Here is a 72089-nt window from a genome sequence, read left to right as displayed (position 1 = left end):
AACACAAGATTACTAATCGGAAACCAATACCAAGGCATCCCCATATTCCCGTCCCCTTCTACGTCTAGGAGGTGGCACGAGTCATGGATCCTTTGGAAAATCTTGACATACGAAATGGATTCGGACTCATGAGCCTTTCCCCATGAATCGTCACTTCACATGGCCCGTACACCATCACAAGTCTCTACCCGTAGGTTCCATTCGTACACAAAAGCGGGAATCAAACCTGCCAAGATTATTTGTGCCTCTCTGCACAGTGCCTCTCTGCACGAAGAATGCCTGTTAGCATTCAAAAGAAAAATAAAGAAACAAAGAAAATACAACGGTTCCGATTAATACATCATACAATGGTGATCGCTTCTGCAAACCACTAGGCCTATTAGCCTTTCCTCATAAGATTCCAACACGTATGTTCCATATAATGTCCCATCCTAGGTTTCTTTGTTAAGCTACATAACCTAACAATTCCTAGTTTCCTCACTTAACCTTTATTTTCATAACAACGAAGTTATTCAACCTCTCTGATATATATATATATATATATATATATATATATATATATATATATATATATATATATATAACAAAGGTTTACCAATCCACCTGCAATAGAACTCAATCAACAATTATAGAGTACACAAGCATCATACCAAAAGCATAACGTCCTCATGGTTCCGAACGAAAACCAACCCAAGTAATCAAGCAATTTCCCGACTCTCGATTAAACGATTCTCCTTTTGTTCCCAAAACCTACACTACTAGAAAGTACACACTTCTAGCTTCCTACCACTTCGAACGACGATTAAAACAGAGTTACGGTTCAAAAGTTATGGTCTAAACGGTTTATCTCATTAAGCTATAGAATTTGGTTAAGAAAGCTTCAGTTCGCGCCGCGCAACAGCTAGGTCGCGCCGCGAACCCTCTGGCAGAAGCAAACCTCTCCAAAATCTCATGGTGTTCGCGCCGCGAACCCTTGTACGCGCCGCGTACTGATGGCAGAAACAAAACCTCTAAAACCTGCATAGTTCGCGCCGCGCAGCCTCGCTCGCGCCGCGAAGCGCGCGAGAACTGAGCTCTCAGCTCTGCTTCACACACAAAACCCATGGTTCAAAACCATCTAAAACCATCCTAACCTGTTCCAGATCATATAAAAGCATAGATACAACCTATAGATGATATATTTATGGATTATTAGCACTTATTCATGAACATTGATGAATTTTGTTCAAAACCTAGATTTCTCTATGAAATCCCTAATATTCAAACTTATGATTTCTCATCCACAATCAAATCTATAAGTTTCTAACTAGAACCCACCTCGATTACGAGTCGTTGATGTCGAAGATGAGTCGATTCGGCGGAGAAATGATGAAGATCCAAGCTTTCCTCTTTCTCTTCTTGCTCCTCCTTCTCTCTACTCCTTCTCTCTAGAATCTTTGTTTGATGCAAGAATGAGAAGAAAATAGAAGGAAAAGGATATAAGAAATATCTTTAAGTTAACACTACTAACTTAATGTCCAAAAGTATCTCTAATGTACCAATTGATAAAACCTCAGTGTCAGTTAATAACATTAGAGCATTTAATTTAATACGGGGTATTACATCCTCCCCCCCTTAAATAGAAATTCGTCCTCGAATTTAAGAATTACCTGAAAAGGTGAGGGTAAGCATCCCTCATTTCCGATTCAAGTTCCCATGTAGCATCACCCGGATGTGTCGCATCCCACTGAACCTTAACAAGTGGAATCTCCTTGTTTCGCAACACTTTAGTCTCTCTTCCCACTATGCGGCTCGGTAAGGGTTCAAAAGTCAAATCTGATTCTATCTCAATTGCATCTGGTAACACCGGCTGAAGAGGATCGGGAATAAACTTTCGTAGTTGAGACACGTGAAAAACATCATGCATTTCTGATAGAGAAGGCGGTAAGGCTAAACGGTAAGCTACTTCACCAATCCTTTCTAGAATCTCATACGGTCCCACGTATCTCGGACTTAATTTCCTCGACTTAAACGGTCCTTTCAACCTCAATCTCGGAGTAACCTTCAAGAATACATGGTCACCTTCCATAAACTCCAAAGGCCTCCTACGGTTATCCGCATAACTCTTCTGACGATCTTGTGCTTGCTTAACCTTCTCACAAATCATTCTAATCTTGTCCGTGGTCTCTTGAATAATTTCGGGTCCCAAAATTCTATCCTCACCAACTTCTGACCAACACAACGGTGTTCTACATTTCCTCCCATACAATGCCTCATAAGGTGCCATACCGATACTCGCGTGATAACTGTTGTTGTATGCAAATTCAATCAATGGTAAAAGCTCCTTCCAATTTCCCCTACTTTCAAGCACACAAGCTCTTAACATATCTTCCAAGGTTTGTATCGTTCGCTCCGTTTGACCATCCGTTTGAGGGTGGTTCGACGTGCTCAAACATAATTTAGATCCCATCGCTTGTTGAAAAGCTCTCCAAAACCTCGAAGTGAACTTTGGATCTCTATCCGACACAATACTAGAGGGTACACCGTGCAACTTCACAATTTCTGCGACAAATAACCGTGCAAGATGACTTGCCTTGTAAGTAGTCTTCACGGCTAAGAAATGTGCAGATTTCGTCAACCGATCTACAATCACCCAAATAGAATCATATCCACCTTGAGTACGAGGTAAACTAACCGCAAAATCCATTGAAATACTATCCCACTTCCATATTGGAATCTCGAGTGGTTGTAACAATCCACCTGGCCTTTGATGTTCAATCTTTACTTGTTGGCATACAGCACACTCCGATACGTACACCGCGACATCTCTTTTCATTCCGGACCACCAATATTCTCTTTTCAAATCTTGATACATTTTTGAAGAACCCGGATGTATAGTGAAAGCACCCTTGTGAGCTTCATCCAAAATCCTTCTTTTCAATAACGCATCGTCCGGAACACAAATCCTCTGATTAAACATAATCACTCCATCCGTAGCTCGAGTAAACCCTGGTTGAACCAACACCTCTTGTAACTTAGCATCAGACACTTGTGCTTGTTGAATGTCATTTCTCAAAATAGAATTAACATTCAAGTTTCCCATCAATACTCCATTTTGGGTCCAAACAAATTGAAGGTTGAGATCTCGAAATTTTTCCAACAATGCATACTCTAACATCATCAATTCGGCCCTCTTTAACACCTTCCGACTCAAAGCATCCGCCACTTTATTTGCCTTGCCTGGATGATACTTCAAGTCAAAATCATAATCCTTCAAGTATTCCATCCACCGCCTCTGACGCATATTCAACTCCTTCTGGTCGAATAGGTACTTTAAACTCTTGTGGTCACTGAACATTTCAAAATGAACTCCATACAAGTAATGACGCCACACCTTTAGGGTAAAAACAACCGCAGCCAATTCTAAATCATGAGTTGGATAATTCTCTTCGTGAACCTTTAACTGTCGAGATGTGTATGCTACCACCTGACCATCCTGCATCAATACTCCTCCTAATCCTTTCTTGGAAGCATCGCAAAATACTTCATAGGACTTATTTGGATCAGGAACGATTAAAACAGGAGCAGTCGTCAATCTTTCCTTCAAGCCCATGAAACTCTGTTCACACCCCGAATCCCAATCATAAGGACACTCCTTCCGAGTAAGTCTAGTCATTGGTAAAGCCAATTGAGAAAACCCTTTTATAAATCTTTTGTAGTAGCCGGCTAAGCCCAAGAAACTTCGGACTTCTGGGACATTACTCGGTCTCTCCCAATTAATTACCGCTTCAATTTTTGACGGGTCCACTGCCACACCTCCTTGAGATATGACATGACCAAGAAATCTTACCTCCGTCATCCAAAACTCACACTTACTTAACTTAGCAAACAATTGATTTTCTAGCAATACCGACAGAACAATCCTCAGGTGTTCTTCGTGCTCTTGTGGAGTACAAGAATAAATAAGAATGTCATCAATAAAGACTACCACAAATTGATCTAAGTAAGGCTGGAATATCCGATTCATATAATCCATGAAAACAACTGGAGCATTCGTAACACCGAAAGGCATTACTAAGAATTCATAATGACCATAACGGGTTCTAAATGCAGTCTTTGGCACATCTGAGCTCTTCACACGGATTTGGTGATAACCTGATCGCAAATCAATCTTCGAGAACACACAGGCTCCTTTCAATTGATCTAACAAGTCGTTTATCCTTGGCAAAGGGTATTTGTTCTTGATGGTGGCCTTATTCAACCGACGGTAATCAATACATAGCCTCATCCCACCATCCTTCTTCTTTACTAACAACACTGGAGCTCCCCACGGTGAGACACTAGGTTGCACAAAATGTTTAGCCATCAGCTCCTCCAGTTGCCCCTTCAATTCTCTTAATTCAAGCGGTGCCATCCGATACGGAGAAATGGATATAGGAGCCGTTCCTGGTATCAGGTCAATAGAGAATTCCACTTCCCTTTCCGGAGGAAGAGAAGTGACATCCTCGGGAAAAACATCAGGAAATTCTCTAACAACAGCAATTTGCGAAACCTCTAACTTGTCACCCGCCTCTTCAGTGAGGACCAACAGAACAGACTTCTCTTTCTCAAACAAGAAATTAATCATACCTACCGTACCTTCTAGTATAGTAGTCAACACATCCTTCGGAGTAGCTTCTTCAGATGGAATAATGATTAACTTCTCTTCACACCCAATGAACACCGAATTAGCAGAAAGCCAATCCATTCCCAATACAACATCTACCTTCTTAAGTGGTAAGCAAACAAGATCAATCTGGAAATTCCTACCACCCACAGATAACACACAATTTTCACACACCAACGGTGTCTCTACCATCTCATCCATAGCAGTAGTAACCGCCATAGGAGGAAATAAAGGAGTAGCTTGCAACCCAAGTCGCTTCATACATTGCAATGACACAAAAGAGTGTGTTGCTCCACAATCAAATAGAACAAAACAAGAATGCCCATTAATGAAACACGTACCCGCAATCAAAGAGTTATCACTCTTGGTCTTCTTAGCATCCAAGGTATAAACTCTACCAGTACCCCTTCCTTGCACTTGATTCCTATTCTGAGGACAATTCCTAGCCATATGCCCTTCTTGATGATAATGAAAACATTTCACCCCTTCAAGGTACACCTTCCAAGGTGATTCTTACCACAACTACGACACACCGGAGGTGCACTAGACCGAGAACCTTGCACTTGCTTCCCTTTGAAAGCTTGTGGCCTAGGTCGAAATTGTTGGCTTGGCCTTCCCCTCTCATGTTGATTCTTGTTCTTCAAATCTTCCTCAGCTTGAACTTTCTTCAAACTGGTCTCAGCCACATAACATTGTCGCAACAACTCCGTATAAGTAGTGAACTCCCTCTGGGACACACTATGTGAGATATCAGCCCTTAAACCAAACAGAAACTGGTCCACCTTCCAACCCTCATCAGGAGCATACGCGGCCTGCCTAGAGTAAGCAGCCAAAATTTCAAACTTCTCCGCATAAGTAGCCACTGACATATTGTCCTGCCTTAACTGTTGGAACTCCAACTCCTTCTTAGTCCTCAGTGAACTAGGAAAGTATTTCTCCATAAAAGTGGTCTTGAAATTTTCCCATTCCTTAGGTACTTCCTGAGTAGTCATCAAAGCAGAAGCACCCTTCCACCACCTCATAGCTGGACCTTTCAGCGAATGAGAAGCAAACACCACCCTGTTCTCTTCACTACAATGCACGATCTCGAAGATTCCTTCTACATTGGCCACCCACTCATGCGCCTTTATAGGATCTATTCCACCATGAAATTCCGGAGGATTCATGCGAATGAAATCCCTATAAGTCCCACCTACAGCTTCGGGCACAACCACTGGAACATTATGACCGCCATTCATCTGTTGCATCATCTGCAGCATGAACTGATTCTGCTGCTGTTGCATCAGTTGCATGAACTGGGGCCATGGAACATTCGCACCGCCATCCGGTGTATTCACTTGTGGAGGTCGTGTGGGGGGTCGACCACGAGTCCTGCGTCCATCCGCCATGTTCCTGGAGGTCATCAAAATGGGATTAAGTTGATCAGGCTCAATACCATAGTCATAACACAACAAAACTCATGGGAACACAACACATCTTGGACAGAAAGAAACACTTATAATATCTCATGGCTAGGTCGAGGATACGACCTGCTCTGATACCAACTGTAACACCCATATATAAATACATACATCAAAGCATATACATATACATGAATCCAAGTATTTGGTACTGAAAATACTTATACGTTCCTAGTCAACACATTATACATATTAATGCCCTAAATACAAAGTTCTAACAACGGCATAATACATACAAGATGTTCAAAAGTAAATACTAAGAACTAGATCAACAATGATCACAAAAGAAAATCCACAACGGAAGCTTCGCCATATCCAAAAGAGGCATAAGAATAAGGAAATCAAACTTCTTCCTCCTTACCCTTTGCGGAACCTGTAGTACCTGAAATCAATATATAATGGGGTGAGATAAAATATCTCAGTGAGTTCCCTATCTTATGGGTCCTCTCGGCTCTAAAGGGTTCTAGCCTATAATTCTCAAGTCACAACAAGGAACTAGACCTTGAGTTCACACACTAACATTATATGGAATCATACTTAGAGTTCAACAACTCAAACACAAGATTACTAATCGGAAACCAATACCAAGGCATCCCCATATTCCCGTCCCCTTCTACGTCTAGGAGGTGGCACGAGTCATGGATCCTTTGGAAAATCTTGACATACGAAATGGATTCGGACTCATGAGCCTTTCCCCATGAATCGTCACTTCACATGGCCCGTACACCATCACAAGTCTCTACCCGTAGGTTCCATTCGTACACAAAAGCGGGAATCAAACCTGCCAAGATTATTTGTGCCTCTCTGCACAGTGCCTCTCTGCACGAAGAATGCCTGTTAGCATTCAAAAGAAAAATAAAGAAATAAAGAAAATACAACGGTTCCGATTAATACATCATACAATGGTGATCGCTTCTGCAAACCACTAGGCCTATTAGCCTTTCCTCATAAGATTCCAACACGTATGTTCCATATAATGTCCCATCCTAGGTTTCTTTGTTAAGCTACATAACCTAACAATTCCTAGTTTCCTCACTTAACCTTTATTTTCATAACAACGAAGTTATTCAACCTCTCTGATATATATATATATATATATATATATATATATATATATATATATATATATATATATATATATAACAAAGGTTTACCAATCCACCTGCAATAGAACTCAATCAACAATTATAGAGTACACAAGCATCATACCAAAAGCATAACGTCCTCATGGTTCCGAACGAAAACCAACCCAAGTAATCAAGCAATTTCCCGACTCTCGATTAAACGATTCTCCTTTTGTTCCCAAAACCTACACTACTAGAAAGTACACGCTTCTAGCTTCCTACCACTTCGAACGACGATTAAAACAGAGTTACGGTTCAAAAGTTATGGTCTAAACGGTTTATCTCATTAAGCTAAAGAATTTGGTTAAGAAAGCTTCAGTTCGCGCCGTGCAATAGCTAGGTCGCGCCGCGAACCCTCTGGCAGAAGCAAACCTCTCCAAAATCTCATGGTGTTCGCGCCGCGAACCCTTGTACGCGCCGCGTACTGATGGCAGAAACAAAACCCCTTAAACCTGCATAGTTCGCGCCACGCAGCCTCACTCGCGCCGCGAAGCGCGCGAGAACTGAGCTCTCAGCTCTGCTTCACACACAAAACCCATGGTTCAAAACCATCTAAAACCATCCTAACCTGTTCCAGATCATATAAAAGCATAGATACAACCTATAGATGATATATTTATGGATTATAAGCACTTATTCATGAACATTGATGAATTTTGTTCAAAACCTAGATTTCTCTATGAAATCCCTAATATTCAAACTTATGATTTCTCATCCACAATCAAATCTATAAGTTTCTAACTAGAAACCACCTCGATTACGAGTCGTTGATGTCGAAGATGAGTCGATTCGGCGGAGAAATGATGAAGATCCAAGCTTTCCTCTTTCTCTTCTTGCTCCTCCTTCTCTCTACTCCTTCTCTCTAGAATCTTTGTTTGATGCAAGAATGAGAAGAAAATAGAAGGAAAAGGATATAAGAAATATCTTTAAGTTAACACTACTAACTTAATGTCCAAAAGTATCTCTAATGTACCAATTGATAAAACCTCAGTGTCAGTTAATAACATTAGAGCATTTAATTTAATACGGGGTATTACAGTAATAATAATATGTTAATTAACAATCATGCTTACTTAATTAATTTTAAAGTCAACCACGTTTATTCATGACCACAAAATCAACCATGTTTATTCATGACAACGTAATATTGCAGTTGAAATATTTGAAGTATCAATCAATTTCTAACGCATATAAGTAATATAAGTAACTAAGATGCATATCTCCTATTATCTCTTTACTTTCTATCATAACTCTAATCTATAACTTCCATAGGATCCATACACATTCGATAATCCTACTTATCTCATTATTTCATTACAAAGTTGCATCTGAATTCTCATTTGACATCATTATTTTTCTTTATGATATTTTTTTACCAACTAACATAATTTTTTTGCTGAATTAAAGCTATGTTAGCCACTGATAAAACTCACTCTTCTATAATGCAGAGAAAAAGAATTACATTGCTTGAAATGGCCATCTGCGAGGACATGCGATGAGTATGACCAGTTTCATTGGTAATCAAATAGAACATGGATATTGTATGCATCTTTTATATGTATGTATAAAAGCAACCAATTACATAACTCAAAACTCATACTTCCTGCAATTTGATACATGTTGTAAGTATTAGCTAATTCTTAAGTCTGTTTGATATGTTTGTTTGTAATAATATATAGATTAGTAGTTTAAGTAATATAGTAGTTGTTTGGGTATTGTAAATCTCTCTAACCAATTATTGTATTCTATTTTATTTTTTATTTTATTTTGGAGGATTATCGTCTGAAATTTGGTTTTATTTCAATAGGCACTGAGCTCACTATCTACAGGCATATTTGCTGATTTAATATGATTTCCAATTTTGAGTTATGATCAATAGTCCAATGTAACATCTAATAAAATTACATTTTAACTAATAAATATTTTTAATTTTACTCATAGGCCATAAGTATAAAACTCAACTTATAGATTTAACTCTATGCCAATGTATGCCAATGCCATGTATTAAAATTGTTTTGTCGTGTTTAGATTGTAAGTGGCACTGAGATGGTAATTTTATTTTTTCATTCTTGGATTTTCAAGATGCTTATTTTTCAATTATATTTGATATATTAATAAAGTTAGTATATGATTTTATAATGGTAAATATTATTTATGTTGAATGATAACCCGTGCATTGCAATGGTCAACTGGCTAGTTATTATGATAACATTAATAGTTGTTGAAAATTGAAAATTTGACAAATAATTTTTCAAAAGAAACAAGTTCTTATGTGTTCAACTTAGCCAAAGTAGTTGCAAAGGATTCAATGTCATTGGTCTACAATTCACGCTGGAGTTAATTTTCTTTACCATTTTAAATGGAACAATAAATTTTAGTTTAAACCAATTTCACAAACCTTTGGAAAGAATATCCCATACAAATATCAAGAAGAAAATTAAGTGTACTTCATTAACGCAAATCTGATCACAATTATAAAAAATATTTTCGATTAGCTTTAGCATTCACCAATGGCATAAAATGCATATATTTTTAAACCCTTGCCCGTGTTTTTTTGGAATAAAATACTACTAAGAAAAGTAAGATGACACTTATGTTGCCTCTCGTCTCTAAAAAAGATAAGAGATTGCAAGGTATTTGTCCTCTTACATATTTTCAAAAAGATTTGTATTATATATAGTTTGTTTTCTATTTACAATAATATGTAGAATGTTTGAGCATTTTATCAGTAGCCTTATCATATGCATGCAATATAAAGTGTTTTTCATCTTCCGCAAATGCGTAAAGTTTGACATTATCCAAAAATACCAAAACATTTTGAATAATGTTGATTCTTTTTTTCTTATATCACGAACACATGTAAATAGGACACAATATTTAATGAAGCATACCTATATCTAAATAAATTTCAATCTTTTGGATTGAAAAAGTATCTTCTCATAGTTAATTCCAATAAAATGCATCATTATGTTAGCTTCGTAGGTTCCGCTGGAGAAAATTTTATTTTCCATTAGCATGTGTTATAACAAAGTTAACAAGTCATTGAAGTTATTATCATAGCATCCATTGTATTGGTTAATCTTGTACAATATTAATACCAATTTTATTCTTGTGAAATTATAAAACCTATCATACAACATTGTCTAACCAATACTTATAGACCTCTAGAGTATTCATCGGCCATCACAAAGATCCTTTACAGTTATGTTCATAAGCTCTTTTAATTGATCAAATTCATGCATATATTTTTTCAACTCATTATTTTTATCTATTGTTTATCTATTTGTACTGGTGGATCTAGTTTTTTCTAGCTTATGGTATATCCACTCTTATTTGTATAACAACACTCTAATGATTGGTCATATGGTTTCGGCGGCCCTATTTTTCTAGGCATAATCAACAACAATCCTAATGATTTCTCTCAAACCATCTAAATATTCTTTTTTAGTAAACCCTGATAGAAAACACTCGATATAAATAAAGAAAAAAAGAGAAGCAATGGAAGATAATGACGTAAATAGGGATGACGAAAGTTAGTTATTCGTTTTTCATAGAGAGGGATACATCCATTCATAAAATCAAAACATGATACTCTTTTTATTTATTATGACAAAAATTTCGTGTAAATTGTTTATATCATATGTCATAAAATGAAGATTATTTATTATGGCACTTATGTTGCCTCTCGTCGCTAAAAAAGATATGAGAATGCAAGGCATTTGTTCTCTTACCTATTTTCAAAAGTATTTGTATTATATATAATTTGTTTTCTATTTACAATAATATGTAGAATGTTTGAGCATTTCATCAGTAACCTTATCATATGCATGCAATATAAAGTGTTTTTCATCTTCCGCAAATGCGTAAATTTTGTTATTATCCAAAAATACCATAACATTTTGGATAATGTTGATTTTTTTTCCTATATCATGAGCACATATAAATAGGACACAATATTTAATAATGCATACGCATTTCTAAATAAATTTCAATCTTTTGGATGGAAAAAAAATATCTTCTCATAGTTCATAACAATAAAAGGCAACATTATGTTAGCTTTGTAGGTTCTGCTCGAGAAAAAAATTATTTTTAGTTAACATGTGTTTTAACAAAGTTAACAAGTCATTGAAGTTCTTATCATCCATTGTCTTGGTTAATTAATCTTTTATAATATTAAGACTAATTACATTCCTTTCAAATTATAAAATCTATCATACAACATTGTATAAACAATACTTATGGACCTCTAGAATATTTATGGGCAATCTCAAAGATCCTTTACAGTTGCGTTCACAAGCTCTTTTAATTGATCAAACTAATGCATAAATTTTTTCAACCTATTATATTTATCTCTTGTTTATCTATTTGTACTTGTGGATCTAGTTTTTTCTTGCTTGTGGTATATCCACTCTTATTTGTATAACAACACTCTAATAATTAGTCATATGGTTTCATCGGCCCTATTTTTCTAGGCATGATCAACAACAACCCTAATGATTTTTCTCAAACCATCTTCATGTTCTTTTTTATTAAACAAGAATAGAAAATCCGCCATAAAAATAAAGAAACAAAGAGAGAAACAAAGGCAGATAATGAGGTAAATAAGGATAATGAAAGTTAGTTGTTTGATTTTAATAGAGAGGTATATATCAATTCATAATGTGAATATTATTCTTGGAAATTTTTTAACTCATATGTCATAATGTGAATAATAATTTCTACTTTCTAGTAAAAAATACATTAACCAATATATCTTTTTGAATAAACAACTGTTTTTAGTCCAATGGTCAGGATAATTTCCTTGCATGCAATAGACCCGGGTTTGACTCCAAGCAAATACAATATCTTGTTTTGGGCAAACACAAATGTCCCCGCCTGGTATTTTTTTTATTGTCTTATATAAAAGATGAAAAACTAAACATTGTTTTGTCATTCTATAATGCATCTCTACTTATATTATTGTGTATTCTCATCATTAATATTCTAACAATATGCGTCTAGAATCATATTAGTAAGATATCAATAATTAGTACTGAGTACATACAAAAGTAAAAAATAATGACATAAACTGTACACATTTCTAAAACGTCTCAAAAATAAATACATTATGTATGTCTACAAAATAGCGATACACAGTGGAAGAAAAGATCAAATACGTCTTCATGTCATCCAACCATAAAGCTCTTGATCCAATCATATAGCAAAACCTCAATCTTGCATGGTACCTGAAAAATAATAAGATGAATGAGGTCAGATTAATATCTCTGTGAGTTTCCCTATCTTATGAGTCATCTTGGCTGTATAGGGTACATGCATCATCTATAGATCCTTCATTGATCTTAAAGTATCCTTACTGTCTAGTAAAGGAGAACCTAACCACTCGTGACATCATGACTGAGTGCCCCTTGACCACCCAATTGGATACTCTAATCATATATAACATATTCAGATATTAGGTACATGTTTCCTCCAAAATAGGTCTTCCGGATTTACCTGCCAGCCTTCTGTCGAGAGCTACTCTCAAGGTCTGGTCTTCCGGACTTACCTGCCTATCTGCTCTCGAAAACAAGCCCCAAAATTCAGCCTTTAAATCTACATGGTAAGTAACGAGTATGGACGATAGAGGACCATGGAATCGACATTGAATCATCAAAATGATTCAACTCCTTAAATATCCCAGGGCTCGGGTTTCATAACGACATTCACCTGTAGGGAAAACGACAAAGGAAAAGGTTGTGACACACATCTCCGGGAGTTCATCCCTGAAGAATAACTCTTGAACTACGGAGCACTATCCCTTCCCGAGGTTCATGCTCGAGAAATAACCTGCAATATATGTGGCAAAGTTCCATTCTTGAAAATTAATCCGCAAAAAATAGCCAACATATAAGTTACTTGTCTCATTATCTCGGATCAACAAGGGTCAAGAGTAAAGAGAGAGAACATTCTCCCTAAGGGTTTAGCCAAATAAATAAATATAATTAAAATAAATAAATAGATATTTTCTTTTTCATTTTTATTTCAAAATAAAAATAATAAATACATTTAAATTTTAAAAAATAAATGAACAATAGAACAATTAACCTGAATATTTGATAAATATTAATTAAAATATTTTATTTTAAAAAGGAAAACAAAAAAAATGATAAATACAATTAATTTAAAAAATAATAGGCGATAAATTTTATTAACTAAAAAAATCGTTGGAAGTTTTTTTTTTCTTTCCAAAGTGATAATAATGATAATATAGTGATGAATAAATTAAAAGGTTAAATTGATTTATTCTTTTTATGAACATTTTAAAGATTATTAAAGGAAATAAAAAAAATAGTAAAATAAAATATAAAAAATTACCATCATTTTTTTTTTAATTTAGATTGTAAAGAAATACATTTTTTAATTTGATTATTTAAAAAAAATTACTAAAATTTTAAAAGATGCCAATAAATAAAAATAAAGATTATATTCAATTTTTTGAATTTTTTTAATTATTCAGACAAAATTGAAATACTATATAATATGCATATATAAATGATAGATGATAGAAGGTCTGAAACATAGATTTATAATATCATAATAAAATTAAAATTTAATATAACTTATTTTTACACATTTCTACAAAATTACAAATTTATAAGATGGGAGGTGTTACTTTATATAAAAACTTTTAATTTTAATTTTTTTATCAAATGTAAAATATGGAATTTTCCATATATTGAGATGATGATGACGTTGTTTGTCGATCCAAAGATTCTTGAATGATAGATAACATGTCAGGTCGTGGTCACGAGTGTCGTCATTGTGTTTTTTCCTTTGTTCACTATTTGATCTATTGGGGGAGATTGCGGAAACGTTATAGCCATTTTCCATAGAAGGCACCAGTTGATCTTATAAGGTTCACTTGCATGCAAGTAGTAGTTAATTGAGGTCTCGTAAGGTTTGAACCTTAGACTTTAGACTAAACCGAAACAAATTATATTTTTATTAATAAAATTCGAATTTAATTGAAATATAATAAATATAAAAAAATTAACTTACACCGTCTTTAAATTTTAATTATTAAATTTTAATAAAAAATATTTTTTTAAGGAAAAAAAGAAATATATTGACAGTATAAAATATGAGAGACATGCATCAAAATAAATCTTATTTTTAATTTTTAAAACTTAAAATTACATAAAAAATTTAAATATTTTAATTGTTTGTATGTGTAAAACAGTTTTATACTGACGGTCTACACTATCTTTAAGCTCTTTTTTTAAATTACATATAAAATATCACTTATAAATAATTATAATATATTGACCGTATAAAATATTTTACACTAACAATATATAATCATTATTCTTATAAAATCTTTATATATACTTATAAATAATAGACAATATATTCTAAAAGTATATAGATAGTGCTATAAAAAGTAGAAAGATCGAATAGATAAACAAATAAATAATGACAATAATGATTGAGGCGCACATGTATACAACAAGTGCATAATCCTTACTTTTTCAACGACATAACAAAATTATTAAAATTTAGATAATATAAAATAATAAAACAATGCAGAGTGAGATTCTCATTATACAACAACACATCATAGTCTCCCATCCCAAGTTTGTTTTTATTAAATTTAAATGTGCATTTCAGTTCGGCTTTCAATGATTATCCTTTCCTCTATATCCTGCTATATTATAATCAAATATAGCTAAACATGTAAAAGGAAATCCTTTTAAGATTATTACTAAAACTTGAATCATTTATAAAACATATGAGAATGAAAAATATTATAACAAAATTGAGTATCTACCTAATATAAATCCAAGGTTGTCATGATGACAACCTTGAACACAACTCTAACCCTAAATTCTATGTGGCATCTTATTAGAAATCTTAATCTAATGTGGCATTATATTAGAAACCTATTAAAATTATGAATTTTTATCACTTTTTATTTTTCACATTAAATCACATTTATCCAATCTAATATCCTAATTTTATTATAATAAATAAATAATTTGTAATAAATTGTTTCACTACAAAAAAATAATAATATTTGATATTAAAACATTTGAAGTCAATACTTTAATATGTAAAATTTTATATTATTAGCTCATAAACTTAGTTTATTTTAATAATATATAATATTTGATTTTATTTAATTATATTTGATTAAAAATAATCGATTGACCAACTAGGACTAATATGAGAAAAAAATTTATTAGGGAAAGATTTTATTAAAAATAATTAGTCAATATTTTTATTGATTATTATTATTCATTTTATAGATATAAACTTCTACATGAAAAAAACAAATTTCATAATTCTAGATTTTTTTACTTGGCTAAAATATATTCCATAAATATTCTTCATTTGCAATACTATGAAATTATTATAATGAAGATAAAAGTAAATATGTTTTAATTAGAATACAAATATTTAATTAGTATTAATTAATAATAGATTTTAATTGGTAAAACAATGAGTTACAATTTCTTATGTAACATATGAGTTACAAAATAAGAGTTATTGTCTTTTTAATAATCATTCTTATGGATATAAATACATTGCTGGTAGATGAGTTTTACATGCCTGTACTATATATTTTGTTTTAGGTATTCATCATTCTCTTTAAATAAGGTTGAGAGTTGATATAGTACTTCATTTTCTATTTTGTATTGATATTTTCCTTTCTTTTCATATGTTTTAGCTATTATTTGATTTATATGACAAGTAACTTAACTTATTCTATTGTAGTAATTATATATATTTCAACTATTTTTTGTTGCAGTATATCTTCATCCTCTTCTACCTAAACAAAGACAAGGTACCTACTTTTATTTTGTATCGATATTTATTTCCTTTTCTTATTTTTCACTATGTTAACTATTCTTCAATTTATATGACAGACTTATGATTTAATGTACTCTATTATATCAATTATCTAAATATTATAACTATACGGTTTTGTAATAATTTTCTTATAGGATTTTGTGATATAGTTTTCTCTACTATTTCTGGCTGACATAAAGAAAAAAGAAGAATTATTTTGTTGCTACTTTTATATTCTTATTACTTGAGAATCATATGAAAAATCATATAAGTATTTGTCTCTAACCATAATATATTGAAGGTCTTCAATTATGTTACAAATGATTCTAACAATATTTAAATATGTTATTTTGTTATGCATTATTTGAATTTCATAGGTAATAGTAGTATTATTCTTATGATAAATTATATTAATTTCTCATATAAGTAATATTTATATTTTAATTATGATTGTGATTTACTTGCAAGCATGATGTTGCAAGAGTAAATTGAATTATTGTTTCAATGGTTGTAACTTATCAAAATCATTAAATTTGTCTTTTATTATTCCAAATAATTGATTCGAAATTGTAATGTTTAAAAATAGATAATAACAATATTAATATTAACACTATATAATTATATATTTTTGTCATCTTTATTTTATTAAATATTAAATTAACACTATATTAATACATAATAATAATAATTACTATTATAAAAATACTAATAATAATAAAAACATAATATTGAATCATCTCTATTAATAGTAATATAATAATAATATATAAAGTTTAAATTATACAAATTTATTGAAATAAATAAATTTAAATTTGATGCAAAGAATAAAATAGGGATACCATACCAAACAACAAAATAATTGAAATCAAGAATTATATTCTACGGAATTAAAATAAATAATTAAGTTCGATTAAATTTTTTAACCGCTCAAATTATTAAAGTCAGTTTTAAAATATCAATCAATTAAATTCAGTTTTAAAATATCAATCAATTACAATCGGTAAAATAAGCATTTATACAAAGAATTAAATTTGGTTTCATTGAAACAAATATTTAATTTCGATTAAATTTTTTAACCCCTCAAATTATTAAAATCAGTTTTAGAATATCAATCAAAATCGGTTTACTTTGACAGTTTATTTCACAAATCCGTATTCCTTTAAAAATTGCACAATATTGGACGAGTAAGATCTTAAATCAAATGATTGGAGTCATATCATTTTCCCAATGATCTTACAAATCATTGAGATCAAAATAGCAAATCATAAAAATATAATAATTTAGCGGATCATTGGGAACATAACCAAGCGAAAAGAATTTACTTACATTATAATTTAAATTTTTTTAAAACTATTTCTTCCTTTAAATAGTTTAATATTATATTACTCATCTTTCTATTACAGATATGATGTATTATTACTTTTGTGATGTGATATTTTTCTCCCTCTTAATTTATATATATTTTTACCATCCTTTTTTATTTGTGTTCATTTTCTCTAATAAGTATATCATTACCCACACCCAAAATATAAATCTTTATTATTTTTATATATTCTTTATTTTTCATTTGACATGTGTCATCATAATTGTTGTTGTTTTTTTTTTTTTTAATTTTTTGTGTAGGAAAACAAAATATACATAATTTTCTCTAATAGGTATATCATTACCCACACCCAAAATATATATCTTTATTATTTTTATATATTCTATATTTTTCATTTGACATGTGTCATCATAATTGTGGATTTTTTTGTGTGCAGGAGAACAAAATATACATGTTTTAGATTTATAGGTCAATTTATAAAAGTTTTGTTCAAAAATATGTGTCCAATCACCCATTTTTCCATGTATTTTATTGAATTTTTCATATTTGTCATCCGATACTAAATATTTTTAATGACAATAACATCTCAATACCTCAAAATTTGCAAAATTATTATACCATTAACTATATATTTTCTTTTATTTAGATTATTTAATTAAATAATGATCACGTCATTTTAAGAGATACTGAAAACATATGAGAATGTATTGATTTTTAAGTGACAATTTTAATTTGATAATAAATATTTTAGTGATAATAATAAGTCATTAAAACAAAACTATTATAATAAAAAATGAAAATAAAAAATAAAATAAAAATAATATAATTGTTATAAATTAACATTAATAATAATAATAATTATTATTATTATTATTATTATTATTATTATAATAACCTACCTAATATGCTAATAATAATAAAATATTAACTTTTAATAAATATTATAGTTTTCAATCTTTAAAATACCCGTGCCAATAATTTAGTTTAAGAAATAAACGTGTTTTCCTATTTAAAAAGGGTAAGTGTTGGCAATTGAAAGTGTGTGGGACTTTAAAAGATAAACTAAAATCTACACAGACGTAATTTTCTTAACTCTCTTTCATTTCATATAATTTGATTTTTGATAATTGATACGTGTACATAAGACATGCTTTTTACAGGCTTTCTATGCTTAATAACTAAATAACTAATCCTAGACACTAAGCAAAGTCATCACATGCCTGCTATAGGCGGTTGTTGCATTTTGGTCCAATGAGATTGTTTCTTAATGATGAAGAATAAAACAAACTACTACTCCTCCTGTCTCCTAATAAGTGTTTCATTTAAAATAAAATAATGTTTTAAAAATAAGTGATTTATTTTAATTTTTAATATATTTTTTTCTAATTCTATCTTCTAATTAATAAATTTTTTATCATTTTCAATACATGATAAAAGTATTATAGTAAAAACACTATTCTCTCTTATTTTTATACATTTTTTTAATCTGTGTGAAATGGTGAGTTGAATCACTCGTTATGGATGGAGAGAGTAATACTTACTAATTAAGGAAAAGTCAAAATATTCAACTAAAGTCTTCTAGCACTCCTTTCGACCAAATTCTATAATTCTCTTTTAGAAATTGTAATTTTTTTAACTGAATTTAATTCTTATATTTTCTCCCTTAAATCAAGATCGTATCATTCAAAGCATTTTTTTCAATATGTAAAATAGTTCAACTTTTAATGGTCTTGTAAAAATTATCTACAATTTTTTCTTTGTTAGGACAACACTCGATTACTTCTTCTTTCTCACCTATCAACTCCCTTATCTAGTGAAATCGAATATCAATATGTTTGAGTCAGCCATGTGTTTACACCGATTTTTGGTAATATAAACAATCATTATTCATCAACACTTTAGGACTGGATAAAAGTCCTTTTACGATATCCGTTCAAGTCTCGCGGTTTATGATATCACTTCATGCATTCTTTAAGAACAAAATCACGTTCTTATTAGTGTTAGAATTGATTCCAACAACTTTTATAAAACAAGTTGTCTTATGACAACTTAAAAGAAATAACACTCGAATGAGCATTCAAAAGAAAGAAAAATAAAGAAAATGAAAAGAAACGTAGAATTGCAAGAGAAAAAGGAAAATAAACAAAACGATCTTAAATTGGTTGAAAATGTAAAGGATGTCGGAATCCATCTATGTCCACCCTTGAACTCGTTTTCCCCTGTGGCGTAGATGTTACAAGGTTGTCAAAAAATAGGATCGAACCCCTAAATACATAGTAATTACAACTATTTATAAAAAAAAAGGAAGTAACTTCCTACATCTAATATTTTGACAAGTGTCTTATTTAATAACTTCATTAATCTAAAATTGACACATGTCCCTTTAGATAACTACTTCTAATAACTTCCAAGAACTTCCTTGCAGGAGTTGTTTGCTTGATCAATGCAATATGTCAATATTTAACTCTTTGCATGACTTCTTCGAATGTCTTTTCCAAATGTTTTTTTAAATATATTATAACATATGCCCATTGTTGAAATTGAAGCCTTCGAAAGCACCATAGTATCTATCGCACCAACTCAAATTCCTTCGACATCCATCAATCTCTTGCATATAATTTGGTTGACAATCGAAATACAAATACTTTAATTTTATATATTAACACCATGAAAAACAAAATTCTTACTCAGTACAATAGTTGACTTGTTGTCACAGTACATCTTTGTAGGAATATTATACTTCTAATGTATTATTTCTAAAATTATTCTCATCCATACTGTTTGAGTAGCACAACTAGTTACTATAATATATTTTGCTTCAGCGATAAAAAGCACAACAACTGATTGTTTCTTTGAAGGTCATCAAATTGCACCTAAGCCCAAATGAAATGCGTACCCTGAAGTTTTTTTTCTTGTCTCTATATCTCCTGCTCAATCACTATTTTGTATTCAACAAGTTCCACATCATTACTACTAGCATAGTAAATTCCACCAGTCAGTGTACCTTTGATATAACGAAGACTCCTCTTAGCTCCTTACAAATGGCTAACACATGATTCTTTCATGAGAAATAAAAATTCCGACACTAGAGTGGTATCATTCACGAACTTAACCTTGTTCTTCATGACATAATTGATTGTAACAAATCAATATTTTCTCTCTATCATATACTAAGAATAACTGGAGTCTAAATATTGCACTATACTACTTCTTTCAAAGTCATCATTGTGTTTACTTTAGCATGTAACTAGATAGCATAAAATTGCAACTAGTTACATTTTGGTTCTGCAATTTTTTTTTTGTTATTGTTGATGTCTTGCAGCCTATTGCAGTTGCATTCTCCCTCTACGATCATGACCAATAGTGTATTTTCATCATCAAATTCTTGGCTAGCAACTCTAGCTTTATCTTCTTGAGGTTCTTACTTGTTGGCATGACAATCTCTTGCAAAATGAACAGGCTTTTGACAATTATAGCATTGCACAATGCTCTTGTCAACCATCCTTCTACCTCTTTTACCTAACAGTTCCTCCTCTAGAGTTGTTTAATCCAGCATCTCTATTGTCACTTTTTTTCACCATTTTAAAATGTTGAATTCTTTAAACTTTGAGACTCTCTTCCACCAAAATTCTGAAAGTTCCTTATACCTTTCTTCATGGAACAATTTCCCTTCGCCTTCTTATCTCTCTCATCGTATTTATACATTTACACAAGATGGATACAGTTATCAAACAGAAAAAACTAAAAAAAAAACTCTCAGATGTAACCGATTTTATTATCATATCAATCACTTATATTCAGTTACTATCTAAAAAAATGTTACAATTACCCGATTGACATATTATATCAACCGGTTACACTATGATTATACTCTCTCCGGCCTTATTTATAAGCAAAGATTCTCTTTTTAGGTTCATTGAATAATGAATGTATCTTGTCTTTTATGTAGACCAGATACATTCATTATTCAATGAACCTAAAAAGAGAATTTTTGCTTATAAATCAGGCCGGAGTAGTATTTAAAAAATATAAAAAGGTGTAGCCGATTACACTAATAGAAATAACATAACATATAACATAACATCTAAATTTATTTTAAAACAATTATAAAATATATTAATATAACTTTTAAAATGTAATAATTTTTTCTCAAATTAAAAAATATTTAATTTGGATAGAATGGTCTTTTAACATTTTATAAAAAGACAAAGTGTTTGATCTTAACACGATATTCATTTGGCATATTAATATCATTGGCTATTAACACAAAGTTCAAAGAAGACGCAACAGAACTTCTGTTTGTCTTGATAGTTGTTTTTAATCAGTTTTGATATATAAGTATATGAGTTAGAGGACATTTCATTTCATAAGATGGAAACTTCATGGAACTCCGATATCCTTCATGTAACATACACTGTGTTTGGATGGATTGCTTTTGTGGGGTGGTCTACTAGTTTCTATCCTCAACTTTTCATGAACTTCTCAAGAAAAAGGTATTCAATTTTCTCTTTAATCTCTTTGTTTTAAGTTCTCTCTTGAAAACAAGATTTTTCATGGCATGTAACATTGAAAATTGCAGTGTGGTTGGTTTGAACTTCAACTATTTGCTATTGAACAACACCAAACAAACCTTATACCTCATCTACAACGCCTCTTTGTACTTCAATTCTACTCTTCAGTTTCAATATCACAAAAAGTATGGTTTTGATCAGGTAATTATATCCAAATTGTATTTCCTATAATCGGTTTTTTGGCGCAACGTTGTTAAAATATTATTGTTCGTTTGATTTTTTTTTTTTTTTTTTTTTTTTGAATCAAAGAAATACTTTATTGAAAAAAGATTCAAAAAACCATTACATCCAATGTGATCCCAAGGATCCAACAATCCTGCTAAACATATTAAACCATCACACCAATCCTAGGGCATAAGGACATTACTTATAGGTAATCTAAGCTTAGGTTTGGCCCAACATCTATACACAGTTGACTCAATAATACGCGAAACCACCATTTCGCTATTCATTTGTTTCCCAAAACATATTTGATTCCGATAGTTCCAACATTCATAAACGGCCTCCGTGAACGCACATTGAAGAATCTTCATTTTCCACCCTTTTTTGTTACAGTTTCCAATCATCCAGTTAACTTCTGTAGTCCAATCTACCGGTTTATGGTTCACTTCCAACCATTGAAGAACCTGCCCCCATACCTGTTTCATCGCATCACACTCAAACAGAATATGATTCTGTGTTTCTACCTCCTTGCAGAAAGCACAGTTCGTGTCTGTTAACATACCAAGTCTATTCAAACGTGCTTTCGTCGGCAGCCGCTCATGGCATGCCATCCATAACACTTGGATAGCTCGATCTCTCGCAACATTGCCAAACATTAGCTTTCTCCACAACACTTCTGGCCCGTTGTTCCTTAATAAACCGTATACTTTCCCCGCATTGAACCAATGTTGGTTGAGCATATTCGTCCAGTCCCGGTTGTGTCTAACAATTTCCCGTGTCGTTAGCAGGTTTTTCATTATCCATGACGCTGATTGCTTTACTGGGACCGTCATAATATCCGCACCTTTGATATAATAGCTGTGAACCCACCGGATCCACAAGCTATCCGCCTTTTTGTGAAGATTCCACAGATTCTTCAGCACACACATTCTACTCCAATCCTGCAAGGCAATAATATTGAGACCTCCCTTGTTCCGAGGCGAGCATACTTGTTTCCACGAAATAGGAGACTTGCGAGATACAACATCAGTGCCTACCCACATAAACGATCGACAAATTGCCTCGATCTTTTTAATCACCTGTTTGGGGATAGGGATACACTGCAACCAGAAATTGTTCACTGCAAACAGAAATTGTTCGTTTGATCTTGATTGCACGATATAGAAAATTCTATTTAATGAGATATTTATTTCAAATTTGAATTTTTTGGAGTCGTTTTCTTGCCGTTGATAAAATATTACTAGTCATTTGATCTTGATCGCGCGAGTAAATTTTTTTTGTTTTAAAATTATCAGATTTAAATCAGAGTTGTTTGAGATCGGATAGTCAATTACGCTTTAATGCATGATTTTTTTAGTGCAGAAATTTTGATTAATTCATCATTTTTTTCTCCTCCATCTTCCTTTTATTTTATATCTTCATAAAATAAATTATCTTAAATGAAATCCCCTATCACAATGAAACAATAACGTAGAGAACTAAAATAAATAACTTAGCTGATATGGACAAGCAATACTTTAATTATTTTAATATTTATTTAATAAAAAATAATTTCTTTCAGCATCATTGTTAAATTTTGAAATCTGTATAAATTAAAGGACAAAAAGCTTCCCATGCCACGAATTGAGGGACCACTTAGAGGGATCATCATTCTCAAATATTCAAAATTTTGGCTGTTCTCAATTTGAATCTGAAACTATAAGCTGAATTGTTTTTTGAGACAAACAATAAATATTTTAAATTGTTTAATAATTGTACTTTTAACATATTTTTTATTTTAATAAGAAATATTTTTATAATTAAAGATGGAGGAAATATTAAGTTTGTAATTGCATCTTAAAGCAATCAAGGTCTTATTTTGTTTAAGTTGTAATATTATTTAGGGTTAAGTATGTTTTTAATCCTTATAAATATCTTAAATTTTATTTTTAGTTCTTATTAAAAAAATATATATTTTAGTCCCTATAAAATTTTTATACGTGCAGTTTTAATATCAGCTACTTTTTAAAATTTTGAAAAGCTTAACATTTTAAATTTTTGAATAGTTTTTCTCATACATATTTAGAATATTATAAAATATTTCTTTACTAAATTATAAAATTTTTTATAGTAAATAATTAAATATGAATTTTTAAAATTTTAAAAGATAATGATAAAAGTAATGCAAATCTCCACTTAAAAATTAAATTTTAAAATTTTTTTTCGAGAAACTTGTTATAACGTTTTAAACATGTCTATAAAATAATGATTAAAAAATATACATCGATTTAATAGTAGGGACTACAATTACATGCATAATAATTTTATGATGACTAAAATACATTATTATTTTAATATGAATTAAAAATACAATTTGAGATATTTAAATGGACCAAAAATATACTTAACTCTATATTTAAAAACTGTGTAATTAATATTTTAATTTCTTTCTAATGTAGATGATACCTGTAGCTGCAAATGACGTAGCCTTCTCAGTACACGCGGTTCTAATAACCACAGTGTTGTTGTTCCAAGTTGTTATATACGAGGTATTGTTCCACAATTAATATTATTATTTTTTGAATGTATATTATTATTATTATTATTATTATTATTATTATTATTATTATTATTATTATTATTATTATTATTATTATTATTATTATTATTATTATTATTATTATTATTATTATTATGCACATAATACTAATATGTTCTATTTTTTTAAAATTTAATTGATATGCACTGATAGTGTAAAACAGTTTTACGCCGTCAGTGAATCGTGGCTATTAAATATTTATCGAAATTTAACTTTTATTTTAATTATTTATAAAATAATATTTGTGAATGGTTGTGATGTACTAACTGTATAATTTTTTTATATTGACAATACATAATAATTAATCTCATTTTTAAAGCTAATAAAAATATCATAGAAAAAAAATATAAAGAAATTAAGGAACATAAATCTGACCCAATAACCACATATCAATCCTAAATAAGAAATATAACAAAACAAATTAAATAAAAGTGATGATAAAGAAACAAATTAAATAAAAGTGATGATAAAGAGTCCTATGTAAAGTTGATAGATACATACAAAAGCACAAAACAACCAACATAACACAGAGTCCGAAGTGGAGTTAGTTAACATGAATTATTTATTATATAGCTAGGATTTTATTATTATTTATTTTAAAAGTTTTACAAGAAGTGGAATATTTTAAGAATAGACATTCATCAGTTTTACCGTTGAAATGGGTAAGGTTATCAGGACGGAGAACTTGCATCCAAAAATATGGAGGTAAGAAATATTAGGTTTCTTCCTTTGTATAATTTGTATGATGTCATCTTTAGAATTGAACTTATCGAGACTCGATTCATCAGGTGGCAAGTAGTACTTATTGCATCAACTCAGAAATACTTAGGAATGTTGGTTTCATTGAGCATTGTCCTTGCTACCTCTTCGAGATATGTATCTTTTAATTCTACTATCCCATTTTATTGGGGAGTTCGTGGAGTAGTCACCTTATGCTATATGCCATTCTCATTAAAAAAATTCTCGAATTCCACATTTTAATATTTTTCTTTGTGGTCATTTCGGATAAATCCTATTTTAAAGTTTTTTTCTTCTTCATGTTTTGGATAAATTTAACTAATTTCCTTAAGGCAACAAAATCATATTTTTTATGAAATACGAAAAATATTCATATGTAAGAGTTGTAAAGGCAAATTTGTATAAATAATATTTTTCAATTAAAAGGAGACATTTACTTCTTTACCTTTTTGTCACCCATCACACAAGCGACTCTTTTTAAAACACAAGTTTGGCAAACCGATTACTAATTCCTTGTGGACCAATTTATTAAAATGATCCATATGGATATGGGAAATTCTCCTATTCCATAGCCACAATTTGTCCTCTTTACTTAAAAAAAAAATCATGTGAAGGTAGTTTATTAAAATTTACGGTATAGGTCTTTACACTTCTTAAACTAATAAAAAGAGTTTGATTATTTTTAGTTTTTACGACCATGCATACATATGAATCAAAAGTCGTATTTTTACCTTTGTCACATAATCTAGTTTCTCTGCAAGTTATGTTTTAAATCTTAAACAAAAAAATACATCCCCAATTGTTGGATTGATGTGCTTATTTTCCTCCAATAATTTTTTATTTTCTTTTTCAAGAGAGAATATATTTTAATTAGAGACAAAAATAATGTTTTTAAATTTTCTTGACTAACTATCTAGCTTTTTATAAATGAGAAAGGGATCATGATAAGTAAAATAGGAAGTTAGATCATTTACCTCGTTGTCTTTGATATTTGTCGAGGGAGTCAACGTCATTATCATCCCAAGCTATGTATGACTTCTTTGTTTCTTTTTTAGGCATTTTGAACTTTTCAACTCTCTTCTAGTTTTGTGGGAAATTTGGCTTTATATGACATTTCTTTATGCATTGGAAGCAAGTTGGCACGAACAAATGTATTTCTTCATTTTTGTACTGAAAGCTTTGTGGTTGCTTGTCATGCCTCTTGAACTTCTTAAACTTTGAAACTAATAACAGATGCATATCTTCATCAGTTTTTAAATATTTTCCTTCTTCAACTTCGAGTGAAAGACTTTTCTTCTTCTTATCACTTTATTCATTCTCAGCCAACTTTTTTAGTCCAATCTCATGTTTTTGAAAAATTTTAAACAAGGTATTAAGGTTCATAAATCGTTGTGACTTTAGGTTTCCAAGTGTGATTTAGATATCTAAAGATCTTGTTAATTAAATCTTCATTTAGAAAAGTTTTTCCTAAAATTTTCAAGTGATTAATAATGTGAATAAATTGTTTTTCCATTACTTGAATATTTTCTTCGGGTTTCATTATAAATAGTTCATATTCATGGTTCAATTTGTTCACTCTAGCATTTTTTACCTTGGTTGTACATTCATGTAACTTGAAGGGTTTTTCATATTTGTTTTTCAAAATTACAATGAGAAAAAAGAAAGAAAAAAAAGCACATAAACACCCAGAGCGGTTGTGATAATAGTTTTAGCTTTTAAACTGTATTGCATCTTTTTTATCCTCTTTGGTAAAGTTCTCTTAGTTTGTTCTCAGCAACACCATAAATTGATGTGTGAGAACAAAATGACCATTTTTTAAAGTGATGTAGATATCACAATTCTTCCCCTCTATAAATATGTGCATCTTATCTTTCCAATAAGAATATCTCTCACCATTAAAGGATGAAAGTTTGTTTAGTAAATCGTTTGAAATCATCCTAGTTCTTTAGAAGATTAGCTTTATAATCGGAGTTAGGCTCTAATGCTACTTTTTTTACCAAGTCACTTCAAACGCAAGAGGGTGGATGCACTGTGTTACTTATTTTTTGAAAACTTTTTTGTAAGAGATTATTTTAAGTTTGGTCAGTTTTAAGAAATAAGATAAATGAGAGAATTACACGTTGAAGATAACTTGAAAAAACATAAACGATAAGATATACATAGATCACACTAGGATTTATACTAGTTCGGCCTTACACCACACAATCTAATTTATTCTCTAAGAATTTTTTCTTGAGATTTCTATTAACAGCTTTGAGATTTTACACCAAGATTTATCCTACAGACTCCTTACACCACACTCTTACACATATTCAACTTGAAACTTTTATTTCACTTACAACTTTACAAGAGAACTAAGCTCTTAGATAACAATTACAACGCAATCTTATTAGAATAGTAGAATTATACAGCTCTCTATTTAGCCTTTTGCTCTCTCAACACTAAGATAACGAAAAGTGTATAAAAATAGCTGATATGAAGAGAATGGGGGAGGAAGAAAATTAGTCAATCATATTTTTTGTGCTTTGAAAGAGTGTATAAGACTCATTCATATAGGATAAAAATAGTTCAAAGAGAAAATAATTCATGGACCCTAGCCGCTCTTTAATCGGTTAGTCTGCGTCACGAATCAATTGGACCAAACAAATATGGAAACAATTTAGCTAGGTTAATTTCCTAATTTTTAAATGGTTTCCTAATTTATTAGGTGGTGAGTTCGCTCATTAATCAATTAGATAGAAGTTCTAATTGATTAGAGAGCGAGATTTGACTTTCCTAATTGGTTGTGGCGCTTCCTAATCGATGAGTCATAAACCAAAAGTGATTTTTAAAAGGATTTTGAAATAGATGATATTTTGTAAAACATTTTTTTGCGTGTGTTCATTGTTTTAGTATATTAAGAACTAATATTGCTTAATTACGTATTATTGATCAAAAAAAGAAAAATAAATCTTTTTATCACAAGATCATATGAGCTCAATTCCTTGTGATTTTGATATTTGCATTTGATAATTATTGCTTTTGATATTTGCATTTGTCTATTTTTGCTTTAAACATCGAAATTTTCTTATCTTTGCTTTATGATAACTTTTACATTGATGATGCAAATTATTATTTTAGCGTTGTTCTTTTGTCATAATCAAAATCACACAGGGTAATAACATAATTTGCACAACACATTAAATCACATAGTAATCTTGACATTTCAATATGAGGGTGTATCAAAAACATATGATAAAATAATTTTATGCTATTAATTATCTTATGCATATAGTTTAAATTATAGACTAATTATTTATCATGGATCTATCATATTTTCATCATTATTAATCGCCAATATCCTATCGTATCTTTATTGTATCTAAACCATCAAACAAATCCTAATAGTCTAACAAATCAGAATATTTAAATAAATAAGATATCAAATATTTACCATTTTTAAAGCTAAAACATTATTAAATAAAATTAAATCATATATATTATCTACTTTTTTAAAAATAATTCGAACACGTTAAACTATGTAATTATGTTAGAACTTAGAATCACTCTTTGATGAATAATAGAAGGTTTGAGTATGAAGAGTGAGAGAGGGAGAGGAGGTGAAAATTAGAGAGAAATGATTGAGGGATATATATATATATATATATATATATATATATATATATATATATATATATATATATATATATATATATAAAAGGGTAATTATCGTATCAATAAAAGAGTTAATAAATATTTAAATATTTATGGGTATATTTTTTAAAATATAAGAGTTATAATAATCAAACGTAGAAATATAACGAACATAGATAAATATACTCAAAGACATTTTTATTGATAAAACTTACAAGAGTTTTTTGCTAAAGGAAACTACAATTTTTGAACAAGTATGTTATCCAAATTTTTGAATGCCCCAAACAAACCCCTAAACCTCCTATATATAGAAGTAAACTAATAAGTCTGGACTTCAAACTTATTACAACTGAATTTCAAAAAGAAAATAAACACACTAGTGGCCGACAAACTCATATCGTCAAAGCAAAAACCAACATGGCTTAATATAATACACTTAATAATACCAAGATGAGTAATGTAGATGATTCTTTTGAGTTGTAAAGCTAACAATAACACCAATTCTTTTTAGGCAAAGTCAAAGTAGCTTAATTCTCTTCTTATCTTCATCTCTTTTTAGGCATAAAAGCCAAGGTAACTTTATTCCCATCTTTTCTTCATTTCTTTTTAGGCATAAAAGTTAAAGTAGCTTTAATAGTTGACAAAGACAACTCTTATATTGAAATTTAATAATATCATAATAATATTATCATGGTAATAATATCCTAAAATATGATACATCCTTCTTTAGAGATATGAACTACCGTAACAGTCGTCTTCATTTTCCGGTGCAAGGTCGAATGTGTTGGAGGCACTTTCACTTTCGGAAAAAGCTATAACATCTTTTAATTTTCCTATGTATTCTCTTGGATCTGCGGTAGAAGATAGTGCAACTGACACTTTAGATCTATCTGCCAAAAAAGCAGTGTCTTCGGAAACAGATGATGTCTTGCATAATTTTGGATGACCTTTAAACCAATTCTCTAATGTTTTTTGTGATAGTAGACCATGGTTAAATCTAACCCATCATTTAATATATATCATTTTAACTAATTGTTGGGATGGACATTCTAGCCATATTTGTTTAGAAGAGACCGTCCAAGAAATAATCAAGTTAATGCCAAAGACGGCGCAAAAAGCCAATAAAGATTTGTGCTTTGGGCACGTAACAGTGGAAGTAAATTCTTTATAATCTTTGGAGGCATAATCTGGAAATATATCTTCATTAAGTCCATACACATTAAACCATTGCATGAACCAATTAGGTAACGATAATGAAATATTCTTATTAAACCAAATGAACCAGGCGTGCTCAAAAAGTTTTACATAAAGAAAATTGGACCAAGCGTCAATATAACCGAGTTTCGTTTCTATATACTCCTCAAACTTATAGCTATCTTGATTATATGGACGCTTGGTATAATTTACTTTATGTACAACCTTTTGAGCAGACCCGGTTCATTTGGTTTAATAAGAATATTTTCTTATATTTTTCTAATTGGTTCATATAGTGGTTTAATGTGTATGGAATCAATGAAGATATATTACCATATTATGCCTACAAAGCTTATAAAGAATATACTGCCACTGCTACGTGCCAAAAGCACAAATATTTATTGACTTTTTGCACCATTTTTGGAATTTGTTGGATTACTTCTTGGACATTCTCTTTTGAACAAATATGGCCATAATGTCCGGCCCAACAATTAGTTAATAGGATATCTATTAAATGGTGGTTTTGTTTTAACCATGATCTACTATCACAAACAACATTAGAGAATTGGTTTAAAGGTCATCCAAAATCATGCAAGAGTTCGTCTCTTTCTGAAGACACTGCTTTTCTTGGTAGATAGATCTAAAGTGTTAGCCGCACTATTTTCTACCGCGGATCCAAGAGAATTCATAGAAAAATTAAAAGATGTTATAGCTTTTTTCGAAAGTGAAAGTGCCTCCAGCACATTCGACCTTGCACCAGAAAGTGAAGACGACTTTGATAGTAGTCCATATCTCTAAAGAAGGATGTATCATATTCCAAGATATTGTTACCATGATAATATTACTATGATATAATAAAATTTTAAGATAGGAGTTGTCTTTGTCAACTATTAAAGCTACTTTGGCTTTTATACCTAAAAAGAAATAAAGATAAGAAGGGACTGAAGTTACATTGACTTTTATGCCTAAAAAGAGATGAAGATAAGAAGAGCATAAAGCTACTTTAGCTTGGCCTAAAAAGAAATTATATTAATGTTAGCTTTACAGTTCAAAAGAATCATCTACATTACTCATCTTGGTATTATTAAGTGTATTATTAAGCCATGTTGGCTTTTGCTTTTGCTTTTTGCTATGGGAACATGAGTTTGTCGGCCACTAGTGTGTTTATTTTCTTTTTGAAATCCAGTTGTAATAAGTTTAAAGTCTGAACTTCTTAGTTTAATCCTATATATAGGAGGGATGTGGTTTTTTTGGAGCATTCGAAAATTTGGAGAACATACTTGTTCAATAGTTGTAGTTTCTCTGAATAAACAACACTTGTAAGTTTCATCAATAAAAATGTATTTGAGCATATTTGTCTATGTTAATTATATTTCTGTATTTGATTATTTCAACTACGATATTTTAAACATTATATATATATATATATATATATATATATATATATATATATATATATATATATATATATATGGTAATGCTAACTTGTGCCCTAGAGACATATGTTAAGAACTAAGGGTGTGTTTGGTATGAGAGAGTTAGGGAAGAGAGAAGTATAAGAGTAGTGTGGTATTTCTTCTGTTTGGCAAGGCAAGAAAGAGAGAAGAGAGAGATAAAATGAGTGGGACCCATGCCATTTTTTCTTCTTTCCTAATATGCGAAGAAAGCTGCAGAAAGAAACTATTTTTATTAACTGGTCTATAATACCCTTGTAATAGTTCATGTACATCTATATTTTGAAATATATATTCTATCTTTTGTGCTACATAATATTTGTTTATTATTAATAGAAAGATGCAATTATTATAAAACATATGTTTAATAGAAACACATAATAATTAAAAAATTGTTTAGTTAAATAAAAATAATAATCATGTAATAATAAAAATTCAATGCAAATTATATTAAATTTTATGAGTTTTTTTATTTAAAGGTTATATTTACACTTTTAAAAATTATTAATACTTCTATCTTCTCTTTCTCTTATAACAAACAATACTTAAAATCTACTCTATTTCTCATATTTCTCTCTCTTCTTATACTCTTTCTCTCTTTTTAAATTTTCTTCACAACCAAACACACCCTAATTGAAGAAAGAAATATTTTGGAAATTGCACTAATTTTAATTTTAATGAAATTATAAAATTAAGTTTTTTATTTTTTTTTCAAAACAAAATTTTTATAAGTTTGCATTATATATATATATATATATATATATATATATATATATATATATATATATATATATATATAAGTTACAAGTTGAGTGAGATACAAGATACATCATAAAAATAGTTGGGAAAAAAATACACAAAACCTGTAACCGGTTACAACAACTAAATAGAAAATAAACTAACAATGATAACTGGTAACTACGAATGTATAATTGGTTACAACAACTCCAACTTATTTTGATGCCTGTAACTAGTTACATATATCCTCGTGTTAACCAGTTACCACACTTTAATTACTCAAAAACTCCTAAAGCATCTAATTAATTCAAGTGCTCCAAGTTTTCCATGCCCATTTTCATCTTTATTATTTTGAACACTTTAATTGTGACCCCCTTGGTCAGCAAATCGACCACTTGGTCAACAATTCTACAATATCTCAATCTCAACTTTCCTTCACTAACAATCTCCCTCAAGTAGTGAAACCTCATATCGATATGCTTGCTCCTCCCATGTGTAATTGGGTTCTTAGCGAGATTTATAGCAGAAACGTTATCAACCAAGAGCGTAACAGACTCACTCTCATTGTTGCTCAACTCCTTCAATAGATTCATTTGCCACACGACTTGACTCGCACATAAGGAAGCTGCAATATACTCGACCTCACAAAACGAGAGTGCTACCAGCGGTTTCTTCTTCGAACACTATGATATTGGTGTTCCACCGAACATAAAGATGAATCCATCGGGAGACTTATGCTCATCTTTAATTATGCACCAATTGGAATCGGTGAAATCGAGAAAATTGCATTTTCTTCCAATATCCGTTGTGGGAAAGAGAATTATGCAGCCAATAGACCCTTTGACGCATGTTAGGATTCTTTTGACTGTTGCCAAGTGAGATACCTTCAGTCTCTGAATGAATCTACTTGCAATACCGACACTAAACGCCAAGTCCGATTGCATATTGCACAAGTAACGTAAGGATTTAATCAATCTTTTATATTAGGTTGGATCAACGACTTGCTCCTCTTAATTCTTTGACAGTTGCAGCCTTGCAGCCTTGGTTCTGATAGTGTAATATAAGAATTACAATTCTCCATTTCAAACTTCTTCAATATCTCAAGAGCATATCTCCTTTGATGCATAAGCAGTCCCCTTTTGGACTTATGGATTTTAATGCCAAGGAAATAACTCAGTAGTCCAAGGTTCGTCATCTCGAATTCTTTCATAAGTTCACTGCCGGTAATTAACAAGTCGTCTATGTATAGACATAAAATGATCACCCCTTCACTTGTATTCGTCTTCAAATAAACGCCATGTTCGGATACACATTTCTTGAAGCCAATGTTCTTTAAGAAACCATTTATCCTTTTGTTCTAAGCTCTTGGAGCTTAATTCAAACTATATAACACTTTTCTCAACTTGTAGAACCTCTCTTCTTGGTTTTTCACATTAAAACTAGAGGGTTACTCTACATAAACCTCTTATTTAAGCGGTTCGTTCAAAAACACATATTTAACGTCTATTTGATAGATGGACCAATTGTTGTTATTCACAATACAAACAAATAACCTTATAGTTTCAATTCTAAAAACCAGTGCAAATAACTTTTCAAAGTCTATGACTTCTCTTTGCAAAAATCCCTTTGCAACTAATCGAGCCTTATGCTTGATAATTTCACATTTGGAATTTCCTGCACCTTATAAATCCATCTTACACTAATCAGCTTCTTTCCTTCTGATAGATCAACTAACTCCGAAGTATTGTTTTTCTCAATCGATTCTAGCTCCTCCTTCATAGCACAAATCCACTTTGGTTCAATTAAGGCCTCTTCCGTCTTAACGGGTTCAGATTCGGCCATAAGTGCAACATGAATGAAATTGTCATCATCATTGACTTTGTTGTCTCGAAACATCTCACAATATTGGAGTCTTTGATGAAAAACTCTTTGTCTTGTTAACCTTATGAAGTTCTCTTCATTTCGGGCTTCGACATGCTGTGTTTCTGCACTTCCCAATTCTATAGAATTTGGATCTTCAGAGTTATAACCAATTATAGCTTTCTGATAAACGGTTAACGACTTCATGTAACTGGTTAACGACTGCATGTAACCGGTTATCGACTACATGTGATCGGTTATAGGCTGCTCCAATTGCTTCAACTCATCGACAACCACGTCTCAGTTAATAACAATCCTCCTGTTTGGAGCATCATATTGTTTGTAACCTCCAATAGAGTGATACCCAACAAGTCTCATCAATTCACCCTTATCGTCCAGCTTCTTTCTAAGATGTCCCAAAACATGTCGATACGCCATAAATCCAAAAAAATCTCAAATGGTTCAAATTCGGTTTGAATCCAGATTATGCCTCTTCCGATGATATCTTCTCAAGCTTCTTTGTTGGACACCTATTCAACAAATAGGAAGTTGTAGTTACCACTTCTCCCCATAACTCTTTTGACAAGTTCTTCCTTTTCAACACGCGTCTCACCATCTTCATAACCACTCTATTCTTTCTTTCGGCCACCTTTTTGTTGCGGTGTATAAGGCGGTACTACCTCATGTATTATCCTTTCTTTATCACAGAACTTTTCTCAAAATAATTTGAGACATATTCACCTACACCATCCGTTTTAAGAACATTGAGCTTGTGACTGCTTTGCCGCTCAACCGTGGACTTGAACTTCTTAAACACTTCAAATACCTCATTTTTTTCTTGATTAGGCATGTCCATAATTTTCTACTATAATCGTCGATAAATGCATTAAAATATTTATTGCCACCAACGGAATTGACTTGCATCGGCCCACAAACATCGAAATACACCATATCAAGGTGATACTTGGTTCTAGAACATGTATCCTTGTTGAATTTACCCTTGTGTTGCTTTGCTTGCATACACTTTTCACAAATTTCAATCGGTATGTTGATGGATGGCAATCCGGTTACCAATCCGTTCTTTTATAATGCATTGAGATCTCAAAAATTGAGATGCTCAAGATACTAGTGCCATATCCACTCTTCTTGACTAGCCGTTGTAAAAATACACTTAATATCTATAACCTTCATATCAAATTTGAAAGTTCTATTGGCAATCATAGGAGCTTTAAGGATCGAAACCTCGTTTGCATCCATACGCGTAACATCATGTTTTTTATGTGAATCTTGTAACCCATCTCAAGCAATTGGCCAATGCTTAGAAGGTTACATATGATTCACAAAATCTACAATACATATTTTATCAAGGAATGCATACCATCCCTCTTCATGATCAAAACATTACTAGTACCATCAGCCGCTAAAGTGGTGTCATGCGCAAATTTCATTTTATTCTTCATGGCTTGATTGATTTTGAGAAACTAATCTTTCCTCCCCATCATATGAGTTGAGCAAACAGAGTCCCAATACCATTCATTGCTGATTTGAACTCCCTCTTTTTCCCTCATCATAACAATTTATGTTGTCGGTAATTGATTGTTGCCTTTACGTTACCAGTTACAATACATTTCTGCAGAGTTCCCGAAACTGCTGTTGTTGTCCTGCAGCCTGCTACTACTTCATTCCCCTTATGTGATCATGACCAAGAGTGTGTTATCATCATCAAACTCTTGTCTTTCAATATTGGTTTCACCCACTTGAGGTTCTTTCTTGTCCACGTTGCAATCTCTTACATAATGACCAAACTTTTGACAATTGTAGCATTGCATCTTGCTCTTATCAAACTTTCCTGTTTCACCTTTAAAGTTAACTTGACCACCATTCTTGTTGCAGCTGCTCTCACCCTTTTGACAAGTCAAATTCTTTGAATTTTGAGACACTCTTGCACCAAAATTTTGAAATTTCCCTTTACTCATCATGGGCCATTTTCCTTTCGAGGTCTTGCTCTTGTCATTCAACCAAGCTTACAAAGAGATCTCGGCGTTTGCCTTGTTGTTATTTCTCTCATCCATCATTTGCTCATGAGCCTCAAGAGAGCTTTGGAGCTATTCTTTGTTTAATGTTGCAAAATCCTTCAATTACTCAATCGTCACCACAATGGTGTCAATTCTTGTCGTCAAAGAACGCAATATCTTCGATACAACACTCTGCTCATTAACAGTTTCTCCACATGACTTAATTTGGTTCAACAATCAATTAACTTTCATCATGTAATCATTAATTGTTTCCTTTTCCTCCATTTAAATCAATTCGAGCTGATGTTTGTGAGTTTGTAACTTCATCACCCTTGCTTTATCAACTCCAACATACATTTTTCCCAAAATTTCCCACGGTTGCTTTAACGATTCACAATCACCATCGTTTTCGAAGTTGTCACCATCCACACATTGATGGATCAAGAACAACTCCTTGAAGTCTTTCTTCTTCTCTTCCTTATGTGTTTCTCACCGTGCATCCTTTGTACATTCGAGAAGGAAATTCACTATGTTCTTGATCACTTCAAGAACATTTTGGCAGCCAAACAACACCTTCATTTTCTTGCACCATTTTTCGTAGTTCTTCGCATCAAGGAAAAGTAGGTTTTTAGGGATTATTTCATTGGAGACATAATCCATGTTGCACACTAGCTAGGTGTTTCATAGATAGAACCAGATTCTTGATGCCAAATGTTTGTAGTGATCAAGAACTTTGAATCACTCTTTGGTGAACAATGGAGGGTTTGAGTGTGGAGAGTGAGTGAGAGGGAGAGGGGGTCAGAATTAGAGAGGGAGATAATTGTGGATCAGAATTGGGTGTATATATATATATATATATATATATATATATATATATATATATATATATATATATATATATATATATATATATATATATATATATATATATATATATAGTTACAAGTTGAGTGAGATACAAGATACATCATTAAAATATCTGAAAAACAAATTCATCGGCCATGTAATCGGTTACACAAAACTTGTAACCGGTTATAACTGTTAAAAACAGAAAACCAACTAACATTACTAACTGATTACTGCGAATGCGTAATCGATTACGACAACTCCAAAAACATTTTTATTTAAACTTATTTGACTTATTTTGACACTTGTAATCGATTACACCCGTGTAAACCAGTTCCAACACTTAAGTTACTTAACAAAATCTATATGTTTAGAGATAAATGTATGACTAACCACACGTGTCATTATATTAATTTGATTGTTTATATCTTTAAAAAATTGTTTATCGCAAAACCATATGACGTAATATATGGAAAGCTAATGATTATACATTTTGTCAATTTTTTCTGCAGCGTGGAAATCAATCAATATCAAAAATCACTATGGGAATTATTACTCTGGTGTGGGTAACTGCTGGAGTTTGTTTCTTCATAGCATTTCCTTCCAATTCATGGCTTTGGCTAGTTTCTATCTTCAAGTGAGATATATTTTGTTTTCTATCATATTCTATTCTATGTCATATGGATGAAAGTTTAATATTTTATTCTATGTCATATGGATGAAAGTTTAATATTTTATTCTCTGTCGTATGTCATTAAAAATAAATATTTGGTTATATTTCAACTTGGAAAAGGCTAACGTACATTCAATGTTTTAAAATTTTAAATTAGACTTTATTACATTTATTTTTTCTAATTTTAATATCCTTAACATGTGTCCTTAGAGCACATGTTAGCATGACCCTTTTAATTTATATCTTAATATGAAAATGAATATTTGGTGCAGCACAATGCAAGTGCTTTTGACATCTATCAAATATATTCCACAGGTTAGAATTGATTTCTTTCATTATGCTTCAAAATTGAAAAGTCATATGCATATAATTTAGTTTATAATTAAAATGTTAATTATAACCTGTACATTTGCTAATATTGTCTCAACTAGTAAGATTGAACTATATTTCATCTATATTAAATTATTGGACTATTGTTATTATAGGCTAGAACCAATTTAGTAATTTTGGAAAATTTGAGTATAGTTTGTAAAAGTATGCCTCAAAAAACTTAAGGTGAGAGGAGAATGTTTCGGTTGAGTTGACTTAATCATCAGTCATTAAACACTAATTAATAGTTAACTTTTGGTTAACAATTAATGGTCGATGTCTTGACCAGTTCGAGTGGTCAACATTTACTAAACATTAGTTATCTTATATGATTTTTTTTTTTAAGTTCTTATATTCTTAGTTATATACATTTTGATAAATCTATTTGGACTATTCACTCAAAGGAAACATAAAATATTTGTATAACTTCAAAACATTTTCATACATTTAATAAACTAATAAATTTGTTAATATACTAAACCAACTCTTGGTCAAGATTATAGCAATTGTAATTGTGTTGTTAAATCCCAAATTACAGGCAGTTATGAACTTCAAGCTAAAGAGCACAAATGGATTTTGCATTGGAAATGTGTTCTTAGATTTTATTGGAGGAATATCAAACTTTGCTCAGATGGTTACACAATCAATTGATCAAAGTATGATTTTATTTTCAAATTCACTTTAAACAATATCATTTGAAATAACTTGTGATGTATCAATGCATATAATGAAATATTATTAATTTTTATTTTTGTCATTCATATAGACTCTTGGGTGAATTTCTCTGGAAACCTTGGCAAAGTATTGTTATCCCTGGTATGTATTTTTTTCCCTCATTTATTTCACTATTGATTTTTTTTTTGGCACAATTGTTAATTAATGTAACCAAATTAAAAAATTCTCACTCCAAAAAGTCTTTAATTGAAATAGTTTTTCTTTATAACACTTTAATTGAAATAGTTACTAATGTATTATACTGTACAATTTTCAGGTGGCCCTTTTCTTTGATATTATATTCATGTGTCAACATTATGTGCTTTATCCATCCAATAAAACATCAGGAATTCCTCTTTCTAAATTCAATGACAATGTTAAAGAGCCCCTTATAAAGTCTCCTAATCAGCCATTAGCCACAAATCTGCATGCAACTGAAAATGTTTGAGTTTGAAATTAAGTTTGGTCACACTACATATTAATGCATATAATTAGTCACCTGTATGGTTTTAGTATGTACAGGTAAGAGCATAGGCTTGTAATTTCAAGATACTAATTCAAATCTTATAAAAAAAAATTATTGTAAAATAATCGTTATGCCACTTTGATTATAATAACTATTTTGTAAAGAAATGTGAAGAAAAAATTTAAAGGAATTTCATCAAGTGTAATTGAAAAATAATTATTTTTTATTTTAAAAAGTCTGGAGTTTATATTATTGACACACGATTACTAGAGATAAGATGTCTCACAACAGAGATAAGGTATAATATGTCCTTTTATTTTAAAGGAATTTTGTGCTAGTTTTAGATAAGGTATAATATGTCCTTTAATTTGATTTTTAAGAAAAAAATAATTCTAATTAATCATTATTTGATTAATATTTAGACAAAATATTTATTTTGCTTCCTTAACTATACTATTGAGTTCAGATTGGTTCCTTAATTCTTTTTCATGTTACCTTGGTTCTCTAACTTTCAAAATGCTTTATTTTAGTTCTTTTTGTTTAATTAGCGATAAAAAAATTTTAAAATCGATCGCTAAATCCGTCTCTAATTAGACAGAAATGACTAGCATGAAAGATTTTAGAAGTTAAGAGATCAAAGTCTCACGAAAAAAATTAATGAATTAATCTGAACCTAAGAATATATTTACGAGACCAAAATAAATATTTTGCCTAATATTTAACTACAAGTTTTAAATGTATTTATATTTTATAATTAAAACAAAATAATAAAATTTAATAGGTTTTGTCAAGATAACTATAATTAAAATAAGATAATTAAATTTAACTTTTCTTGTCAAAGAAAAGTATAAATAAATAAGAAAAATAAATTTTTGTAAAATGTTAACCACCCATTTGAAATAGTTTGGTAATTTAAGATAATTTGGATGAGATGTTAGAGACCTTATGGCTTAACTAAAGGTTTTGAATTCAAGTTTATATATCCATGAGGTTGCATAGTTTTGAATTCAAGTTTATCCATGAGGATGCAACCGTGATTAGGGGTGGCAAAACGGGCCGCCCGCCCCGCCCCGCCCCGTGCCCGCCTAAAGCCCGCCAAAAAGCGAGCGGGGCGAGCAAGCCCGCCAAGTAAAATGGGCATGAAAATCATGCCCGCCCCGCCAAGGTGGCGGGTTGGCGGGCGGCGGGCTTGCCCGCCTATTTTATTTATTTATTTTCTTTTATATTTTTAATAGATTAATAGACTTTTTTTGCCTTTCAATTAAATTTTTCACTTATTTTTTAGAACATTTTTTTTATAAAACATCTTTTAAATAAATTTTACCTAAAAAAATATTGTATATATTTACAAATAAATGTATAAAATAAAACCATTTAAAATTTGAATGCTTAGAATTAACTAAATAAGGGCGGGATTAAGGCGAAACGAACTTAACAAATAGGTGAGGCGGGCTTTAGCGGGCGGCGGGTTTTGGCGGGGCGAGCTTAGGCGGGCGGCGGGTTTTGGCGGGGCGGTCTTTGGTGGGCGGCGGGCCCAAAACCTCAACCCAACCCGCCATTTATTGGCGGGGCGCGGGTCGGCCCGGCGGGCCACCGCCCGTTTTGCCACCCCTAACCGTGATAAATATCTTAAAGGGAGTTTTGCTACCATTGTAATTTTCTCTTGCTTGCAAAATTAGTCTCCGCAGTTATACATATATGACATCCAATTTATGAAAATAATAGTTGTATAACTTTTATAACTTTATCCAACCCCATTGTCAAATGAAGAAATATTCACGTGTTCACTTGTGTCATTAATATATTTACATAAGTAGATAATTGCATATTTAACTCAAATGTATTAAGGACAAGTTTTATCATTTTCCATATAATTTGATGTTCATCGTTTCATCAATTTTTGAATATTTAAACTATGAGTTATTCTTTTAAAATCTCCTTGAACTTCTAAGAAATATAGGATAAAACAAGTGAAATTTAGTTCAGTCAGATGTCAAATACAATGTTATGATAAAGTGTGAGATAATATACATATGTATTTTGCAGAATTTTTACTTTCATCAACTCTCTTACAGCGCGTGCTCTCTCTCCACTTTTCAAATTAACAAACTAAATGTTACTCTTAACAAAATATTTTCAGATAATTCATAGTTCCAATTTTTTGTGAGATTTAAAAAATGGAAAAAGCTAACATGTGCCCTACATGTTAATGAGATATTTATAGAAATATTTTCTTGAAACGCGTGCATTTAATATATCAAAACTTTAAATATAAATTTATTGCATTTAATTACTTTTAACTTTTTCTAATTATAGTATCCTTAATATGTGCCCTTAGGGTATATGTTAGCATGACCCTTAAAAAATTTGAGATTTGAATTGCAGAATATTAAGTAAAGAATTTGGAATATTAAAGTGTAAAACATTTTAAAGAAGATTTGTCTTCAAAGTGATATGGTTAGTGTTGTACCTAAAGCTTCAGACCTTGATGGTGATTTCAAAACGAAATCCCTAGTTTTAAATATCGAACTGTTAAACTAGAGTCTATGGATCTGAAACACAAACAGAGAAAGAATGATAACAAGAGTAATTAGGGCACTAATCTTCACAAACCTTTAAGATAGACAAGGATTGATGATGTGAGGATGGAAACAACTGAGGCGGAGAGAACATACACAAGAACTGAAACAACGAAAAGAATAGGAGAGAAAACGATTTTGGAATCTAATGTTTTAATTTTATTATTTTTTTGGATTAGTTAAGTTTTTTCTGTGAGAGAGAAAATGAAAAATGAAAATAAACTCAAAGAGGGAAATGAAAACAAATATTGCGCGTACACTATTTTTTTTTGTTTTTCGTGAAAAGCGCGGACACATTTTGGCAAAAGAGGGAAATGGGAAAAAACTTGTTTTTACATGTTTTTTAACTTTTTTTTTCCGTCAAAAAAATTGTTTTAGCTTTTTTCTTAATTAGTGAATTTAGTTAAATTTTCATTATTGTTTTCAAATTGTTTTCACTAATATGAGTTAATATTCATTTTTTTAAAAATAAACATATTTATTTTATTTAAAAATTTAAATTAAATTTATACTAAGTATTTAAAAAATGTAACATAATTATATTTATAGATAAATTATTTAATTTAGATTATATGTCCCTTATATAATTTAAATACTAAAAAATTAAAAACTTAATAACAATTGATGATGATTTTTTCTTTAAGAAAAAAAAAAGAGAAGATAGCGTAATACCATGAAATCATATGCCCACAAAAGTAATATCTCAATAAGTATCAATGGAACCCTATACCCACAGAATCCATAAGCTGTTTTTTTGATATATGACCCTTATATCAATGGTAAGGAATTTCTATAGGTATATGCATTATATACCCACGGATTTAATAGCCATCACTAATAATTTTTGTTAGTATATGACAAATTTCTTGTAGTGATGATCTGAGTTAAGCGATGAACCAATCAATAATAAAAATAATTGGAAATCCAACTTGATGCAACATCACCTACATCTATAAAGTTGTAGCTCAAAGGAAAGGAAATTCATTAATTCAAGTAATAGTACACACCAGTCTCATATGAACTCTCTTAGTTTAGTACCTTTTTTCTAATACTATTAGTGAATTTTAACACAAGCTTCTCCTAAATCTGAAATCTCTTCACTTTCATTCAAATACTTTCCCAAGTGTTTGTAAGAACCAATTATATATGATAAAATAAATCACAATTAGAGACCAGAAACTCTATCTCTCTAAAATAACAAAGACTCTCTAGGATCTAGTATGACACAATAATCAAAACATGAAGACTCTACAAAACTCAAAATACAACGCTCAATAATCTTTCTTCAAAATAGGTGAATCTTCAAACAAGGAGAACCAAATTCTTAAACAGCAAAAGCATTCCAGCCGAAATGCCCATTAGAGTTTAACCAAAAATCAGTTGAATATGAAAATAATAAATCAAATCTTCTTTAATAAAACCAAATCCAAATCTTTTAAATAAATCATATCCAATTAAAATATTTTCCATTTAGATATATAATTTAATAAAATCATTTTCAACCAGATTTAGATTAAAATACCTTTCTAAACGCAAACTTTGCAAACTTTTGGATGAACTAAAACAAAACCAAATCTTATACTAAAAGCAAAAGCGATCACAATCATACAAAGTAACACATGCTAGAGTCAAACAAAGATAATATGTCTCATAACAAGTCAAGACATCTTGTTTAACAAGTTTCCTACAAAACTTAACTAATCATTTGTAATAACAACCCTCCCCCCTTGACTATTTTTAGGCAATCAATAATTCAAAGATTAACACATCTTCTTATAGATCAAAGTACACAGAACACAATAGACAAAGAACTAACAATTATATCAAATAGAAACATTCTTCCAAGTAAGCATCCAACAAACACTAGAACACAATATAATTTTCTTATCATCCCCCTATTTGCCTCAAAAAAAGACAAAGGACAAGGAACATAGTCAAACAATAGAACCAGTCAAAGCAAAACTAGCAAAACCAGAAAAAACTAAATCAGTTCTCAAACATAACAACAAACCACCACAACAACAAAGAAAATCAACAAGACGTAGTAGAATAATCATCATACAAAGCATCTTCATCCTCGTCCTCATCACTGTCTTCCTTTCCATCACTGGACATACCTTGATCCAAATATACTAGCACAACATCCTTCTTAACCTCTGGAACATTTTGATGTGTTATTCACAAAGATCTTTTCTAGCAGTGGATGTGGTAATGTTAGGTGCCAAATTGTGTTAATATTTAGTTTAATTAATGGCACCTTTCGACCGTTTTTATCGTATATTCGTACAATTCCCTGAAGTTTTAGATAATTATTTATAGTTTATAATTTTAAGCTTTCTTTTAATGATAATATGTGTTTTAGTTGTGATTTTGTAGGTTTTAGCCATTTTTGAGAAGTTTGGAGCTTGTTTTGACCATGATAAGAGAGTGCTGGGCAGAAGTATGCGCGCGTCGCGCGGAGATGTGGGCGCGTCGCGCCCTGGGCAAGATATTTTGGAGCTTCAAAGCAGAGAGTTGCACGCGTCACGCGCATGGGCGGTTTATATTTCTTAAGTGTAATGGCGCGAAGCGCGCTGGAGGGCGCGACGCGCCCTGGACAGAAAATTGTTTTACTATATAAAGAGTAATTCTGATTTTTGGAGAGAGACTTGACATTCTTAAGAGCTCATAAACCCTAAACACTGTAGCAAACTAAGAGTTGAAGATTAGAAGCCTTGATCGTCGATTAATCGCCTTTGATGCTTGTTGATCTTCATCCTTTACTTCTTGAGCAAGCTACCATTCTCATGGATAGCTAAATCTCTTTTGTATCAAGATAAGATGTAATCTTCCTAGCTTTTTGTATGTGTTCTTGTGAATATATTATGTATGAACATGTGATGATCAATATAGATGGTTTAGTTTGTTAAGTAAAGATTTTCTTTGGTATAAGTGTTTGAGACATCAATATTTGTATCTAGATCTAACTTTATCATCTATCAAACTATAAATTGCAGACATGGATTTAGCGTTTGATGTTTACTTAGTATCGGTTTTAAAACGTTATTTGTATTGTTTAAAGGATGGAGAAATCGTCGGTTAAACAATACGGTAAATCTAACTATATCATTGCGGACACGGATGATATAGGCGTCGATACGTAATTATGTTGATCGTTACCATGTTCATATACGTATATTTATAAGGAGACATACAAATTTAGGTCGATGAAATCGAATCTTGATACATTTTCTTTAACTTAGAACTTTCATTACTTTACTCTTTGCTACTAAAAGTGTTGAATGATCTTTTGCAAACCCAAACTTAAAGTAACATTAACTCACGACAAAATAGGCTATAGAACGGCGGTGATATCGCAATAATCCCTGTGGATACGATATAAACGAAAAGTACACCACAATACTCTTTCAACAAAATGGCGTTGTTGCCGGGGATTGGTGTTTCTATTGAATTCGCATTGCGATAGTTTCTTGGTTTTTGAGTTTTGTGAATATCGTATATTTGTGAATTTCCTTATACTTGTATACTTTTGTATAGTTGATTGTATAGATACATGTTCTAATTTTGTTTGGTGGACTTATTAAACAAGTTGAACTCGGATAATTCTTTAATTTCAAATCTTCACTTTTCAACTTGTTTAGTTAATTTCACCAAACTTTTGTAAAAATTGTGTTTTTACTTATTGTTACGTGTTTGTAAATACATGTTGTTTATGTATTGTTGTATATTCTCTTGTTTCGTAATGTTTGTTAGTGTATGCTTAGGACACTTTCTTTAGGTTGCGTTGAGGCGAGAGCGTTGACGTATCGTAGAGGAAGCTACTACCGTGCACAATAAAGGTGTCGAGCTTACGACGTAAAACAAGCGCTTGTTGGGAGGCACCCTAACGGTTTTGTTTTTCTGTTTTTCTATAAATGAGTAGTGTAGGTGATAAGTGGAGGCCGCATTGGAAATTCTGGTCTTTTTAGACTGGTTCTGTTTTTCTGTTGTAGCGCGCGCCGCGCGCATTATGGGCGCGTCGCGCGGCCTGGGAGCTGAAGAGCTTGGTTTGGCAGATCATAGGGCGCGTCGCGCGGTCTTGAGGGCGCGTCGCGCGGTCTTGAGGGCGCGTCGCGCGGTCTTGAGGGCGCATCGCGCGCTGTGTTGCTTTTGTCTAGTGAACTCTTTTTAATGGTTCACTTGGCTAGCCTTTTTCCCACTTACACCAAGGCTTTATAGTATAGTATTTTATAGTTTTATTTTTTAATTCTTTTGTTGTTGTTTAGACTCAAATTTGGGGCCGATTACTTGGAGTCGCATTTGGTAATTCTCCGATTGTGATAGATTCAACATGTCGGTTGTGCGGTAATGATTGTTCAAATTTGTACGTAGCAAGGTACTCGTTTATCGCTTTCTATAGCATAACATTTTTATGAGACTTTTCATTTGTACAACTTTCATATTACTCATTCTTTTTGCATAACTTGCTCATGACTTGAATCACAATTAGTTTCCCCTTTTTACCATAAATGTGAGGTGGCTTTCCATTGTATATATATGCGAGAGACCGACAATTCTTGTTTTAACTGGATATTATTATGTTTAATCTTTCGTTTGTATTGTTTTTGTGAATGCACGAAAGTGATCAAGGCACTTGTTTGATTTTGAGCACAACTACCATAGACAAATATTCAATTCACCTTGTGAGTGTGTGATCATTAGTAACCCCTTTGAGCTTTTTTGTCATTGTCCATTTTGTTTTTGAACTTGAGACATAGTTCACCTTTTTGATGGATTTTGATTATCGTTTTTCTTGACTCTTAACTATGGTGTTTAGTTGTATTTTTACCTTGCCTTAGAAAGTAGGGAGTATTCACTTTATGTTATGGTTGAATTCAAGTTGGGGAGAGGATGTTTGCTTGCTTATGTTGTGATTGGTGTGAGGTTGTGGAAAGAAAAAAAAATGTGAAAAAGAAAGAAAAGAAAAAGAAAGAAAAAAGAGAAAAAGTTTGAAAAAGAAAAAAAAAACAAAAAGAGTATGAATAAGAGTGTGCTAATAAGTATTGTGTTTGGTGTGAAACATATGATGAAGAAGAAGTTTGATTGAAATTTCATTGTTTGAAACCTTGTGGATTGATCACTCCCTTAGGTTTAGGCAAGTTTTTTGTTTCGATTAGCTTTAGGACTTATCACTTGTTTGTTAACCAAGCCACATTACAACCTTGAAAGCCCTTGTGATTCGTGTTGTTGCATTTTCAATACTATTTTTAGATGAACGCATAATTTTGTCTATTGTTTGCAAGATTGTTGGGTGTGTGTCATAGTCCTCACCTTTCGGTGTTTTTCATCTACCGATGAGTTTTTGCTAGGCGTGATTCGTGATTGAGCTTGTTTTGTTTTAGAATGTTTTGTATGATTTTTGTACTTAGGATTCGTTTCAGTTTCATGTTCGTTTTAGGATTGTGGTAAGTATTTACTTTGTTCGTACGTTTTTGTTTGAACCGTACAATTGTTTCGTTTTTCCAAATCTTGTTGATTCTTGATTCTTTGGATTTTTACTTTTGATTCTTTGAGTGTTTGGCCTTGTTTGAGGACAAACAAATTCAAGTTGGGGAGAGTTGTTAAGTGCCAAAATGTAGTTATTTTGTGATTGTAAATAGTGGCACTTATCGATACTTTTTGTTAATAACGTTTGAATAATACCCCGTTTTGTGCATAAATACGTATACTTTGTGAATAGATATATTTTCATACACTTATATAATTTTTGATAGTTTTCTACTCTTTTTGTAGGTATTCTTGCGTATTTGGAGCATGAGCAATAAAGTGTCGAAGACACGGCTTCAAACGCGCGATTTTGAGCGGCGGAATCAATTCATTTGGCGAATAAAGCTCAAAAAAAAAAGAATAATAAATCACCAATTTGGTTGATATGTTGTCATTGTTAGATATTAAATTGAATAAGCTTTCCAACGCTTCGAACCGGGCGCAAATCGGAGTTACGGTTCTCAAGTTACGCCATTTTTACTAAAAGCTGTTTTTTCAAGACAGCAGTTTGGGCGCGATGCGCGCTCCTGCGCGCGACGCGCGCTGTACCAGATCCAAAATTGCATAAATAGGCAAAAATCAGATTTTTTAGGTTATGTTTTGGGTATTTTTGAACCCCAACTCATCCTAGGTCATTTTTGGGTAGATTTGGCTTGGAAACACCATTGGAGCTTGCAATCGGATGATCGGAGGTCGAATTTCTCATCGATCGGAGTTGACAAACCAAGAAATGTTTGGTTCCTCTTCTTCTCTTCTCTTTGTATTTCTCTTTTGGTGAGTTTGTATGTAAATACTCTAAACCCATGGATGTTTGTTACTCTTTGTACTAGTTGTATAATATATTTGCTTTACAAATCTTAATGGGTATTTTCTTGATCTTTTTGCTTGAATGCTATGGATTTGTGTTGTTGTAGAAATAGACATCAAAAATCTTGATTAGGGGGATATCTGTTAGCTTTTGATTTTAGACATAGGATTGGGGTTAACATCCACATAATATCCGAGTTTAATGCTTTTGTGTTGTTCGATCGGTGGAGACATCGTCGAAAGAGCAATATAGTTGAAATCTGTCGGTGTTGCAGAAATGGACATTGATGTGAGGGATATGTGGTGATTCTGATGAGTATTGTAGATTGAGTACGGCGGAGTGATAAATCTAAGTGTGTGAGGAGTAGTTTAGATTCAAGCCAGATAAGCTATTCTCTATCAAGAATGAATTTAGTTTATGTTCAAATGTTATATTTTTACTTGTTTGCTTAAAACCCATTTTAACCCAAACTCAAGAACTAAGAATCCGTCGAATGGCGATTCGGTAGCACCAATCTCTGTGGACACGATAAATCCCGGATGAATATTTCCAAAACTTTTGTTGCTTGCCGCTATACCGCTCCAACAAAATGGCGCCGTTGCCGGGGATTGTTGTTTAGATATTGCAAGCATTGCAATAGTTTGTTTTGTATTGAGTCTTATAATTAATATCTTGTTTCTAAATTTATTTTCCTTGTGTTTGTTAATTTGCTTGGTTAGTTTTTCAGATTATAGTTTATGCGAGGACGTATACCTGCAGATCAACTCCTTTTTGATCCTGAGATTGAGAGGACTGCTCGTAGAGAGAATAGCAAAACTCGTAGGAGGAGACAACTAGCTAGGGAAAGAAGACAACAACAAGAAGCATCTTCTTCTTCAACTCCGGTTGAAAACTTGGTTGAGGAAGAAATGGCTGCGGATCCTCCACCTCGAGGGCCATGTGTTAACAGCCCTCGTCTCAATGCACAATTTGCTCGTGATCAGGCCAATGGAAGAAACTCCGAAATGAAGACGGGGTTACTTCAATTATTATACCAAAATCCGTTCACAGGGGCAGATCACGAAGATCCATTTACTCATCTAACAAAGTTCTACGAGATCGCCGGAACAATTGGTGCTCCGGAAGACCAAGAAGAACAGGTGTTCAGGAGACTCTTTCCTCATTCCTTAATTGGAAAAGCTAAGGAATGGTACCTTGATCAACCAAATAATGTCATGACAAATTGGAACGAGTTAGAAGAGAAGTTCTTGGATCGGTTTTTTCCTCACAATAGGTTCATGGAAGCGAAAACTTCTATTGCGGTGTTCTCTCAAGGTTCGAATGAATCTCTCAATGAAGCATGGGAGAGGTTCAAATCCATGGTTAGAAAATGCAAAGGTCATGGGTTTGATGAATTGTCTCAAATCCATATCTTTAGAAATGGACTCCAACCTCAACCAAAAACTCTTTTAGATGCTACCGCGGGTGGTTCGTTGGTGTCAAAAACAGCTGCTGAAGCAATTGCTATCATTGATAGGATGGCTTTGAATGATCATCAAGGGCAACACAACCGTAGTGCATCGCAAAGAAAACCGGGAGTTCTTGAATTGAATATTAGTGATGCAATACTTGCTCAAAACAAGTTATTGACACAACAAGTAGAATTGCTCACTCAACAAATGTCAAAACTCCCTCAACAAATCAAAGAGATAAATGGGAGCCCTTCTAAAAATCAACATGTGATGTGTTGTGAATTGTGTAGGGGTGACCATCAAACAGGTTTTTGTCCTCCACCGGGTGAAGAGGTGAATTATGTGTCTAATCCTAATCAAGTTTATGGTGGGAGACAACAACAACAACAACCTTACAACAATAACCAAGGTTACCAACAAAGAGGTAATCAAGGTTATCAACAAGGATGGAGGCCAGAAGCGGGTCCATCGAATCGTCAAAATCCTTATCAAGGTGGTTACAACCAACAACCTCAACAATCAAAGCTTTCAATAGAGGACACTCTTAGCCAATTCATGCAATTGCAAATTGCAAGCCAAAAGAGTACGGATGCCGCCATAAAGAATCTTGAAACTCAAGTCGGGCAATTGTCAAAGCAACTTGCCGATCAAAACAAAGGTCCTTTTCCGGCTACTACACAAGAAAATCCTCGTGAGCATTGTAAGTCAATTCTAACTCGTAGCGGTAGAAATATTGATATGGGTGTAGGAGAGATAGTTAGAGAGGAAATTGTTGAGAGTGAAAAAGATAGGGTGATTGAAGTAGAAAAAAATGTTGAGGGTGATTTAGTTGAAAATGAGAAAGAGAAAGAATTAGTGGAAAAAGAAACTCTTGAGGAAGTTGTAGAAAAAGAGAGAAAAAAATTGAGTGTGAGTGAGAAGGGAAAGAAGAAGGTGGATGATTCTATACAAGTGAAGAAATTACCTTACCCTCCCGGTCCGTCAAAGAAAGAAGATGCAAAGCACTATGCTCGGTTCTTGGACATCTTTAGCAAGTTGCAAATCAATGTTCCTTTTTCCGAGGCATTAGAGCAAATGCCGATGTATGCAAAATTCATCAAAGACATCATCACTAAGAAGAGAAGATTCTTGGATCCGGAGGTAGTAACGGTGAGATCTTGTTGTAATGCGTTAATTCAACGCACTACTCCGATAAAATCAAATGATCCTGGGCGGGTAACCTTACCGGTGTCTATTGGAAATGTTCACATAGGCAAAGGTTTGGTAGATACCGGATCTAGCATTAATTTGATCCCATTGTCTATGGTGAGAAGATTAGGAATCAACGATTTGAAGCCGACAAGAATGACGTTATCATTAGCGGATAAATCCACAGCTCATCCTCATGGAGTTGCGGAAGATTTGCTTGTCAAGGTTGACAAATTTTGGTATCCTGTTGATTTTATTGTCATAGACATGGAAGAAGATCCTGAGATTCCATTGATCTTAGGAAGGCCTTTTATGAAGACGGCCCGAATGATGATAGATATTGATGATGGCTTAATGAAATTAAGGTACCAAGATGAAGAATTATGTCTTGATCTCTTTGAAGCCATCAAGCATCTGAGTGATGAGGATGATTGTTTTAGAATCGATGCTATCGAAAGGGCTATTATGAAAGTGGAGAATCAAATGCACTTGTCGAATCCTCTTGAGAAGACTTTAATGGAAGCTCTTGAAGTTCTCACCAAAGATCAAGAGAATGAAATTGAAGATTGCTTGAGAAATTTAGAGGCTTGTGATGAGATGAATCCATTTGAAACTCAAATTGAAGAGTTGAAGGATGAACCTAAAGTTGAAGAGCAAAAGGTGGAGTTGAATGTGTTACCGTCTCACTTGAAATATGTGTTTCTCGGTGACAATTCTACTAAGCCGGTTATCATTAATAGTGGTTTGTCTAACAAGGAAGAGCATCGATTGAAGGAAGTGTTGACAAAGAATCAAGAAGCAATAGGATGGGTTTTATCTGACTTGAAGGGTATTAGTCCGGCCTATTGTATGCATAAGATTATGTTAGAAGATGATTTTCGACCCGTGGCACAACCTCAAAGGCGATTAAATCCAACCATGAAAGAAGTTGTTAGAAAAGAGGTTGTGAAGTTATTAGAGGCGGGGATGATTTATCCCATCTCCGATAGCGAATGGGTGAGCCCGGTGCATGTGGTTCCTAAGAAGGGTGGATTGACAGTTGTGAGAAATGAGAAGAATGAGTTGATTCCTTCGAGAGCGGTGACCGGGTGGCGTATGTGTATTGATTATAGGAGGTTGAACCAAGCAACAAGAAAAGATCATTTTCCATTACCTTTTATGGATCAAATGTTAGAAAGGTTAGCCGGAAGAAATTTCTATTGTTTCTTGGATGGTTATTCGGGATACAATCAAATATCAGTGAATCCGGCGGACCACGAGAAAACTGCTTTTACATGTCCTTTTGGCGTTTTCGCATACCGAAGAATGCCATTTGGACTATGTAATGCTCCCGCAACATTTCAAAGGTGCATGCAAGCTATCTTCTCAGATTTGATCGAGAAAAGCATCGAGGTGTTCATGGATGATTTTTCTGTGTACGGGTCGTCATTTGACTTGTGCTTGAAAAACCTTGATGTGGTGATGGAAAGATGTATTGAAACAAATTTGGTTCTCAACTGGGAGAAATGCACTTTCATGGTAACGGATGGGATTGTTCTTGGCCACAAGGTATCTTCAAAGGGGCTTGAGGTCGATCCGGCAAAAATCGAGGTTATTGAAAAGCTTCCCCCTCCGGTGAATGTGAAAGGCATAAGGAGCTTTTTGGGACATGCTGGGTTCTATAGAAGATTCATCAAGGATTTCTCCAAGGTCGCAAAGCCTTTGAGTAATTTGCTCAACAAAGGTATGGAATTTAATTTTGATGAATCATGTCTAAAAGCTTTCCTAGAACTTAAAGAAAATTTGACTACCACACCCATAATTGTCGCTCCTAATTGGTCGCTTGAGTTTGAACTCATGTGCGATGCGAGTGACTATGCGGTTGGTGCGGTCTTAGGCCAAAGGAAGAACAAACAATTTCATGCTATACATTATGCGAGCAAAGTTTTAAATGAGGCACAGGTTAACTATGCCACTACCGAAAAAGAATTGCTCGCAATTGTATTTGCATTGGAAAAGTTTCGTTCTTACCTCATTGGTTCTAAAGTGGTGTGTTATACAGATCATGCCGCAATCAAATATCTTCTCACCAAGCCTGTTTCAAAACAGAGGCTTATTCGGTGGATTCTTTTGCTTCAAGAATTTGATCTTGAAGTGAGAGATAAGAAAGGTACCGAAAATTTGATTGCGGATCATTTGTCTCGGTTAGTGAATACCGAGGTGACAAACAATGAAAAAGAGGTGAGGGAAGAATTCCCAGATGAAAAACTGTACATGGTACAAGAAGTTAGACCCTGGTTCACAGATATGGCTAATCACAAAGCATCTGGCTGGATACCGGAGGATCTAACTTGGAATCAAAGAAAAAAGTTTTTAAACGATGCTAATTTTTATGTTTGGGATGATCCTCACTTGTTTAAGTTGAGTAGTGACAATCTTTTGAGAAGATGTGTCGCGGATGAGGAGACAAAAAGCATTTTGTGGCATTGCCACAATTCGCCTTATGGTGGTCATTTTAATGGTTTACGTACGGCCACAAAAGTCCTTCAATCGGGATTTTGGTGGCCTACTTTGTTCAAAGATGCTTACCACCATGTTGCCTCATGCGACAGTTGTCAAAGAACTGGTGGAATTGGGAAAAGAGAGGAAATGCCCCTCCAAAGTATTGTAGAAGTAGAGGTATTTGATTGTTGGGGCATTGACTTTGTCGGACCATTCCCTTCCTCTATGTCAAATGAATACATCTTGGTAGCTGTGGATTACGTGTCTAAGTGGGTGGAAGCGATTGCTTCACCCAAAGCGGATGGTAAGACCGTGATAAAATTTTTGAAGAAAAATATATTTTCGCGGTTTGGCACACCAAGAGTGTTAATTAGTGATGGTGGATCTCATTTCTGTAATGCCCCGCTTGAAAAAGTGTTGGAGCAATATGGAGTAAAACACAAGGTAGCTACTCCATATCATCCACAAACTAATGGGCAAGTTGAGAGGACCAATAGAGAAATTAAGAGAATTCTTGAGAAAACTGTGTCTAGCTCTAGGAAGGATTGGTCAATGAAGCTTGATGAAACCTTGTGGGCATATCGGACCGCTTTCAAAGCACCGATCGGTCTTACACCATTCCAAATGGTGTATGGTAAAAGTTGCCACCTTCCCGTAGAATTAGAACATAAGGCATATTGGGCCTTGAAGCTTTTGAATTTTGACCACAAGTTGTGTGGAGAGAGAAGAAAAATCCAATTAAATGAGTTGGAAGAGATGAGATTGCATGCTTATAAGTCTAATTCAATTTACAAGGAAAAGACCAAATTCTATCATGATAGTAAGGTTAGAATGAAGGACTTTAAGGTAGGGCAATTAGTTTTACTCTTCAATTCCCGGTTAAGACTTTTTCCGGGAAAGTTGAAGTCGAAGTGGTCCGGACCGTTTTTGGTCAAAGAAGTGAGAAGCCAAGGAGATATTGTGATAGAGGACCAAAAATCAAACCAAGAGTGGGTAGTTAATGGTCAGAGGTTGAAGGTTTATCGAGGAAGCGATTTTAATCGTGAAACTTGTGTTTTATCGTTTGGCGATCCTTGATTGCCTTTGACCGTCGAGCTGACCGACGTTAAACAAAGCGCTCTTGGGAGGCACCCCAAGTTGTATATATTCACTTGTATTTGTGTTCTTTGTGCAGGTGGGATTTTTGAGTTGTCGTCGAGCCAGAAACGATCTACCGGTATTTTTGGGCGTGCTGAAACAATGCAGTTTTTCTGTTGTTTCTGGTGTAGCGCGCGTCGCACCCATATGCGCGCGTCGCGCGCTATGTGAACTCAAGGACCCCTTCCAGGCAGAGATGAGGGCGCGTCGCGCCGAGTCTTCGCGCGTCGCGCGCTGTGTATATTTTTGAAAAAAATAATAATTTTGATTTGGGCCCACCCATGCTGGGCCCGACCCGGTTTCGTTGGCAGAAGGTTTAGTTAGGGTTTTGGAGGTCTTTGCCTCCATTCCACCCTTTCTCCTCTTTGTTCCAAGAAAAGAAAAAACACAACACACACTTGTTCATTTAGATTCTTGCATTTCCTCACTATTTTTGTCTCTCTACCATCATCAATCATCAAGGTATGTTCTATCTTCTTCTCTATTTCCATTAACTTAAGTTTTAGAACTTTAGGTTTTTAGATTTAGGAATTTTTGATAGATTTTGAAAAACTAGGGTAGAAAACAACCTTTTGCTGTATCTTTAGCCTGCTGGAACCCTTAGAGGGGAGGAGAAGCAAGTTCTTCTCTTCTGTTTTGCAGAAAAATGAAGTTCTTTTCTGGGTTTCGCAGAGCACGCGTCGCGCCCTGTTCAGCGCGCGTCGCGCCCTGGGTTACACTTTGAATTTTTTTTATGCATTCTGTGAAGTTGTATAGGGTCTATTTTTTTTATTGATGATGAATGTGATTGATGTAGGCTATTAAAATAGAGGTTATGCTAACTTTGTTTCAATTTGTGTGTGTTTTGTTTGATTTGAAATTATGCAGGAATGGCACCCTTTTTAAAGAGAAAGAAGACTGGTTCTGGTGAGGGATCTTCCTCACAAGCTGGCAGGTTTGATCGGACGAAGTTTCAAGGTCCGGAGCAAGAGGCGAGGTACCATGAGCTCGAAAGCCGAGTTGTGTGGAGTGAACGCACTGTGGTTCCTATTGACCACGGCCTCTTCCAAAGGGCATGGACTGCTTTGTCTGAAACATGCTGGGACAAGTTGTTCACTCCACCAAAATTCTATCAGGTGGAGATTGTCAGAGAATTCTACGCAAATGCCTTGCCTCCGAGCGGTTGGTTAGGTACTGAAGCTTACCCGTATAGAACGTGGGTGAGAGGTAAGACCATTGACTTTAGCAAAGAAGCAATTTTTGATTTTCTGGATAACCCTCTTGCTTTGGTAGAAGAGTGCCAGTACCATCCCAGGTTGAATAGAGGAAACTGGGACGTGGAGAGTATTAGGGAGAGGATTTGCAGGGCTGGTTTCACCTATACTCTGACTAAAGCTGGGCTGCCAAAGACTTTTACTCGTAGTCAGTTGACGGAGGAGGCTCAGTTGGTGACTTCGGTGGTCCTTTACAACATTAGGCCACAGAGTCACACTTCCTCCCTCACCATTGATACTGCAGGTTTGGTTCAGGGTATTTTGAATGGTGATAACATTGATGTGTCCAGGATTGTGGCGAACGAGCTGAAAAGAGTCGCCCTGAATGGGACTCTTCATGGTGATGGGGTCAAATGTAGGTTGATTTTTCCTGGATTAATTATGGGTTTATGCAGGAAGGCTGGTGTCCGGTTTCCATCTGGTGGTATGATTCCCATGGATGGTGTTATAGATGATATTTTTGCTAACAGGTACTGTTTGCCTGGAGGTCGTCCTTTTGGTGTTGCTGCTAATACATCTGACCTTCCCGATGCTTCTCAAGCTGTTCCGGTTGCTGCTGCACCGCCTGCTGGTCCTCAGTATGGTGATGCAAGTGATTGGAACTATCAGATGCATATGGCGCATCAGAGAGCGTTTATGTTTTTGCAGGATTCTATCCGGCAGCTTTCTCTGCAGCAGCCTGTTGGTTCCAGGGATGATTTATCTGCTTATGCTTCATGGCCTGAGGGCAGGCCAGATCCTGAGGAGGGGATGGCTGATGATGATGAGGATACTTCTGATGAGGAGTAGTTTTGCTTTACTGTTTTATTGTTATTTTTATTGTTTTTAGTTTTATGTTAGAACAATTTTTACTTTGTTTTTAATTTTGTTCCATCCTGTTGGATGAGGTACTTTGAAAGGCTAGGTTTAAGCCTTTGGATAGTTAACACCGGTTTGGTGTGGTTTCTTCTTATATATATAAGTTCAGTTTACTTTATTTATCGCATTTTTTTTAGTATTTATATTTAAGATATAATTAATTTTGATAAGTTGTCCTGATGATTAATTAGTTGGAACATGAATTTTTGTGTCACGATGAATTTAGGCGATGCAACGCAATTTGAGTGGTGATGATATAAGTTGAAAACTGTACGTGCAAGGTACATCCTTTATCGTTTTGTTTATCAAGTACCGTTAATTCTGATGCTTTTAAATTGTACAAATTAGTTGTCATTAATTTCTGTTGATAAAATTAGTTCAATTGTGAATCATTTTAGCCTAGCTGTAGTTGTGAGGAGACTTTCCACTGTGTAGATATATAATAAATTGTGCTGGATACCAGCAATGTGCGTTTTAACTCGTTTTTATTATGATTAATCTTGCATTTATTATTAAATTGTGTTAAGCATGAAAGTGATCAAGGCGTTTTGTTCTGCATTACGAGTATAACTTCTCTACCATATATAACCTACCCGGTGAGTGTGTGTGCATTTGATAACCATTTTGAGCCGTTTTTGCCAAGATTCAATCGGTATCAATTCCTTGTCTATATTTGCCGATTTTTGATCTGAATCTTGATGATTTTCTTTCAACCTTGAAGAGCACCATTAATTGTGGTTAGGAATGATTCCTTTTCGCCTTAGAATAGAGAGCATTCGTGATTATGTGGTGGTAATATTTAAGTTGGGGAGAATAAAAAATTTTGGTTGTATTGGTAATGAGAAGTAAATAAGTGATTGCTCAAGAAAAAAAAAAGAGAAAGAGAAAAAGAAAAAGAAAAAGAAAAAAGCTTTGTATATAGCTAGTCCTTTAAAATAAAAAGGTGAACTCTTGAGCAATAATGTTGTATGATCTGTTGATAAAGAGGTGTGGATGTAAGTGTATTTAAATGCTCTCTTAGGTATTGACCCTTTCGATTCAATGGCCGTGAGATATGACACTTCGTTGTTAACCAAGCCAAGCTACAACCAGAAAGTCCTTAGTGATTCATGCTTATATACTTTTTTATTTATTTTGTGCTTAGATGAGTTCATAATTAATTCGGTATGTTTGCGTCATTGTCTGGTGAGTGTTAGGATCCTCCTTTTTTTGTTCTCTCAAGAGGGAAGTGCGTAGGTGTGACTCATTTTTGAACTTCTTTTGCTTGTGGAATTTTTGACATAAAATTTGTATATAGGATTAGCATTGTTATCATGGTGCTTTGATGAAAACTGGTAAGGATTGATCTTTGTGTGCTGTGGGAATTTGAACCACTCAATTGTTCTTGTTTCTGCCTGGTTGTTTCATTTGTGAAATTTTGTGTTCCCGGTAATTTATCATTGTTTTGTTTGAGGACAAACAAGAGTTTAAGTTGGGGAGAGTTGTTAGGTGCCAAATTGTGTTAATATTTAGTTTAATTAATGGCACCTTTCGACCGTTTTTATCGTATATTCGTACAATTCCCTGAAGTTTTAGATAATTATTTATAGTTTATAATTTTAAGCTTTCTTTTAATGATAATATGTGTTTTAGTTGTGATTTTGTAGGTTTTAGCCATTTTTGAGAAGTTTGGAGCTTGTTTTGACCATGATAAGAGAGTGCTGGGCAGAAGTATGCGCGCGTCGCGCGGAGATGTGGGCGCGTCGCGCCCTGGGCAAGATATTTTGGAGCTTCAAAGCAGAGAGTTGCGCGCGTCACGCGCATGGGCGGTTTATATTTCTTAAGTGTAATGGCGCGAAGCGCGCTGGAGGGCGTGACGCGCCCTGGACAGAAAATTGTTTTACTATATAAAGAGTAATTCTGATTTTTGGAGAGAGACTTGACATTCTTAAGAGCTCATAAACCCTAAACACTGTAGCAAACTAAGAGTTGAATATTAGAAGCCTTGATCGTCGATTAATCGCCTTTGATGCTTGTTGATCTTCATCCTTTACTTCTTGAGCAAGCTACCATTCTCATGGATAGCTAAATCTCTTTTGTATCAAGATAAGATGTAATCTTCCTAGCTTTTTGTATGTGTTCTTGTGAATATATTATGTATGAACATGTGATGATCAATATAGATGGTTTAGTTTGTTAAGTAAAGATTTTCTTTGGTATAAGTGTTTGAGACATCAATATTTGTATCTAGATCTAACTTTATCATCTATCAAACTATAAATTGCAGACATGGATTTAGCGTTTGATGTTTCCTTAGTATCGGTTTTAAAACGTTATTTGTATTGTTTAAAGGATGGAGAAATCGTCGGTTAAACAATACGGTAAATCTAACTATATCATTGCGGACACGGATGATATAGGCGTCGATACGTAATTATGTTGATCGTTACCATGTTCATATACGTATATTTATAAGGAGACATACAAATTTAGGTCGATGAAATCGAATCTTGATACATTTTCTTTAACTTAGAACTTTCATTACTTTACTCTTTGCTACTAAAAGTGTTGAATGATCTTTTGCAAACCCAAACTTAAAGTAACATTAACTCACGACAAAATAGGCTATAGAACGGCGGTGATATCGCAATAATCCCTGTGGATACGATATAAACGAAAAGTACACCACAATATTCTTTCAACAGGTAATAATTTCTTCAATAGGTTTGGCTTCATGGATTTGTGCCTTGAGAATATGAATTCTCACAGGCCCATATAGGGGAGCGGCGTCAAGCATATATTCATCAATAGCCAAAACAGACTCATAAATAATAGGAACATGGGAAACAATAATGTCTGGGACATGTTTCACAACAAACAATTTGTAATTGAAATTTAGTACCCTATGAGCTGCACCGAGTTCATCCTAACTAGTAATAAGATAATTCTTTTGACCATTTAATATACTTGAAATCAAAGAATGAAACTCACTGGGAAGTTTAACATCATATTACTTAACATGTTTTACCACTTGCTCAAAATCAAAAGTAGCCCGAGAATAGGTGTAATACTTATCTGATATAGAAGACCAACAAGAATAGGTGTAATACCTGGTCTATAGAAGGATGGAAAGTTTACTACTTCTATCTTATATAGAATTACATACTTCACAATAACATTTTAGGAACCAACAAGCCTTTTGAAGGCCAATATTCATGCATATTCCAAGTGATTTCTCTAGTGATGCTCTTTAAAGATGAAAAACGATTAGTTGTGATCAGTCTTTCTCTACCAAGATTTTGATTGATAATAGCAGGAAGAAAAGAAAAGCAATGTATCCTCACACAGAATTTCTTGTAATCACCACTACCAACATCATTAAAACCTTTAGGAAGATTAACGATGAATTTCGTCATCAATTTTCAATAAAACGGACCAACATAGCTAAGGAGCTCAATGATTTCATTGCATTTTTATATTTCAAACGGAAGTTCCCTCTAAGGAGCTAATCTTTTGTGGTAAATGAATTTCTACTTGGCCACACTCTCTTCATAGTGAAAATATACATTGTCCAAGGCAAACAACATGAATATTTTTGGGAAGCTTCTCCTCACCAATCACCTTTTTAACTCTTTTTGCAAACTGTTCTACGAAAATATATTTATTTTCAACATCATCCAAGATGTCATCAACATGATCTTCAATATTATTCTCCTTATGGCCAACAATAATTTTTTTCTTTTATACTGCTTTGTTCTTATCAACCTTCTTTTGAGCATTTTTCTCACTCTTCTTACAAGCGCTTTTCTTCTCCTTCTTCTTCTTCTTCTTCACAACAACATCAACCTTCTTTTTCTCGGAGCTATTTTTTCTTTTCAATCACACCTTTTTTCTTGTGAATACATTGTCTTCTAACTTTTCTTCTTTGATTCAGCCAAAGAAACAACTTCCTAATCACTTTCTTCATTTTTCAGGGGGTGTTTCTCATATAAAGGGGCTTCATGAGCAAGCTCATTACCATCATTATTCATATCTTCGGTAACTTCCTCAGTCTCCTCAATTACATCTACAATGTCAATTGCATTTCTATTAATATTATTTTAGACATCTTCATTCACAACACTTTCAGCATCCACATTGACTTCTTCATTGGTATTGACATCGTGACAAACCTATTCACTTACAACCTCATTATCCATGTCAATGACACCTTGAATGTCATTGACATCTTCACTAACATCGTCACTTACAACCTTAGTATCCTTGTCAATGATACCTTCAATGCCATTAATATATTCACTAGCATCTTGATTAACTTCTTCAATTTCATTTTAACTGTTATCAACACATTCATTTTTACTAATCTCTCCAGAGACATCTTTATTAATACCCTTACCAACATCTCGAGTATCCTCCTCTGCGTCATTACTAACTTCAACATTTATCTCTTCACTATCAAAAATATATTTATCTTCGTTGAAATCATTAATGACATCTTTCCTAATATTTTCACAAGCAACTTTAGGATAAACATTAGTGAGGGCACCATGCACGGTTTCATTATAACTAGTTTCAACATTTAGGATTTTGTCTATAAAAGTATTACTAGGTGGATTAACACAGTAATTGAAAGCATTAATAGCTTTATTCAAAGTATCCACCTCATCAATCACATCACTTTTGACCTATCTCTTAACTACATCCCGATTCACATTGCTAGTATATGTCACTACTACGAAAAAAAAGATGCCACAACGGCTGACCAACCTTTATGAGGTAAGGGGTGGTTGTTTGTATGATGCTTTTCGTGCGACCGTGATTTTATGCCGTGAAGCGTGCTACCTATCACAATGGTTATTTCAGACAACCGTTGTAATATACTTTAAAGAAAAACTTTTAACAACGGTTGTTCAAAACAACTATTGTGATATATACACTGAGTTTATTATAAATTATGTGAAATGCTTATTTTCCCAATCCTCAATAAACATATAATGTTTCAGTCTGATCTAGAACATTATAATATGACAAATTAAGTTATATTAGAAGAACAAGTTACACGTTCAATGCTAAACAAGAATTCTTCATGTTCTTATCCACATTTTTCTCTTTAATCATTAGAAATTGTTTTAATGCTCCTAGTTCTTCAACCCCCTTCCTTCACCTCTAGTTCATTATACAACATCTTCTTTACTTTGCAAACTAAATAGAGGTGAGGGAAGGGGAGGATGAAGAACTAGAAGTATTAAACCAAATTCTAATGATTAAAGAGCGAAATGCAAATAATGGTCTGAAGAATTCTTGTCTAAAATTGAACGTGTAACTTATTTTCTAATATAACTTTATCTATCATATTACAATTTTCTAATGCAATCCGAAAAATTATATATTCCGTAAGATGTTTGAAAAACACGCAAACTACATAAGATGTAATAAACTCATCGAAAACAAATATTAACAACAACATTCATCAATAACAAACCTTCAATAAATCAATTTGAGTTTTGGTTTGACATACATACATGATCATGAATGAATAATACTAAAGATTATCATGATATTTAATCAAGTAAATTGAAACTCATTCTAAGACTCAAATTGACCGAAATATTTAATCAAGTTAAATAAAAGGTCAGTATAAGTTTCATAGTAACATGAATATCTTATAAAACAATATTTGAAACAATCTAAAATTTTGATTAACTATATGCATAATCAAATAAATATTTTAAGTTAATCTGATGATGCTTGATTTAACCTATAGTTACTTAATCAAGTAAAATTCAAAGAAAATCATACTCAAATTGACCAAGATTACTTAATAAAGTTAAATTTAAAATTCATATGAACCTCTATTTAACTTGGATTGCTTATCTAAAAAGTTTAGGAGTCAATTTAAAATTTAATTTAACATATATAGGTAATCACATAACAATTATAAGTCAATTTAGTTGGATTTAAGTGTAAGGAAGGCCTGACCCAAGGGGTAGGCAACCTAGACCACCGCCTTGGGCCTCCAAATTTTATTTTTCCATTATGATTGTGTTTGTGGTGGAAATTGTTAACAAAAAATAATTGATGCATGATACATATAAGCAAATTTATTTTACTAAGGTGAAAATAGGTAGTCAACAATAGTCCAAATAAAAAAAAATAATAGTTAAATTCCAAATAAGTAAAATTTTACATAGGATCACCTATTTTTTAATTAAGATTGGATAAAATAAATCTATTATCAATTAAATATTATTAAAGAAAATTGGTTTAAACTTTTATATATATATATATATATATATATATATATATATATATATATATATATATATATATATTAGTGGTTTTATTTTAAAATTTGTCTTGGCCTCGATGCACGTTGGGTCAGCCCTGGTGTAAGTTATCAAATTTCACATCATCTATAAATAAATAAAATTTATAAATATATAAAAGAGGTATTTCAAATATCCAATGTCTTAAATTTTTTTTTGGATGAAGTTATATTGTCTCATTCTCTTATAGTTTTGGAGCATTGAATTTGTTGTTATTCTTTCACAACCCTAAACAATTACTATCTCTCATATTCTTGAAACATTGCTCCTGTTGTCACGCCCGATTTCTCTAAACTCTAACATATTTAATACAACGGTTAAAGACAAATAACTAATAAAATAAAATAAAAAGTCAATGTGAGACTAAAATCATCATGGATGCCTTAATATTAACATAAAAATCATCATGGATACCTTAACATAAAAGTTATGCACATGATAAAACAATATGCTATATAATAGGAACCGAGTGGAGGACCCACCATCACATGCAAACAACCAAATTCCGTTTGACTTGTATTTCATACTATAAAATTAGTATAAACACTTGTTGCGTTTGTACTCGTTTTCTTACCAAATTAGGAAAATAAGAATTCCGTAAAGCATCTTATAACGTACAACCAAGGCCTTTCTCCACGTTAAGAATAGAGGATTGTTATTCCAATATAATAAAACCTACCACCAATAATACAATAATGTTATTATAGTACAAATTGACTTTGGGAGCCTTTCAAAATTACCTAGATATGATAAAACCTATCACAAGATATAATAAAACCTATCACAATATTTTTCATATAACTTTATTTTTTTAATAAAAAAGTTAATTAAAACATAAAGTGCAACATTCTAGTCAAATATTATTAAAAAATGAAAAGGTTTTATGGAGTTGGAAAATTCTCCATTTTTCAAAAGAAATGAAAAACTCTATTTTGGTATATGATGTTTAAATTTTTGGTATTTTGTCATATACTTTTTGTATTATTTGACATGTATATAACCAAAACTTTAATAATGGAATTCCTCATTTCTTTTTAGAAATGGAGAAAATTCCTACCTGATCCTAAGAAATTAGACCAAAATTTATGATAGAATTAATGGAGGCAAGTGATGATCGCCAATCGTTTAATTTTTAAAATTTTTAAAGAAAATCTTGATGAAGAAAAAATATTACAATTTGATTTCAAAAGAGAACAGAAATGCATTATTTAAATCTAAACTTAATATGATCAAACTTATTACGACTATGCTTCAAGTAAACAATTAGATGCTCTCAGCTAGAGGTGTCAAAATGGGCCGAAACCTATGGACCGGCTTATTAGGCCCCAAAAAAGTTAGGGTTTGGGCCTTATTTTTCGAGCTTATTTACATCTGGGTCTTTTTAAGTCCGGCCCGAAAAAGTCCTAAAAAATATGGGCCGACCCATATGGACCATGGGTAGCCCGCCAGCCCGAAAAAAAATGAAAAATTTTAATTTAATTAAAAATTATCCTTTCCTAATTCATAAAGGTATGCTATAAATAATTTGCGTATTATGTATTTTAATATTTCTTTAATATTATAAATGTATAAATATCAAACAAAAGTTGATGGTTTAATTTAATTTCAAATTAAAAGGTTTCATCCTAATATAATTATGTAGATAGTATAGAAAAGACATAATGATGTATTCTAATTAAAAATAAGGTTGAATAATTGATTAACATCCTAATAACATATAGTTTGTTGTTATAATTGTTATAAAATTTTAATTTGCACAAGTTATTTAATTTTGTGTGCTACATTGAATAATTGAATAATTTGTGATGTATTCTGAAAAGTTGGAATTAAGTTAATGTGTTGTTTTCCATTTTAATTGTAACTTATATTGATTATTAAAAATCCTAATATTAAATATAAAACTTAATATATATATATATATATATATATATATATATATATATATATATATATATATATATATATATATATATATATATATATATAAGTATTATTGCATGCAATTTCATGGATATTTAGAAAAATAAGGAGAAAACTTTATTATTTTTTAAAAATAGGCCCGTTTAGGGCTGGGGTACGTTTAGGCCGGATAGTCCGCAGCCTAGACAGGGCTGGGCCTAGGTAATAAAAATAGAGTCCATTTGAATATGGATTTTATAGACCCGACTCTGAAAAGCTCGATACCCGCATGGGCTGACCCGTTTAGGGCCGGGTGGTCCATTTTGACAGCTGTACCCCACCAAGTAAAATCATAAACTTTTGATTGTAAGAAGCAACTTTGTCAGCATATTGATTATCTTTTTTAAAAATATGAGTTACAAGGAAATACATGTCCTTGAGATGTTCAAACAATTAAGCCAAGGAGTAACGTCAATTGTTATCAAATTCAAACCTCAATCTATTTCGTCTAAGACCAGATAACAAAACCAAATAATATTATCAATGCTCAAATAATATAACAAAGTACTATCCAACAACTAAGATGACAATTTAATATTATTTATAAAAGGGAAAGTAATATATCTACAATAATACAATTGGAGGTTTCTTGAACTCGACTAAACTAATTCTATAAGCTAAAATGATACGCCAAGAAAAGATGTCGACTAACTTCATTGACTTTATGATTGATAATAAATTTTATTGATATTATATAATAAGAGCTTTTTATCTATAGTGGATTTTGTGATACAATAAAAAATTATCAAATGTATCATAAGATTATATATATATATATATAATTCAGTCATATAAGTTTGTATTGTCAAAGAATTCAATTTATAATTCTTTATTTAGCATTGTTTCGTTACAGAATAAGAAATGATGATGATTGCAGAAATTACATCGAAATAGGATTTTTGGTGCATTAAATCGATGTTATACCGTAGATCGAAGGTTTCGATCACGGTACTTCTTGAATCAGAGGTATCGATATTGATGCGATGTCGTTAACCGGTGTTGCTATCTCTGATACGGTGTATTTAATAAAGGGGTACCTGCATGGTTAACACTCAAACGCCAAAGTCTGTTTAGAGTTCGAGATAGATGGCAGTGAAAATAGAGATTAGAGATTGCGTACCTTAACACTCTTTATGATGGTATTTATACCTTGGACATGGCGGAGTAGACTAGGTAATTGTCCTTGTTCTGTTGGGCCCTTTGCTGACGTGGAGTAGTGAATCCTGAATCTTTGGCCGACATGGAAGAGTTGCCCCGAGACTCATCGAAATTTTTTGATTTCGGGGATTCTTTCTATAATAGTGGGTTGTCTGAAAGGAATTTTGTCCAAGCGTCGGCTGACAACACCGCTTTGGTTTTGCCAAAATGTGATGTGAATGTGAGCATCAAATGCAACCCTATCATAGAAACGTTTTTCTCCATTTTTTTCTTCAACGTGTGACCATAAAAGGTATGAGATGACATGACTTAACTTTCTGTGTACTCGAGTGTGGTTGTCTTCCCCAGATGAAATTCGACTATTGATTTGTCCCTATTTTCTGCTTTTAATCTGATCCATTCAATTGCCTTCGCAAATATAAAGATGGAGATAGTACGTGGAAAAAAATTAGCCCTCTCGTTGACCGAGTTTCCCTTGTCTCTTTGAATTTTCCTCTCTTGTCTGTGAGTATTTACTTTCTAGAATAAGTGTCGCCACACGTTCACAAGTTTAAAGCATTAAAGCTTCGATTTTCCAACCCCTTCCTCGTTCAACGCCTTCGCCTTACTATTTCAAGGTACCTTCTTTTCTCCTTAGTTTTTACTCAAGTTTTTATCGCATTTTTATTACGATGAGTGGTAAGCCTATTATCTTTGAGAGTGACTCAGAGGCTAGTGTTTCTTCATCTTCAAAAATGGTAATGGAGTCCGAATCCCATTCATTTCCCTCTGTCACTGGGAGTCTTGAATCAGAAATCAACATTTTTAGATATGTTTAGGAAGATATGATCTCAATTCTCAAACTAATGTTGACATGTACTTCATGTCAAATTATTTAAATTATTTTAATATAGTTGATTTTTTTCTCAATTATTCGTTATACTTAAGGGTGAAATATACACAAGGATAAATAAATATATGGCTTTATTCTATATTATATTGGTCTATTGGCCACCGTTTTACAATCGTGGTTCATAATAAACCATAACTTAAACTTAAATATGAAAACCTTAACACAAATTTTAGGCAACAGTTTTGGAATTGTGGCTTAAATTGAACTGTAATCTAAATTAAAAGGGTAAAACATGGTTTGTTCACAGATTTTAGATGTTTCTTTTGTATTTCTATGGCTAAAGTAAAAAAAAAAAAAGCCCTATGAGAATAGTTAGCGACCATATACCCCACGTTTGGAAACATCCCAAAAATCTTAGGCATCTGTTTCTAATTTTAGGCTGTGGAGTTTTGTTGTTGGCTAAACTCAATTTTACTGTAGTGTTAAAGATTTCCAACCAACTATCAACTAACTTAGCAAGATCATATGTGAGTCTCTAAGTAGCTAAGCACTCTAAAATGTGTTGTTGTTGCATGGACTTCTAATTTTCAAACTTGTGATCCTGTCTATTCTAAGACTTGATCGCTTGTAAAATACAACGTGAAAGAATTAACAACTGAACCCAAACACCTATAAATCTCGGCTCAACAACTATCTTATAAATAACATCTTCTAATGCATGAGAAAAAGAACGATGACATCTCAAACCTACATACCTTCCCTCTATATGCATTTAGTTTTTGTTTATTTATTCTTAATGTCAAATATTACAATAATATAAAAGCAAGTTTCATTAAATCAAATTCTACAACACATTGTTGTCTCAAGTTTTTTTATTAAATGTGCAATTATGTCCAATTCAATGCAGCTCTCAAGATTTTTTTCTCTCTTTTATATATATATATATATATATATATATATATATATATATATATATATATATATATATATATATATATATATATATATATATATATATCATGATCAAATGACACCAAGATATTAAATTTAGTAATATGACACCTGCAATAATTTTTTACCGCATATTCGTATAACAAAATCTACCGTTGAATTGAAAGCTAACATCATATAGATCAAGTCCATAAAATTCAACATCAATCTAAAATTACTTGATATGTTGTAAAGTTCAATTTTTTACATTAATGTTAAAATACATATAAAAATATTATCAAAAAATCTAATAAATAAAAAATATTTTGATATATTAAAAAAATGAGATTAATCAAAGTCAAAATAATTAAAATAAATTACATTTTTTATTCATATATAATAATATTTTTGATATGCTATTTTTAATTATTATAATTGTATTATTTATAAAATTTGGGTTCATTTACTAAATTAGAAGGAGACTTCCAATTTAATTGGACCGACCATATATATATATATATATATATATATATATATATATATATATATATATATATATATATATATATATATATATATATATATATATATATATATATATATATATATATATATATATATATATATATATGCTCGGTTGATGTAGAACAGGTGGCCAGCAACAGTAGACTTGATCTTCGGTGATGAATGAGAATAAAGGGGTTATACCTGCAAGGCACTTCGATGCCAAAGTAAGAAAGAAAACAATAAGGTACAACAGAAAATATGAGAGTTTGGGCAAAATTTGGATTACCTTGCCCTCTAGAAGTAGGTCTTAACTAGATGGGCGTACGGGACTAGCCGTTGCCGGAGACGACTGTCCAGCGTGCTCGGATGATCCTTGGTCGTGGAGACCTAGAGATTAGTCGTGCCTGGTAGAGAGGGGAACTTGCCTTCTGCCGGTTCTATGGATCCGGTTAATGCTTATTGGGCCTATATAAAAGCTTTATATATGAGTCTGCAAGAATACAACTTAGAGTGTATTTTAACTACTTTTTAATTAAAACTTCCTAAAACATACATTATATATAAGCATATGAATTAGAGGATATTTCATTTCATAAGATGGCAACTGAATGGAACTCTGATATCCTTCATGTAACATACACTGTGTTTGGATGGATCGCTTTTCTGGCTTGGGCTTGTAGTTTCTATCCTCAACTTTTCTTGAACTTCTCAAGAAAAAGGTATTATTCATTTTATTTCTTTAATCTCAATATTTTGAGCAAGATGTTTTATTTGTAAAAATTGAAAATTGCAGTGTGGTTGGTTTGAACTTCAACTATCTGTTATTGAACAACACCAAACAAACCTTATATCTCATCTACAACGCCACTTTGTACTTCAGCAATACTGTTCAGTTTCAGTATCATAAGAAATATGGCTTTGATCAGGTATTTATTTTTGGATTTCATCTATTTTATCTTTTATCTTCGTATTGCTTCTTGATCCCTTATCTCATTTCAATAAACTAAATTCAATGATTTTGTTATAAGAAAGAAAGTTCAAAAATGGTCTTTTTCCAAAACCATATTTGTGTAAATTAAAATATAATCTTGAATATAATTTTCCAAAATCTTCTCCTTCATGCATCGTGAGACTTTTCATTCTTTTATTGAATGATGATGACTTTGCTTGTTCATCAAGTCACTTATTTAACAAAGATAATGTTTTCTACTCCATTGTATTTGATAATTGATCAACTATACAAATAATTTTAGTGTATTTTATTTGATATACCTATAAGCTAGATAAAATAATATAATTTTTACTTTTATATATCTTTCTAAAAAATTATATTACTTTATTAAAATTATCCAGACACGCTCTAGATATATTTGAGGGTAATTAAGTTTTCATTTAAATAAGTGAGATATATTATGGTTTATTTCCTTTTGTAGATGATACCAGTAGGTGCAAACGACGTTGCCTCCTCGATAAATGCTGTTGTGCTTACAGGAATGATTTTGTTCCAAACTACAATATATGAGGTATTGTTTCATTTACTATTAGGGTAATGCTCACGAGTGCCCCAGGGACATTGGTTAAGAGATTAAAAAGGTAAGTTGAACATTGTTTAATAAAGTAAAAAGATATGTTTTTACCTAAAATATATGTATTAAATGAACTGAAAATATATAATTAACTTTTTTAAAGAAGATTAGGTGTATTCAATGCATTGAATCTAAAATATTTTCTTAATTTGGAATGCTTAACCAGTGCCCCTGGAGCACTCGTTAGCATGACCCATTACTATTATCATGTATTGAATATTATTATTGTTATTTTTATTATTATTATTATTATTATTATTATTATTATTATTATTATTATTATTATTATTATTATTATTATTATTATTATTATTTAAAATATTATCATTTATTGGTCAAAATTTTCCAAAATTTTAAAATTGAAATAATTTAAACATGTTATACTATGTAAATGTAGATGGACCTATAAGATTCTTTGGACATAAAATATATTTTATATAGACCTATGTAAAATATATTATCAATCGTATAAGTCAAATGATATGTATTATTTTGTTTAAATTAGTTTAAATTTTTAGCTAAAGTACAATTTTTGACCATAATATTTCTTTATATTTTTTTTCATAACGTGATAGCTGTTTAAAAACAATTTTTATTAAGTCATTCCTTGAAATGTTGAATTGTACATAAACTGGATATAATCTCATCAGCAACATTACATATAGTCATATAGAAGAGTTAATGATTATTTTTTTTCTCAAATTTTGTTTTTTTGTGTAGCGTGGAAATCAATCAATATCAAAAATTACCATTGGTATTGTAAGTGTGGTGTGGATAACTGTTGGAGTTTGCTTTTTCATGGCATTCCCTTCCAATTCTTGGCTTTGGCTAATTTACATCTTTAAGTGAGATATTTTGATTTCCATCATATAATTTTAGATTTTATTTAACAACATTGTCCTTAGGGTGAAAGTTTAATGTTCTATTTTATGTCATATCTCATTGAACATTAATATTTAATTACATTTTAATTTATATCTAATTATTGAAATAAATATTTTGTGCAGTTCAATGCAAGTAATTCTGTCAATTATCAAATATATTCCTCAGGTTAGAATTTCTTCTTTCATTTCGTTTCTTTCATTTTATTACCTCAACGGAAAAATCATATGTTTGATGATAATTTATATTAAATATGTTGGCATGTTTTTTTTTCTGGTTGATTGTCCTCCATTGGTTGGTTACTTGTATGTAAGTAACCGTACAAAATATAATCCATAGTTGATTCCTATGAATATATAAGATAATGGTTAATTTTATTTTTTACCCTCTTATTTTTATTCATACACAAAATACATTCATTCAACTCAAAAACCTCATATTTCGACACATTCTTAGAGTTTAGAATAAAAAGTAATGATGTAACATGTTAAGAGTATCATACTAGACAATATATGACATGAACATGTGTATATAAGTAAGATGATTTTCATCTTACAAGTTAATTTTGAAGGATTGAATTAGGCCAAAATCACACATTCTAAGATGGTATAAGAGATTGTCCAAGATCTAGTGGACAATCTTTTAATAGGTTTCCAATAACGGGGTACCTTACATTCATGCTTAAGATGTCATGTCTTGAGCATGTGGATGTGTGTTCAAGAGTCTCACATTAAAAATGATATGGTCTCAATATATATATATTTATAAGTGTTGATAATCCCCGCCTTACAACTCGATCAAACTACGCTTTTCTTATTACTCTCCTCAAAGCAACAAAGTTTCGACACAAGAAGGTACAATAGTCTGAAGTAGATCTTTTATCAATTAAAGAACCTGCACAATCAACATCAGTGTATAAATTATATGTGTCCCAATAGAGAAAGCCTGATAGCATGTGGCTCGAATATCATCTTAAAACCTGGTTGAACATAACTCATCCATATATAACTGACTTGTAAGGTGAGAGCAGACCATGCTTTATAAACACTACATAGCCCATATCTCTAGGCAATGAGGGACTTATAAATCCAACCCTTCAAATACAACACAATAAAGGTGATAGAGACTGCAATAAAGGCAAGCCAAATGCCGATATTAAGCAACTAGGGACAGATCGCGATGAAGACAAAATTCGTTGCAAAAATTTTTCAATGGTGTGGCATATGACGATAATGATTTTATTACACCTACTAATA

General features: G+C 32.2%; 2 protein-coding genes across 2 annotated transcripts in view; both read left to right on the top strand.

Moving 5' to 3' along the window:
• The first annotated feature begins 21647 nt into the window (after positions 1-21647).
• LOC131652950 (cystinosin homolog) lies at positions 21648-39637 on the top strand. The gene is made up of 8 exons (XM_058922947.1): positions 21648-21875; positions 21962-22094; positions 24554-24643; positions 37684-37808; positions 38117-38159; positions 38752-38869; positions 38980-39029; positions 39205-39637. Exons 1-8 carry the CDS (start codon positions 21754-21756, stop codon positions 39373-39375), a joined length of 852 nt encoding a protein of 283 aa, XP_058778930.1. The 5' UTR covers positions 21648-21753; the 3' UTR covers positions 39376-39637.
• A 28913-nt stretch (positions 39638-68550) lies between these two features.
• The window catches only part of LOC131647418 (cystinosin homolog), a 5555-nt gene continuing 2016 nt past the window's right edge, over positions 68551-72089 (top strand). The window contains exons 1-5 of the mRNA XM_058917307.1: positions 68551-69084; positions 69159-69291; positions 69799-69888; positions 70672-70796; positions 70959-71001. Of these exons, the coding sequence (XP_058773290.1) occupies positions 68963-69084; positions 69159-69291; positions 69799-69888; positions 70672-70796; positions 70959-71001 (513 nt within the window). The 5' untranslated portion in view covers positions 68551-68962. The remainder of the gene's footprint in view (positions 69085-69158; positions 69292-69798; positions 69889-70671; positions 70797-70958; positions 71002-72089) is intronic.

Source organism: Vicia villosa, linkage group LG2, assembly GCF_029867415.1.
Source record: "Vicia villosa cultivar HV-30 ecotype Madison, WI linkage group LG2, Vvil1.0, whole genome shotgun sequence".
Taxonomy (NCBI): Eukaryota; Viridiplantae; Streptophyta; class Magnoliopsida; order Fabales; family Fabaceae; genus Vicia; species Vicia villosa.
Note: the sequence above shows the minus strand (reverse complement) of the source record. Positions and strands in the feature narration are given on the sequence as shown.

Bases quoted from the DNA above. Each gene is read 5' to 3' on its own strand.
- LOC131652950 (XM_058922947.1), top strand. From the start codon at position 21,754: ATGGAAACTTCATGGAACTCCGATATCCTTCATGTAACATACACTGTG. The intron at 24,644-37,683 runs GTATTGTTCCAC...TTTTTTCTGCAG, and splicing joins TCCAAGTTGTTATATACGAG to CGTGGAAATCAATCAATATC. The intron at 38,870-38,979 runs GTATGATTTTAT...TCATTCATATAG, and splicing joins TACACAATCAATTGATCAAA to ACTCTTGGGTGAATTTCTCT.